At 38.3% G+C, this 63,763-nt stretch overlaps 4 protein-coding genes and 1 long non-coding RNA gene across 16 annotated transcripts in view; 4 read left to right on the top strand and 1 right to left on the bottom strand.

The window, feature by feature from the left end:
- Positions 1–1,099, top strand: part of GNL2 (GNOM-like 2) — a 6,220-nt gene extending 5,121 nt beyond the window's left edge. Inside the window, exon 3 of the mRNA XM_077374368.1 lies at positions 1–1,099. This exon is cut by the window's left edge and continues 2,119 nt beyond it. Within this exon, the coding sequence (XP_077230483.1) occupies positions 1–972 (972 nt within the window). The 3' untranslated portion in view covers positions 973–1,099.
- Positions 1,100–15,226: 14,127 nt separating this feature from the next.
- On the top strand, positions 15,227–18,275 carry LOC143856688 (PLASMODESMATA CALLOSE-BINDING PROTEIN 2-like). Of its 2 annotated transcripts, none has more exons than XM_077366961.1 (4): positions 15,227–15,547; positions 16,306–16,545; positions 16,671–16,733; positions 17,756–17,928. In XM_077366961.1, the coding sequence occupies exons 1-4, from the start codon at positions 15,490–15,492 to the stop codon at positions 17,791–17,793; spliced, it is 399 nt and encodes a 132-aa protein (XP_077223076.1). In that variant the 5' UTR covers positions 15,227–15,489; the 3' UTR covers positions 17,794–17,928. The 2 variants fall into 2 exon arrangements, with proteins under 2 accessions (XP_077223076.1, XP_077223071.1); XM_077366956.1 differs by having other exon boundaries at positions 15,233–15,547; positions 16,671–16,707; positions 17,756–18,275.
- Positions 18,276–24,882: 6,607 nt separating this feature from the next.
- Positions 24,883–40,015, bottom strand: LOC143856654 (alpha/beta-Hydrolases superfamily protein). Of its 6 annotated transcripts, XM_077366921.1 has the most exons (11): positions 39,995–40,015; positions 39,185–39,366; positions 35,736–35,830; positions 35,498–35,595; positions 35,267–35,316; positions 34,722–34,817; positions 34,396–34,485; positions 34,088–34,180; positions 33,291–33,386; positions 26,137–26,202; positions 24,883–25,147 (listed from the first exon to the last, which is right to left on the bottom strand). In XM_077366921.1, exons 2-11 carry the CDS (start codon positions 39,341–39,343, stop codon positions 25,019–25,021), a joined length of 972 nt encoding a protein of 323 aa, XP_077223036.1. In that variant the 5' UTR covers positions 39,344–39,366; positions 39,995–40,015; the 3' UTR covers positions 24,883–25,018. The 6 variants fall into 6 exon arrangements, with proteins under 6 accessions (XP_077223036.1, XP_077223044.1, XP_077223054.1 ...); XM_077366939.1 differs by lacking the exon at positions 39,995–40,015 and having other exon boundaries at positions 25,011–25,147; positions 26,137–26,215; positions 39,185–39,383; XM_077366942.1 differs by lacking the exons at positions 24,883–25,147; positions 39,995–40,015 and adding an exon at positions 25,562–25,866 and having other exon boundaries at positions 26,137–26,215; positions 39,185–39,383.
- Positions 26,695–28,118, top strand: LOC143856682 (uncharacterized). The gene is made up of 3 exons (XR_013238298.1): positions 26,695–27,312; positions 27,574–27,651; positions 27,876–28,118. It is a non-coding gene; the product is annotated as an uncharacterized LOC143856682 (long non-coding RNA).
- Positions 40,016–41,219: 1,204 nt separating the features above from the next.
- Positions 41,220–51,651, top strand: LOC143856621 (ureide permease 1-like). 6 transcript variants are annotated; one of them, XM_077366900.1, is made up of 8 exons: positions 41,220–41,425; positions 42,193–42,495; positions 46,389–46,527; positions 46,711–46,885; positions 47,546–47,583; positions 47,670–47,776; positions 49,377–49,751; positions 50,880–51,651. In XM_077366900.1, exons 2-8 carry the CDS (start codon positions 42,259–42,261, stop codon positions 51,033–51,035), a joined length of 1,227 nt encoding a protein of 408 aa, XP_077223015.1. In that variant the 5' UTR covers positions 41,220–41,425; positions 42,193–42,258; the 3' UTR covers positions 51,036–51,651. The 6 variants fall into 6 exon arrangements, with proteins under 6 accessions (XP_077223015.1, XP_077223007.1, XP_077223011.1 ...); XM_077366892.1 differs by having other exon boundaries at positions 41,419–41,556; XM_077366896.1 differs by lacking the exon at positions 41,220–41,425 and adding an exon at positions 41,760–41,905.
- Positions 51,652–63,763: the final 12,112 nt, after the last annotated feature.

Here is a 63,763-nt window from a genome sequence, read left to right as displayed (position 1 = left end):
TGCGAGAGCCTGACCCAAACCATAAGCAAAATTCTATCTGAATATGGAAAAAACATCCAAACCCATCTAACGTGGAAGACGCTCCTCCACCTATTATCGATTGTTGCCCGGCACCCTGAGACCTTTGAAATAGGAGTTGAAGCTTTGATCTCATTGCTATCAGATGAGACCCTCATCACTAAATCAAATTACACCGCTTCCATTGATTGCGCGTTTGGGTTTACCGCATCGAGGATTAGCCCACTAGAGAAGAGTACGAAAATAATAGACTTGATGGCAGATTCTGTCAAGATGATAATCCAATGGGATCAAACCGGCCTTTCCGATTCAGGGAGTAGTGTCAGCAATACAAGCAGCTCTTCTGTTGAAGATGGATCAAAGGGGAGTAATTCCAGCAGTGTTGCAACGAGTTTGTTTGGAAAGCTTGCTGAAACATTGAGGAAAACTAGCCTCGTCCGGCGAGAAGAGTTAAGAAACCACTCTGTGGTGGCATTACAAAGGAGTTTCGCATTGGCCGACGAACTGGGTTTTACGCCGTTGAACTGTATAAACTTATTCAACCATGTGATCTTAGCTATGTTTGACGATCTCCATGAGAAGATGGTTGAGTACTCAAGGAGGGGGAATGCGGAGCGGGAGATGATGAGCATGGAGGGGACATTGATGTTGGGGATGGAGCTTTTGGTGGAGGTTTTCTTGCAGTTCTTGAATCCAATTTCGCAGAGCCCGGATTTCAAAGAGTTCTGGTTGGGAATTTTGAGGAGGATGACTACGTGTATGAAAGTGGATTTGGGAGATGGATATGAGTCGAGGTTCCAAGAATTGGTGCCAGAGATGCTAAAGAAGATGATTCCTGTGATGAAGGAGAAAGAGATTTTGGTGCATGATGATGACCTGTGGGAGAAAACTAATATTCAAATACTATGGATGGCTCCTTCAGTGAAGGAGGAGCCTTTTCCTGATGATTTCTAGTATAGAAATGGTAAAAGGAAAAAGATTGGATAGTTTACTAAGCTAATTTTTTTAGCACTAGTGGCGGCAATGTTTGAAAAGCTTGTATAAACCAACATTTAAATTAGATGAATGATGGTGTATAGTCTCTCTCTCTCTACACACACACACACACACACACACCCATTGATCCAAAACCCAATTGATAAGCAAAGTCTTGGATGGGCTAAAACTAGTAAAGTAGTAAACTGCATTGATTGGTTTTCCCCTAATTGGCCAATCAATAGCTTGTATAGACCAAGGATCTCTTTAGACAATAAGAATTTACTTTCCTAATTCAAATTAATAGAAAAAAGGATAGGACTAAGGACACTGTTATTCCAAAAGTTAGAGAATGAGAATATGTTTTACTTAATACAGTGATAAAAATACCAATGTAGCTTTGGTAAAGGCATAGAGCATTCATTTTTCTGCAGGCTCACTCTAGCCCATTACCACCAAAATCTAATTCACCTATTAGTAGCAGGATCCCGACATGTCAACCGTGAAAATCACTTCTACGAGAAACAAAAGTATATAGTAAACCGGTATTACGTTGATGACAATGCCAATTTCTTGTCTGAGATAATCACCATACATCTATATGGCCCATAATGAAAAGCTCCTAACAATCAGGAAAATAAAAAAGTAATTTTAAGTAGGTATTTTTTCACTATTTTTAATGATTGTGGCTGCTCTCTCCAATCCCAACTGGAGTCTCTCCCTCTCCCTTCTCCTCTCCCACAAATATTTCATGGAGTAATTTTTTATGGTTTCCAAACATGGCCTAAATGGCAGAACCATGGTGGTGACATAACATAGGGTACAAAATAATGCATAACACACTGCAAAAAACATAAATCAATGATATGTTTCCAGAAACAGATACATGTATCCAATACTTTTAAGGATTGAGTGGAGGACCCCAGTAAATTTTTATCATCTCTTTTGATGGATCAAAAAGAAGGATTCATATCTATTATCCTTATTGGGAACTCAGGTGATCCAGTTATTTGAAGGATCCAATTAGCATAGCATCATTAGGAATTCAACATGGTATAATGAACTTTCACTAATTAATAGAAGGAAATGATATATTCACCCCCTTTTTCTTCCTTGGGCCACTTGCTTCTAGTGTAAAAGCGTAGTCATAAATACACTAGAGGTGGATGGCATGAGGAAGAACAGGGGGTGAATATATCTCTTCCCTTATAACTTAAACAATTTATGAACATATAAGACCAGTTTAAGCACCTTATTCCATAGAAGCACAATATATATATATATATATAATCATGAAGAAGATCATCAAGAAAAACGGATTTGAAATTTCACTAATCCAGAAGTCTGCGACACTGATATCAAGCAATGGTGGAACTTATTTCAGGCAAGTGAGTAAACTACCCAATTGAGGAAGCAAGTCTACTCATAAAATACTTGAACTGTGCCATTACCGCTAAAAGCAGTTAACCAATTTCTTGAAAGATTAAATGATTAAGAAAACCAAAAGTTCATCATAGTCTCTCAACACATCACTGAAGATTTCAAGAAAATAACTTACACAATCGCGACAGATCATGTTGTTATCTTGTTAATAAGGAATTTGGGAGATTTCAGATTATACCTTTCTTCTGATGAATCTGATAATATGGTAGATGTATAAGCAATGCGATAAAATGTGATCTGTAGAACTAAAACAGCAGCGAAACAAAAGTTAGTGGAACTTATCGGTAAGTCGAGGCACGAATCTAAATTCGCTGTCCTTGAGACAAGTATCGCCCCCACATACGACGAATCGTGGTGCAGATTGGGTGTTTTGGCGTATGTCTTCAGGATACAACAACTCCGCTCCAGGAGGTGTGCACTCACGCTACCCAGATGCCTTGCGAACACGTTTATGTAGCTTTGATCAGAGATGAAAACTTAATAGAAATTGTTCAAAAGCACAGAAGCAGAAGAGAGGAAGAAATATTCCAGAGAAGAACTTTTTTTCGTATTTTTCCCTCTTTCCAAAGGACGATTTTATAAACTTCCAAAAGACTCGTCCATAATTCCTTAATTAAGGGACACGTTTTAAGACGTTTCCCAACTGGTAGAAATTACCACAAATTAAGTGGGCGGTTTCGAAACATGATTATACCGTATCTCAAACGGTAATAAGTCAGGATAAAATGGTAAAATAATTAACAAATGAGAAGAAAGAAATAAAAGAAAAGGCTTTGGACCCACGCGCGCGCCAGGCCAGGCCGGGTGACGTGCGCGTGTGGTATGGTCTAGCCCACCGGGCCACCCGTCGGCTCATGCGCGAGGAACCTCCTTTTTCTTCTTTCTCATTCACAAGACAAAGAGAGTGAAAGAATATATATGACCACTCTCTTCCCCATGAACTTCCCATCTTGGACTAAAAGTTTTCACAAGACTTTACCCCTTTGGAGGGAAGTTCAAATTTTGGTAGAGACATTCAAAATCATGAAGTAGGTCCTAAAGGACAAACCACAAAAGACAAATAGAATCCCCTTTTTGTAATTTTGAATTACAAAGACTTTCTCCTTTTTCACAAGGAAAGTCAACACATGTTTCTAAGGAAGTGTGAAATTAAACAGAGGAAAACTGCTCAAGAAAGTGTTTCCACTTGTCACTCTTAGAAGTGACCAAATCACATAATAAGCAAGGAACAGAATGTCCAAGACCAAATTAACTTCGATTAAAATCTGTTCCACCCCCAACACGGCAAGGTCAAAATACAAGGCATTCTCATAATCCACATCAAAGTTATTATATATGGACATGTACCAAAAATGATACATTACAGTCAAGAGAAACAAGCATGGGAACAAACATGATATAAGATAGCCCTCTGCTAATCACCTTAGCCACCTTTGTCAAATAGAGCATAGCTAAATGAAAGAGCAATTATCTCCTTTTAGAAACTCAAGGGGAAGAACTTTGGTCAAGCAAAATATGACACCACATATAAATCCACACCAAAAACAAAAGGACACATTACAATGCCTAAGATTAGTTGGTATGACATAATTTAAGCAGTAAGAAGAATCAACACAAGCATGTCTCAATGTATCAAACATAAAAAGATATCATCCATACATAGGAGTTCTGTAACTATTTATACTCATTTTTCATAATATGTAGATTATACTTAATGAGAACCATGTATTAGAATAAGTTGCACCATAGAAAAAGTAATTGAACTCCAGCCAAAAGATATCTTGTGTACCATAACATGTTATGAGCATGGTTGTAAATTTTGACCGAAACCAAAATGTACCGAAACCGAAATTTCCGAAATTTACCAAATTTCTGTCAAAATTTCGATAAAATGATTTTTTTAATATTTCTTAGGCTGAAATATTGATAAAATGCTTTTTTATATATTTTATACCGAATTTCGGTAATTTTGGCCCAAAAATCTTTTTACGAAGTTTCCGCCGAAATTTCGGTATTTCGGCCAAAATTTCGGTTTCGGCTGAGTCCAAAACTGAGATTTAAAACCATGGTTATAAGTAATAATTAGTTGCATGTAAAACGGAAATAATTGTATAGTAAAATGCATAAGAATATGTTAGTATCTTTATTAATCATTTTGTAAATTCTCATCCCTTTAGCTATTAAGTCACTTAACCAAAAAGGAATGTTTCTCTAACGTGTCTCCACAATTCAGTAACCTCCTGACGCAGGGGCGTATATAGCGGAAGCCAAATTATGTAGGGTAGGCGAAAGGGAAGGGAAAGGGCTGAAATATGAGGTGAAGGTTGGGGGTGTTTGGATGATAAAGACAGTTTCAAAAGGATGGAATTAAGGAAGGGTGGAAGGGTTGTTTTGAGGTGATGATTTTAGGATTACAATTGGTTATAGGAAGATGGAGGGCTGAGAATTAATTTGGTAATTTGGGCTGAAACAATGGTTCTTAGTTGTAATTGGGATAGGGCTGTTTTAGAGGGGCTGAGAGGAATTGGGTTTGGGCTGGAACGATGGGAGTTTTCTTGGCTGCTAATAGTGATATTAGGTAGGGTAAAAGTAGACAGAAGTTATACTGAGTCTTAGAGATGAGTTTTGAGGTTGAATGGGTGGTAGGATAAAGGGTTCAATGGTGTTATCGAGGAGAGGATTTGATGGCTACAAGCAGCAGGTGGCTTGTATGTATCTTGGGCGGATGAGTATTTCGGCCAGCGGCACGAGGAACAATTCTTAGGCAACCAAATAAATTCTACTTATCAAAGCTCCCAAATTATTTACAAAGTTGCCTATTTATAGGCTTTCGTTGGACGTTTCCTAATGCCCTCTAAAACTGAAATTTTCTTCCAGTTTGTATGTCCAATTCAAAAAGAATTCCTAAAAGATATCCAACTCCTAAAAATACTCTAACTCAATCCACCTAAAAGTATAACTCCTAACTACAATCTCATCTTGGATAGTCCCAATTAAAGAAAATAGCTAAAAATAATTAAAACAAATTCAAACTAAAATAGGACTCTTTTGAAAAGTAGTAATCAACGTGGTCCATTGATCTAGACGCCATCTTATATCTTCCAGGAGACGATCCGATTAAGGTCCGGACGATCTTGACCGTTGATCTTCGTGATCGTGCGAGATGCACCTGCATCACCTCCGAAGGTAGCACCTCAATGAATTCAATATGTTTTTGTTCTTGCACATAAGTACATAACCACATCCCCCACCTAGTTAGATCAATATATAGTATTGCAAAAGTTGCATCTCATTTGTGCCATCAGATAAGGCTTTCACAGGAAGAATCAGAGCTTTAGCCTCCTTCCCAACTGATAATATAATGTCTAATGTCACTATTTTTATTTGAATCTCCATATTAATAGTCCCAATAAGAACTTTAACATCTACTTTACAGTCTACACCATTAACACCTCTTTCTATATTTTTTTTTTGAGAAGATAATATTTATTCCATAGAAAGAAGCTTACAGTTGGTTGGGGAGAAGCTGTCCCACATACAACAGACTTCAAGGTTACAAAGATTAAGTGAATAACAGCGGGTATGGTCAGACAAATGCCATCACTGTCCCATCCGCATTAACAAGCATATCCTCCCGCATTACTCCTTTCTTTGCCAACAAATCTGCCATGAAGTTTGCAGATCTGCGCATGTGAACCAGCTGAGGATGGATCATTCTGACTAAGTGCCTGATCTCATCCAAAATATTAGCTAGTTTCCATGGTCCAGCACATTTGATTCCCTCCCACGCAACCACATTACTCGAATCGCCCTCCACAATGAGTGGTCCCAGGTTATGAGATCTGAACGTCAAGCCAAATAGCAATGCCCTGGCTTCGGCCTCATTTGCATTGCAGTAACCAGCCGGGCCGGAGAAAGACATAATTGTGTTGCCGTGTCCATCACGAATGACACCTCCAATTCCTCCCGCCCCCGGATTCCCCATCTAACTTCCATCAAAATTAAGTTTGAATGATCCTTCCGGTGGTGGTTTCCATATTGGAGTGGCTTTTACGTGTCGTTTATATTCCCCCATGATCAGGTGACTCTTTCTCAATATTTCTCCAGCAGAATAAGGAACGCCGCACTTTGATTTGGCCCATGCAATGATAGCCATCTTAATATCATTCAGAATATGATTCCAGCCCTACACACCTTGTTGAAGATCCAGTTGTTTCTGTGCAGCTGTTGTATATCCCAAAATATTTCGTCCGAATTTCTCCCCCTAATCATGTATTCGGATATGGTAGCATTTGCATTTGCTGCAAGGCGATATAAGGCAGGGAATAGATGCATAGTCGTGTCTCCCCGACCCAAGAATCAGACCAGAACTGTATTTCATCCCCTCGTCCTGCACAAAATCTGACCATAGGAAAGAATAGGTCTCGGACAGAGCATATTGACCGCCATGCACCCAAGGCCTTACCTCTCGGAGGATTCCTACATTCCCAATCATCCCATTCTCTCCTTTATTTATCGCCGATTATATTGTGCCATAGCACCTGTTTATCCACCCCAAATCTCCATAACCACTTCCCGAGTAATGCTTTATGTCAAATTCTAATTCTCCAACGCCAAGTCCACCCCGTCACTTCGCTTTACATACCTTGGATCATTTTAATAGGTGGCTGAGCTTCTTTTTCTCTCCCTCCTCCCTTCCTTCCCACAGAAAGTTCCTTTGTAGCTTTTCAATGTACATAGCGACCTTTGCCGGTATCTTAAACATAGACATGTAATAAACCGGCATGTTTGCTAATGCCGCTTTTATGAGAGTAATCCTTCCTACGAAAGATAAGTACTTCTTCTTCCATGTTGCAAGCTTGCGCTCGATGTGTTCAACCACTGGATCCCATAGTGCCTTTTTGGAATGCCATGCCCTAACAGTAATCCGAGGTATCTTATGGGTATAATCTTTCAACCTAGCAGCCCAAAATGTCTGCGTAATTCCGGATAATTTCAGGTTCCATATTAATACTGGCCGACAAGCTCTTTGAAAGATTTATCTTCAATCCCAATCCCATCTCAAACCACAGGAATAAGTGTTTCAGATTTGTTATTTGTGCCTGCCCCGGTTCCATCAATACCAAGGTATCATCAGCGAATTGTAAATGTGACACCGTAGATGCATTGGCCGATGGTTTGAGGCCAGCAATATAGCCTTTTACACCATTCACACCTCTTAACATTCCAAGAGACTTTATATGGAAATCAAAGTAAAGTTCTCCGATCCTTTGGGTCTTCTCTAGACCTGAAAACACAAACCAGTTAGAATGTCGGTCTTAACCAGTACCTCTTATGAAAAAACAGCTTTAGATTACAGACCCAAGCATTAATAATGTCTTTACTTGAGAATTTTAGATGCAAGATTAAAAAATAGCTGGAACTCAAGCATTAATAATGTCTTTACTTGAGAATTTTAGATGCAACATTTAAAAATAGATGGAACCCGAACTGAGAGATTGTGAGAACATTAGAGGAACTAAGTATTACTTTCCATAATCAAAGGCAGATTTAGCACCTGATGTTTCATGAGCTTAATATTAACAGAAGAATGCAGAGATATACCAAAGTTTTGGAGAGGAAAAGAAGAATAAGAAACATGAGAAGTACTAATTGTAGAGTAGGAAGGTACCTAGAAAGAGTTTCTTGTGATCTGCTCAAAGCATTGAACATGAAAAAAATTGAGTCATCTCCCTAATTGAGAAGCTCAATTCACCTGATTAATGTGATTCATTAAATTTGAAAAAGGACTGGACTTATTCTTCCAATCCCAAGGCAAATGATTCATCTTTGCTTTAACTTTAGGAGTTTTTATATGGTGTATGGCCGTATGGTTCATTATTTTTTAAATAGTGCTGAACATTACTTTCAAATGGACGGTTTGGATCATCTTATGGAGTGGGTCCTACAGTACATTTTGAAAAATACTGGACTATACGTCGACACACCATATAAAAAAAATCTCAGTGGATAGTATAAATCAGAGACACACATCGGTTATTCATCAGGTACAGTGAGGCTCTGATTTCATCATAGTAGATATCTGTATTTTTTTTTGTTTGGGCATTATCAACAGAGTTGTTAGTGGAGTTTTTATATGCTGTCTTGCATTTCTCCGCGTAATCAGGCGCCACCATTGATATTTGATCCAACGACAATTGGCTTTTTAAGAGGATGTCGTTGGATCAAATATCAGTGGGGCACCTGATGCATGTGAAGGCATGCAGAAGAGTATTTTAGTGTTGCATGGAATGATAGTGAGTGGGAGTATCAAAACCTAGTACTCAGCTGAATATGAGTTATCCGGAGTAACTGAAATCATACTCAATTACAAGGATTTATTAAGACTCTTGGGGGCCGCTTGGATACGTGGATTTTAGAATCTTGGATTTCCTCAAGATCGTAGACGGGAGACGAGAGAAGAAAGAGACCGGCTGTCATTTTCTGATTTCTCATCCTTCTTTTCGTCACCAAGAGAGTAGGAGATCATCCCATGTTTCGAGGTTTTAGAAATCTCAGGATGTGGGAGAGATTTCTAAAACCCGGATTTCTTACTTAAAATCCAAGATTCTAAAGAGAAGCCAAACAGACGGACTCCTCCTCTTGTCTCTCATACAGTCTCCCATACAAGATTTTGAGAAAATCCAAGATTCTAAAATCCGTGTATCAAAACAACCCCTTGGTGTGTCCAAATTTGTAGCCAACAGAAATGTAAGATAATACTTCCCATTTCCCACTAAATGAATGTCCAAACTTTCACTCTAATCCACCAAATCTGTCCACTAACATCAATTGACTACATTCATCACAGATTCTAAATAAATCAGGCATCTGTTTCATCACCTATATCCCATGCTTTTCCAAACCTAAGGGACTTTCATAGATGTTCTTAAATCCACTTCCCCTCTCATGATCAGACTTAAATCCTATTGAGGAGTTTTTAATTTTGAATAAGAGCCAAAATTTAGAGGTACCTAAAACTTGTTTTTCACAAGAGGCATGCAATCCGTAATTAGTGACACTTGTCAATACCAATAGCATGTGTTTGCTATATTAAGACATGCAAAGTTGGTTTTAACACTTTTTTTTTCTACGACATAGGGTATCCCCCACCCCATTTTAGGGCGGGACTAATCCCTATGGATGTGCACAATCACCCGTAAACCACGCGCATTGGGTTTACTAGGGGGGATTCGAACTCGCGACCCTGGGGAGCGCTCCCAGGACTTCAAGCCAAAGAGCCACACTAGCAGCTCACCTCAGCACTCCAATTTAACAGTCACTGGTTTAGGAGCTCAAGTTCAACAAAGGAGGTGACATTGAGGGTGTGAAGTCTTAATCTAATCTAATCTAATCTAACTACTATATATAAATGCAAAATGATGGGTTAATGTGTTCCACCCTTTGCCAAAAATTCCGTCTATATCCCAGTTGTATTATGCTTGTTCTCATCAATAAGACGTTATGATATTACCTACTTTCTTTAGGGTAAAATCTTAATCTACATCTACATATATAAAGGCAAAATCTTGGGTTATTTTCTTCCACCATTTGGCAAAAATTCCATCTATATCCCAAGTGTATTATGCTTATTCTCTTGCATAAGACGTTATGATATTACCTACTTTCTTTACGGTAAAATCGTAATCTACATACGAAAAGTACCGACACAGGATACCTGTTTATGACAATTACAGAAAAAAAGTACAAAGAAGAGAGGTAAAGACATATGACAATGACTAAAGAACTACTCGATATTACAATCCCAATAGGGCCTTAGCTAAAAAAAGCATAACAATTAACAATCAACATTTGGGTCCCACTGGAGCCATGTATGTACAATCCCGATCATTAAAGCCCTGTTCGATTGAGATTGTGACAACCATTGTGAGCTACAAACTGATTATTTGACTCAAACCGATTATTGTACTCAAGATTTAATTTCGAGTCAAATAATTGGTTTGGGTCTCACAATCCATTGTCACAATCTCACAAACGAACAGGAAAAGCTGACCCACATTTTTTAGTGCAATAATGGGTTTGGAGCTCAGAATCAAGTATCACAAAATCTCAAACGAAGTGGGCTTTAACATGCAGAGAATCACAGTGTGACCCACATAATTTAGGATCTGTTTCAGATTGTGGCCACCGATTGTGAGGCCCAAACCGATTATTGGACGAGGAACTCTAGTCCAAAATTAAACAAAATCTTTAGTCCAATAATCAGTCTGGGGCTAACAATTGGTTATCACAATCTGAAACGAACAGGGTCATAGGATTGATACCGGGGTAATGATATATTCGCCTTCCTTTTTTGGGTTGGGACAGCCCCTCTAGTGTAAAACAGTAGTCATAAACATGGTTTTAAATTTCGACCCGAAATCCGAAATTTCGGATTTTGGTGGAGACCGACACCGAAATCACCCAAAACCGAAACGGTCATTTATTTCGGCCGAAATTTTGGAAATTCGGTCGAAATTTCGATTTTGCCTGAAATTTAAACCAAAAAACCTTTTTTTATTATTTTAATATTTTACCGAAACTGAAATTTTAAACCATGGTCATAAATACATTAGAGGGTCCCAAGTACAAAAAAGGGGCTAATATATCCCTTTCTCTTGATACTAATAATAAGCCTTTAGGTCCAACACGGGATTTGTATGTGCAAGACCAAGTTTAACAAGTAGTGTATGCTGGTCAAATTAACGAACCCAATTATGTCATGCGACGCATGTGGGACCCAAAAAGTGTTTATTAGGAAACATGTAATATTTTTCTATGAGAAGGAGTAGGCAGAGTTGGGATGAATGGTAATTTGTAATTTTGGGCCCCACAGGTGCATGTTACCGATATCAAAGATTGTTGATATTGTAGAACATCATTAGGCAACCTACATAATGTTGTTCGCATCAGTAATAAACATCTCATTTGTAAGATAATTAGATAAACGTCTCTCTCTCTCTCTCTCTCTCTCTCTCTCTCTCTCTCCGCAACAGGAACAGTTGATGGGCCCCCAAAATTCTCTCCCCAAATCCAACCCACTATGACAGTGTACTGTCTAGACCGTAGGATGATCCAAGCGGTCCATTTGATAGGCCACATTGTAAATAGGTTGTGTCCAAAACACCATCTGGTCCATTACCATATGATGATCCTAGCCCTCAGATATAAAGAGAAATTGCTTATTATGGAAACCTCTATAGATTGGAGGGTTGAGATCATCCTGCAAACGATTTTGGGGGCACAACCCATTTAAGTTATGGCCCATCAAATGAACGGCTCGGATCATCCTATGGTCTGGACGGTACACTTCATTTTCAAAAACATGGGTGGGGCCTAAATTGGGCCTTAATGTTATTGTACGAACCACACCATAGGATGATCCAAACCATGGACGGCTTGGATCATCCTATGTTGTGGATGGTACACTTCAATTTGAAAAATATCAGTGGGGCCTACGATTGGGCCTTAATGTTACTGTACGACCAACTCCATAGGATTATCCAAACCATGGACGGCTTGGATCATCCTATGTTGTAGACGGGCCTTAATGTTGCTGTACGACCAACTCCATAGGATGATCCAAACCATTCATTTGTTGGGCCACAATGTAAATAGGTTGTGCCCCAAAAATCATTTCCATAGGATGATCACAACCCTACAATCTATAGAGGTTGCATAAGATGTAGTTTCTATTTAGATCGGAGGGCTAGGATCCAGCTTATGGAAATGATATTTTGGGATGCAGCCTATTTACGTTTATGGCCCATCAAATGGACGGTTTGGATCATCCTATGGTGTGGTATGGGCGGGGCCTACTTTGTTCAAAAATGGACCCACCATTCCACCAACTGTTCCTGTTGGGCCCACCAACTGTTCCTGTTGTGTGTGTGTGAGAGAGAGAGAGTGACGTCTTTGACGTATAAGGGCCCAGAATCATTCGATCAGGGTGTTCTCAATGTCAGCTACTCAGCTGGCTGAACTTAGAGTAGACCCAATCTTTTTAGCATTTTTCTTAGAGGAATGCTAAACTAAAGGTCGCCATTGCAAAAGTCAGCCGTGAGGATGCCCCCATTGGATCCACATCGTCAAGGCGCTTTTATAATTATTATAAGTGCACTTTGGTGACCTAATTTATACGAGATAAAAAATAGAGCTTAGATATTAAAAATGTAAGGTATTTAATAGCTACAAAGAAATTTACATTTAAAAGATATTTAATAATTAAAAAAACTTCTCCTTTATAAGGTTTTAAAGGAGAAGTGGATCCAGTATTTTTCAAAAAATACAATACGGCCCACTTCATAGGATGATCCAAACTGCTCATTTGTTGGTCCACAAATGAGCAGTTTGGAGCATCCTATGAAGTGGTCTTGTACTTTTTGAAAAATACTGGACTTCATGCCCATACACCATATAAAATCTCTAGTATAAGTAATAATATTTGTATATATGGGGGAATAATAAAGGAAAATAAGAGAAATTATATGGTGCCGCTCGTGCGTGCTTGTAAGCTGTACGACGGAAGTACAACCCTTGATATTTGATCCAATAATAGCCTCTTAAAAATTGTGCTGCTGCTGGATCAAATATCAAAGGTGGTGCCTCTTACACCGGCATGCTCGCTCGGGCACCGTATAATTTCTTAGGGAAATAATATCCACACTGCCTTTTTGGCATTTTTTTAGCATTTAAAAGGAGTGAAGTGCCATTATTGGAACAAAGGCAATATAAATTACAAGCAAGCAATCAAGAGAATTCAAGACTAACTCACTTGTAAAAGCTACCAAACGCCAAAGAGTACTCTTGCAATCTCTGTATGGATCCGCATGAACTAATAATAGGAAGCAAGACCTAAACGTATGGGTCTGGAGTGGTTTGATTTCCTTCCTCCGTGATTTTTGTTTTTGTGTTTCTTTTTCTCTTGTAGTGGTCCTTCTCGGTCCACATCCTCTTTTCTTTATTGAATTTTCTCAGTCATTTCAAAAAAAGAAAAAAAGAAGAAAAGAAGAAGAAGAAGGAAGCAAGACCTAAACCTGACAAAGAGAACATTTCTTTTTGAAGTATGATTAATCAATACTCACTTGTAAAAGCTACCAAACGCTAAGCTAAAGAGTAATCTTGCAATTCTCTTTATGGATCCACATGAACTAATAGCATGCAAGAGGTAAACCTAACAAAGAGAACATTTCTTTTTGAAGTATGATTAATCAATGCAATTATTTAATTCCTCATTATAAGACATAAACCAAGCATAAAGAAAAGTTGTTGCATTGGCAAGAACCTTGTATAGTTGTATTAGCTTGGCACAAAAAGTAAGCATTCTCACATTCAGTACAGACTATTTTAATTAAAAAACCACACCTCATCACATGCTTTGTTGCCTAATCTCCTTTGGAAAATTGATAAAAGCTTCTGTCCCCTGCTAATTCCAATTCTTATTCAGGTACATATATTCATTCACTTGCTAATTAATCCATGATTAGGAATTTGATGATCCTATTTTGACAAGTATAATTTGCTAATTTAGGTGGTTTATTTCTTAATAATACTAGAAATGTAACAATTTGAGATTACTCATATTGCTGAAGATCTCAAATCAATGTGTTGGGAACTCTTAAAAGAAACATCACATGGCGCCCGATTAAATTTGATCATTGAAATGAATCTATCTAGTCGACCTACAAATCTATCACAGCCGTTGGATCATGATCCACTATGTCACACGTCCAACCAATCGGATGAGAGTTGTTCCACTAGGTCCCATTCACAAGGCATGAGACTGTTTTTGGTCATGACAAAAAAGTGAGCAACAATTTGATTATGAATTTTAGTCCATGGAAAATAAATTTTCCAGCATTTGCTAAACTTATTTTCCATGGATTTTTTCCCGTCTATATTTTTCTTGTTCCCAAGGAAAACTGCAAGCTTGGACTTTGGAATTTTTTCCATGAAATACTTTTTCCATAGAAAACATTATTTTCTACAATTTTCTTTTGGGAAAATTACGGTTACACCCCCTCAACTTTCTGACAGAGTTAACGACAACCCTATAGTTTCAAACTCATCAACTACACCCCTGACTTTTCAATGTGTTTAAAGTAGATCTCCTCCCTTAACAGTCCGTCACTTTAATCTGATGGAATGACTCAAGTATAAGTTAGACCCCCTCTAATTCTGAATTGATTCATATGCAGTTGGGTTGAACCAAAAATCTTACTTAGCATTGATATTGTTTGTGACAGTCCGTCACTTTAATATGATGGAATGACTCAAAGTATAAGTTCGACCACCTCTAATTCTGAATTGTTTCGTATGCAGTTGGGTTGAACCAGAAGTCTTACTTAGCATTGATAGTGTTTTAACAGAGGGGGTCTACCTTATACACATTGAAAAGTTAGGGGTGTAGTTGATGAGTTTGAAACTATAAGGTTATCATTGAATGTACCAAAGATGAGGGGGTGTATCTGTAATTTTCCATTTTTCTTTTTCATTGTTACTGGATCCAGGCTCCCCTTAATTCTGAAGTTCAAGCACTTTGATATGAATTGCCGATGCTGAAACAAAGAACATAACAGTGTCAGCTCAGCAATGTCAGCAGTCAGCAACTCACCACAAAAAAGACAACAGAGAACAAATGGGTGGGCCCCACTTCACCAACCAGGTGAGTTAAGCTTAGACCATACACCACAGTCCTTACCACATGAATGAGTTTATGACCGTTTTAAAAGGAAAGGGGGCAAAAGCTCAGCTTTGCTCACTTCCCTATAAACACTCTCCCAAGAGAGAAATAAAGAAAGTGAAAACTAGTAAACAACAAAAGCATTCAGAAACAGACAGCCACAACCTCCATCGTCTACATCACCCCACATTATTTGTCTAGAAATTCCCATTCCCCACACCACATTTCTCATTTCCTGTTTCTCACTTCTTTGAAAAAAATCTCTCCTTTTCACTATTCAACCATTCTTAATCCCTAAAACCCATTAACTTCACTTCATTTTTATCACATTCATGGCAGCTGTTGTTGTGCTTTCAGTGCTCCTCTTGGCCATGATTGATGGTAGTTTGGGTAAGCTCTTTGGCCTTTGTAGAACATGCTTTCAGATTAGTTTTGGGTTTTTTCTTTGTAATTTTTTTTTTCAGATAAGTTTTGATGTTTTTTAGACATGGGTTTTTCCTCCTTTTCTTTTATTTTCTTTCCCACAGTTGAGATTTAGACCTTTGTAGTAGGTTTTTCGAACTTTCAGATAAGTTTTGGGTTTTTTCTTCATGAAAGAAAATAATATTTTTAGATAAGTTTTGATGGTTTTTAGACATGGGTTTTTCCTCCCTTTCTTTTGTTTTCTTTCTCACACTTGTGATTTAGACCTTTGTAAGAGATTTTTGGAAATGGGTTTCACTGTTTTCTATCTCTTTTGTTGTGAATTTCTTTAGATGGGCTAAATGTGGTCATTTCGGTTTTGAAAGATGCAACTTGGTGTGTTTGGAGTGATGGGTTTCCCCCATTTTTCTTTTACTTTTCTTTCTTTCATGCAGGATTTAGTCTTTTAAATGGCAGTTTTCAGACATGTTTTTCCCTCTTTTTTCTTCCTCTTTTGTTATAAATTTCCTTAGATGAGCTGAATGTGTTGATTTGGATTTAAAAGATGCAACTTTGGTGTGTTTGGAGTGATGGGTTCCCCCCCCTCTTTTTCTTTTATTATTCTTTCTTTCATGTAGTATTTAGTCCTTTAAATGACAGTTTTCAGACATGGGTTTCCCTCATTTCTCTCTTCTGTTATAAATTTCTTTAGATTGACTGAATGTGGTGTTTTTGGGTTTTGGAAGGTGCAACATGGTGTGTTTGTAGGAGTGATGTGAGTGATACAGCCCTTCAAAAGACATTGGATTATGCTTGTGGAGCTGGGGCTGATTGCAATCCTCTTCTACAAAATGGAGCTTGTTATAATCCCAATACTGTGAAAGGCCATTGCTCTTATGCTGCCAATAGCTACTTCCAAAAGAAAGGACAGGCACAAGGGACCTGTGATTTTTCAGGCACTGCAGTGACCACTACAACAGACCCAGGTAAACCCCAAAGAAAAACCCACCATTTTAAATCTAGAAAAATAAAAAGTTAAAAAATAAAATATTAAACTATATTAGGATTGACTGATTTTTTTTCCTTTGTTTTCTTGGGTGTTTTCTTACAGGCCAGGGTACTACTTGTTCTTACCCTTCAACCACCAGGTTTGTTGTTATGTCCTTTTTTATTGGTATGAAATTTGTTCCTTTGGTGAAATTACTCATGTTTTTGTACAATGTTGATTCTAGTATAAAAATGTCTATTCTTTAGCTGTTCAGTTTTCCTCCATTTCTATGTGTTGTTAAGGGTCTTGGATTGAGAATCTGTTGTGTATCACCTACCAGGTGCAATGCTTGTTCTACCTACCATGTGCAATGCTTGTTCTACCTTTTTTTTTCATCGACTATAAAAAATCCTTTTTTTTTCTTTATTTTTGGGTGTTGAGATTTCTCCCTTTTGTCTAAAACATGAACTTTTCTGAGGTTTGTTTCTCCACCCATTTGTCTAAAAAGGTCTGAATTTTGAGTAGGCTTTGAATAGAGTCTCAACGCCCATCTCTACCTAATCTAACAAGAAACACCCCACTTTGTCATTTTCCTGTGTTTTCAGTATTCTTCTATCTGTGATTATTATTATTTTTCATATTTATACATGTGATTAGTTAGTTTTGTTCAGTATTTCTGTATTGAGGATTTGGTTGTTAGGTGGGTATGTTATTCTTTCGTACTAGTGGTGAAAGGTCAAAGGTGGTTTGATAGACCTACCCCCACATTTTTATTTATGCAGAAAATGTTCTTTTTATTTTCTGTATTGAATCATTTCCATTTGATGTGTTCTTTTTCTGGCTTTTTGGGTTCTTTGGTTGATCATATTCTTTCAAAGACCTTTGGTTGATTAGGTTTTTCCTTTTCTTTCTATTGAATCATTTCCACTTGATGTGTTCTTTTCCTGGCCTTTTGGGTTCCGAGGTTGATCATATTCTTTCAAAAAACTTTGATTTAATTTTTCCTTTTCTTTCTATTTAATCATTTCCATTTGATGTGTTGATCTTATTCCTTAAAAAAAAAAATCTTTGATTTAATTTTTCCTTTTCTTTCTATTGGACCATTTACATTTGATGTGTTCTTTTTTTGGTCTTTTGGGTTCTTTGGTTGATCATTTTCTTTCAAAAATAACTTTGATTGATTTTATTTTTGCCTTTTCTATGTTCAGTGCTGCTGGAACTACTACACCAAGCACAAACACAATAGCTCCTCCAGGCTCAACAACAATAACACCACCCTCCTCCTTCTCTCCCCCAGGAGGGGTAATTGGTGGAGGAATCAGCTCTGGTGGTTTGGGCCCCACTGGCATAAGCAGCAGCAATGACAACAGTAGTGGTTTTCTTACAAAGGCTAATATGGGTCTTCTCCCCCTAGCTCTTTGTTTTTTAGGAATGATCTTGGTAAGAGGTTGAAAAGAAAGCTGCCTTGAAAGTTGGGTGGACAATGTGATATTCTTCTAAGGGTTTAAATCATCTAGAAAAATTCCCTACTGGAGTTTGTTTTTGGCTCTCTGATGAGAAAAAGGGTTGTTTGGATTCCTTTTGAGTAGTGGGTATTGTGGCAGGCTGGTGGGATGTGTTAATGGTAGGGAGGGCATCACTCTTTGGTGGGTTTTCGTTCATGCTTTTTGTATATGAAGGGAGGCAGTGGTAATTGATTAATTTAATGAGAATTTGGCAGCTTGTCTTTGTAGTTGTAGTGGAGAACATATTCTCCCCCCTCTCCCACCACCTTAACGCTAATGGGTATGTGGCTCTTTTTTATAAGCATCACTTCTTTTACATAGACCAAAACACAAAATTACTTACTGTTGTTTATGGTTTTGATGCTTTTTTTTTTCTGAGAAATTTCATTGGTGATCTGTGAAACTGCTGCCACACTTCAGATATGTGTTTTTGTGTTTGTTTAGGTGATTCTCAAATTAACCCACTAGAGAAACAAATAATTAGATAACCAAAGGTTTAGCTGCTATAAACAACTTAAAATTAGGCACCCAAATGAGAATTATTAAAGATAGACATCTTCAAGATTTGCACATCTCCAAGAATAGCATTAAAGATAGAAATCTCCAAGATTTGCACAGCTCCAAGAATAGCAAATCAAAGCTACCAGCAGTAGAGATTTTAAAGATGACCTCTCAAAATCATGGATGAGATTGGAAGTGAAGTAAATGGAAGAGATGTGTAGATCTCTCAATATAGCAGTCTCCTTTGTAATTCTATATCATTCCTTGTACATCTATTTTCCTAATAGGTTATTGGCTTGTTTCTAATTATAAATATAGCCTCCCAAGCCAAGTAGGCTATAAGGAGTTTCACATAAACACAAAGATTGCAGAAACATTTTCTTTTGTTACATCGTTTTCATTTGTTTTAGAATATGTGTTTTTGTGTTTGTTCAGGTGATTATCAAATTAACCCACTTGGGAAACAAATAATTAAATTACCCAAGGTATAGGCAACTTGAAATTAGGCACCCAAATGAGAAACTGACTCTGGCCCCCTACTGCTGTTTTTTTAATTGAATTTATTGGGAATGATATGATGCCTTCTCTCTCTCTCTATCTTTCCCCGGCTCTCTTTCTTCTCTCGTTATATTGGTAATGACACTCTACGACTACGAGGAAATTAACCCACTACGAGGTAAGTTCCTGGTAAATCCAACGCTTGTCACTTCCCTGTTGGGACTATTTACACGACTACTCTATGAGGTAAATACCTGCAACCAAACTGAGCCTGGGAAATTATAATCCCACACTCGATGCAAGAATGGCACTTACGTACACCATGTTAGCTTACTTTTAAAGCTTGTTACAATTCTCGGTGGGAAATGATAGCACAAGCATGTTTTGTTATTTGCACTGACACATCTTGTCTTTTAGTATTTAAAGAGCTGTCAAGAGGTTATTATAGTTCCCAAAGAAAAAGACAAGATGTGTTTGTGCAAATAAAAAATATGGTTGTTCTGATATCAGTTCAATGGGAGCTGATATAATCACAACCATGTTTTGTTCTTTGCACAAACACATCTTGTCTTTTGGTACTTAAAGAGCTGTCCAAAGTAGGGGTGCAACTCAGGTCGGGTTGAGGCCAACCCTAACCCAACCCGAGATAGCATTCCCTCAACCCTAACCCGACCCAACCCAAGCCTCGGGTAGAGAATTGTGAACCCTAATCCAACCCGCCTCCAAATTGGGTCGGGTTGGTTTCGGGTTCATCTAGGGCCAAACAGAAAAATACACGAAAAAAACAAAGTACTAAGAAAATCATGATGAAATTAGAGGACTGAGGTCGGGTTCGGGTTGGGTTGCCAAGGCCTCAACTCTAACCCAACCCGAAATTAAGTCGTGTTTGCTTTTTCCAACCCTAACCCAACCCAAGCTGGGAAAATGCCAACCCAACCTGAGCCAAAACCGCGTTGAACGCCGGGCTCAGGTTGGGCCCGACCCGAGTTGCACCCCTAGTAAAAAGGTCAAAAGGTAGTTCCCAGAGAGCCCTCACAAGCCAATCAAAAAAGAAAACACAAGCTGGGTCGGTGCAATTATATTAAAATATGGTTGTGCTGATATTATTTCCCTTCTCAATATGCTCAGTAATCACCAATTTCACAAAAGTGCACAGACTGCCCTTATAGAAAGGAGTGTTGGTATCAATCCCCTTTAAAAAGTGACATTTGATAGGCCTTGATCTCTTATACCTTAATACCCTACCTTTAAAAGGGACGGCCCAGGTCAATAGCAATTCCATGTTGGAAAATGACTAAATTTTACAAGTGTAAAGGCCAATTTTCTAAGAAAAAACATTTTGAAAGATTTGCTAGGCGATCTCACAAAAAGCCGTTCCGCGGCTCACTTTGGCAGCAGAGAACAGCCACATCGTAGCAGATTTTGTTTTATTCATTTAATTTATCTGAGGTGGCTATTCTCTGCTGCAAAAGTGAGCCACCAAATGGCTTTCTGCGAAATTACCTAGCAAATCCCATATTTTATAATTTGTTTCACCATGCAAGTAACCATGCCAATGAAATCTTGATTTTTATTTAGGTGATTGCTTACCCACTTTTGAAGACAGAATGAGTATATTTCAAAAGGTAGGGGGGTAATTTAGACACCTTAAAATTGGGCATGACAACCATGTTAGAGTGTTCTAAATATGAAGGAAATCAAATAAGAAACTGACATGGAGAAGAAGGGGGTTGCTATAGAAATCCTTAAAATTAGGTATGGCACACATTTTAGTTTGTCTTATATGTAATAAACTAAAAGCAAATTAAGGTAGGCATACTGACATGGTGAAAAGTGGGTTACTATAAAGTCCTTAAAATTAGGTATGGCACCAATGTTATCTATGGTGCAAAGTGCCAAAATTTATAGGTGTCAATACCAATTCCATGGTGGAGAATGCCTAAATTTAAATATTTTGGATTTACAAGCAACCATGCCAGTCAAAATTATTAGCTCAGTTTTGTATTCTGTACTGAAAATGTAAAAGCAAATCAAGATAAACAGATGTAAAATACCTAAATTTATGGGTATCAATATCAAAACCCTGGTGGAAAAATCCTAAATTTAGTGGTGTTATTACCAGTTCCCTTGTAAAATATCTTAACATATTGCTTTTCATTAATTCAAGTGAAAAGTATGAGCATTAGCTTTAGGGGACTTATGTCCACACTACCATACTTTGATAATGGTACTACTCACTTTGTTTTACACTTTTATTATTGGATGCTAATAGCATACTGAGTCTTGTAATAGCCATAAAAAGCTATTCAAAAGTATATGATTGGATGCTAATAGTAGGGCTGCAACTCGGGTCGGGCGGGTCAGGTTTTGGAGAACCCAACCCTACCCGAGAAATATCTCGGGTCGGGTCGGGTCGGGTTTTTGTTCGGAAAACCCACTATTCCCAAACCCAGCCTACCCATGATAAATCTCGGGTCGGGTGGGGTTTTTTCACGTTGACGCAATTTTTTAAGGAAAATTCTTGTTTGGCAAGGCAACTCAACTCATAGAAGCAGAAATTACACTCACATTACACTTGAATCAAACAATGATGTAATTACACTCACATTACACTTGAATCAAACAATGTTGTAATCAAACAATGTTGTAATTACAATCAAACAATGCTGAATCAAACACTTGAATCAACTCAACTCATAGAAGCAAAAATTACACTCACATACAATAACAGTGGGTGCGTAGGTTTTCACTTTTAACTTTTAACTAACAATAGAAAAAAATGTACATACTATAACTTATGTAACTCGGGTCGGGCCCCTTCAAACCCGGCTCGACCCGAGATTCATGCGGGCTTTTGAATGCTCAACCCGGCTCGACCCGAAACCCATGAAACCTGAATCCAACCCAAGCTATTTTCGGGTCGGGTCGATGCGGGTCGGGTAAAACCCGGCTCGAGTTGCAGCCCTAGCTAATAGCATACTGAGTATTACAATAGCCATAAAAAGCTAATTTAAAAAGAGTAAAACAAAGTGAGAAGTGCCATTATCAAAATATGGTAGTGTGGACATCAGTCCCCTATCTTTAATCTGTACATAAGAAAAGTACAAGCAAATAACTAACTGATGATGTAAATGCCTAAAGTTATAGGTGTCAATAATAATAATAATTCCCTGGTGCAAAATGCAAAACTTTATGCTTGTCAATACTAATTCACTAAGAAAAATTATTGGTGTCAAATGAAGTTCATTTTCACATTAATCTGTACTAAGGAAAAAGATATCCCAAATTTTCTCTTCAGGAAAATGTATCAAAGACAAGGGAAATGTTATCAGCACAACATTGTTTTGATATTTGCACTAACCCATCTTGTCTTTTATTATTAAAGAGCTGTCAAAGGTTATTACAGTTCCTAGACAGGTCTCATAAGCCAATTAAAAAAAAGAAAAGACAAGCTAGGTTTGTGCAATTATTAAAAAATGGTTGTGAAAGACAATCCCCTTTTACAGTTTCACTTTCAAAGATTCACACCCAACTTTCTTTTCCACTCAGTAAAAAGAGAATGACATGAAGATTAAAAAACACAAAATCTTTTTGTATGCATGCAAGTGAAATCTGTACACATTCAACATTAATAAACTACGTAATCATTTTTCAAAGATTCCTCTTGCCAACTTAAACTTTTTCCCCCAAGCCAAAAAGCAATTCCCCCTTTCACTTTTAGCTTTTTATTAGCAGCACATTGAAAACATTACTCTCTTCCACTTTTGCTTTATTGCTCCTGTACAGAGAGGAAGATATTATTTTGCCTTTTGCTGGCCACCCTACACTTGGCCTCTTTGATGATGAGCACAGTTGGCCTCTTTGGATTGCAAGAATTTTGTGGAAAGTTTGAAAAGGAAAAATATTTCCAAAATTTCTCTACCTTGAGAAATAATTTTTCTTGCTATCCAAACAGGGAGTGAAAGGGTGAAAAATCTCAGATGCTCAAAGAATAATAGCATTTCTCCCCATGTGAAATGATAAAGGACACCCCCTAGATTAGCTTGGTATTGGGTCCTAACAGTTGTGCTAATGCAGCAACATCACACTTTTTGGTTGTGATTTCCAAATAGCTCTTTACCTTACATACTGTGCATGGACCATGTAATTTGTAGACCACAAGCTCCCCATTGGGGGAAGGCCACATCACATTTCACCATCAGCACCACAGTTTTAGCTGAGTTTTGTTTAGGGAAATGTTATCAGCACAACATTTTTTTGATATTCACACAAACTCATCTTATCTTTTCTTATTTAAAGAGTTGTTAAAGGTTATTACAGTTCCCAAAAAGCTCGGACAAGCCAATTAATAAAAAAAAAAGAGAAACTGGGCTTGTACAATTATTAAAACATGGTTGTGCTGATATCATTTCCCTTTGTTTATCTTGATTTTACCAATTCTTCAAAGTAGGAATTTAATTCTCCAAATTAGGGTTTTTACTTATATTGCAGCATTTGGTATCAGAGCTTAAGTTCGTTCTCAGAAGTTCATTTATGGCAACTGTTAGAGATCGGAGGTTGATGAATATAACTGCATTTAGAGAGGGAAAGTAGTTGAGATTCATCAAAGAGTTGAATATTTATGCTAGCAACTCGCGTTGCAACAATTATCTTATTTAATTATTTAATTTTAGAAGGTATACATATGAAATTTCTCCATTTCTCAATACTTACAAAGATAATTTACACAGTAGAAGTATCATATGATTCTCCACTAATTTGAGAAACTACACCGATGTATGGCAAATAAGAAAATATCGTAACAGTGAAGATAAAGATGAGGAAGAGTCAGGGTTAGAGTCTTTTCTAATGTTATCAGATTATTGCTAGAATAATCATCCAATAAAATGAATCGATCAACTGTAAATGGGCTGTTACAATCCTTCCCATAGAGGCATGGAATGTGTATGATGATTGGATCAGGGTATCAAGTGGGCCCAACATAGAAGAGGCCCCAATCAAATATCGAACCAATCTAACGCCCAAGATTGTCCGACATGTAGATTTTCATCAAATGAAGGGTTAGGATTTTCGTGAAACTTTTGGATTGTGGCCCAACCACAATAAGCACCACCAAATGACCAGCTGAGTTAATGAAAAATTGACCGCATCAATCATTGAGTCACCCGAGTTGACTCTTGTACCATAGACTAAGTTCACTCAAGAATTTGAGAATTGAAACAAAGGAATGTTCAGTAACCATTCTCTTTCTCCCAATGGAAGAGCATACAAAACAGGCAGAAACAGGAGAATGAGAATCATCCAAATCAAATCCACATGGCTTCGAAAAATCTGGCGAAAAAGCTCATCCTCCCTGATTTTTCATCCTTCCTCATTCTCCGCAAGGCAAAAATAAGAGAAGCCCGCGGAGAATAGGCCCTAAATTCTAAAAAATTGCAAAAAAAAAAAAAAGAAGAAAAAAAGATGCATCAACAATTTGTGTTTATGATTTTGGCTGTTTAATATTCCCATTTCTTCATACTCCATTTGTTCTTTTCTTAATCAGGCACATGTTAGTTAAACCTTTTTGCTTCCTTTCAATTAAGCTTTATTAAGATGGCCTAATCGCATTTTTGGCAATAATATCATGTGACAACAAATTCATTTTTTAGAATTCGGGTGGATTCTAATTCATTTTTTTAGCAAAAGCTCAACCTAACCCGACCCAAGTTGCGCCCCTAACCGTACAAGGCCAATGCCACTGTCCGAATGCCAAATGAGACGATACCCACAAAATCGAGCAGACTGAAACCGATATGGAAGAAACAGACTTACGACAAAACCAGCGCAAAGATTGGAAAGTTAACCCCAGTAAGCTTAAGCTCATCTGTAACGGATACACACATAAAATGATTGAGCAAGCTGGCTAAAAACTCGCAAAAAAATAATACATTGCTAAGCTAAAATCAACATGAAGCCAATAGTGTTTTAATTGCAGTTGTCTCGAACAAACTTCACAATCAACTCAGCTGTAGAGCTTGGCCTCTCCACATGAGGAATATGTCCACAATCAGGTATTTGATGCAGAATCGAATTAGGTAGTTCACTGTGTAATCTCTGCATAGTATTTAGTTGGATCAATTAATCATAATTTGCAGTTGATCGCCACAAAAATTCTACAGTTCAAATATGCGCGCGCACACATCGTCCATACATAATACCCATGTTATATGGATTCTTCTGAATGGGTGACGGATTCCAATACTTTAGTATTCTTTGCGGCACTTCTAGATCTACTTTATCTTTTTTTTAATACTACTACTACAACTTTACAATTATCACATGTTTTGAGTTTTATCCATCGGAATAGTAAGTTTGCTTATATGGAAGTAAAACATTATATTCACTTATTCGATTAAAATATTCCTATGACCATATTATTATGTTAAAAATTTATAATTTGAGAATTGGTTTGAACATTTTAGCGAATCTGAATCTGTTTTTTTTTTTTGGACGTTTGTTGAATCTGACACTCGATACCCATGTTGGATTCCAACACTCTTATAGCATAATACACATAATATCTGTGTCCATGAGCAACAATCTGAGAAGCAAGCTTACATGGAAGAGATGGTTTCTACAAACACGAATATACACCTTTCATTTACCTATTACGAGAGCAAGCACTTGCATCTTTTGGATGGGTACACAAACTGTTTAAAAATTCGTACTCAGCCGAGTTGACTCAGGCAAGTCAATGATTGGCACTGTCAATTTTTCATCAATGTCGGAGAGTTAAACGAGTTTTGATTGACTTTGTAGGGCAAGATTCGGACCTGGACAAAAAGCCGGTCAGGGTAAAACGAGTTGACTCAGGAGTTTTTAAACAGTGGGTGAAAATACACGAGCATGTCATTATATGGTGATTGCGTGTTCATGGGCCTACTTCGTGATTAGTGACGCTGAATTGTTCAATTTTTGAAAGTACAATAGTGCAATAAAGGACCCATCACCAACAAATCAGAAAATCAGAAAGTATTGCCAGTCTTAGGATATATGAGTCAAACATGCAGCTTATACAAACAAAGCTCAAGAAATGAACTAACCAGTGCAAGATTGTTGCTTATAATCTGGTCATCCTCACCCCAAATAATAAGGGTTTTTTGTTTTATCTGTATAATGCAACTACAGTAGCATCAGAACAAGCATCAAAGAAATTCTAGGACATTTAAACTGTTGAAGTATAAAAGATAAATAACGCCTTTCTCCAACAGCTTAAGCTTTTGGAAAAGTTGGTAAGTTAACATGGTATCAGAGAAAAAGGTCTCGAGTTCAAACCTCCTAGATAGCAAAAATTCACATGCGATGGTCGGCCCAAAGACGAACCACACGTGCCATGTGTTTGCCAAGTGGGCCACACGTGCGGGGAGTGTTAAACTATAAAAGATAAATAACGCCTTTCTCCAACAGTTTATGCTCTTGGAGAAGTTGGTAAGTTAACATAAACCTTTAATTCTCATCTACATGCTCTACTTGTGCATTAAAAGGAATGCAATCTAGTTTACTTTGAATAGTAGATAGACCAAGACCCTAATGGTTGGCCCTTTAAGCAAATTCAAAAGAAAGCATGACTCCATTATTTCCCAAGTCTAGGGATGAGAATTTTTTAATTTGAGTGCAAATTGTTTGGCAATTTATCTAGCAAGAGTAAATGAAAGTATCTGATCGATTAGCTCTTCATGTTATTTTTACAAAGGCACCACACTTTTCTTTCCTTGGGAGTCTTCCTAAAATCAACAACCAAATGACCTTCGGTCAGCAGTTGAAATGCTCGGCAATCTGTCAATCTTTCAATTTTAAGCAAGAAAATTTGACCTATTATCATGTTCTGAGAAACATGAGAATACTTTCCAAAATGTGTTCGCCGATAACATGATTCGGACTCCTTACACCCAACATAAAAGAAATATCTTTGTGTTGATCATCGGCAATCTTTTAGGCTAAAGAGAGGGCGACAGAAACCAACCCTGAAAGTGACGAGATAGTGGCTGTTCTTATCATGCAATTAAGAATCAAAGGACTCGTTAGAAATCGACTCTTGCTTCTAGCACCAATTCGCAAAAGGGTGATAAAGGGGGTTCATAAGAATTTCTCTAGGGATCGCAAAAAGATGAAAATCACTTATTGTGGCAAGACAAGACATGATAGAGAACATTGTTGGAATCTTGTTGGTCGACCAACGCAGTTTACTCGCAAGAAGGGAACTCTTACTGCTCATACTGGTATATCAGTTGAATCTCACGAACCATCGCATGTAGTTTCTTCTTCCTAATCCCCTGTTTGTTTTAGATTATGACAACCGATTGTGGAGTCCCCAACCGATTATTGGACCGAGAATTGCACTAAATTTGAGTCAAATAATCGGTTGGGGACTTCACAATCGGTTGTCATAATCTAAAACAAACAGGCCCTAAGTTATTGTTTCCAATGACAAGTAGTGCATATGTCATCGGTTGTCTCAATAGAAGCTTATGCTCACATAGGTATACGTGCACCTGCATTTCATTCTTTTGCTTCTCCAACATGGATCATTGATTCTGATGCCTCCAACCTCATGACGGGTATGTGTTTTATATTTTGCTTCATATTGTATTTGTTTTGATCTTGACAAAGTAAAGGTTGCTAATGGGTCTCTCCTCTGTGGGGAAAGAGGAGGTTCCATAGCTTCCAATTTTTCTTTATCATCTTAGATGTTCCAAATCTTGCGACTAATCTGCTGTTCAATAGTTTTATTACCAAATCCTTGAATTGTAGTGACATTTTTCCTTCTTATTGTTTCATTCAGGACCTGCATTCTAAGAAGATGATTGTGAGTGGTCGGGAATGTAATAGATTATAACTACTCGATATCACTTCACAAATTCCAGTCGCTCACCAATCTAGATATGGTCATTTATCTTTTTAATACTTGATACTTTTATTTCAACAGTTATTTGATTCAAATAGCTTGAACTTTAATTGTGAAGTGTTTGTACTTGCCAAAAAATTGCCGTACTTCATTTCTAGTAAGGTTAACTACAAGTAGCAATCCTTTTGAGCTTGTTCATTCTGATATTTGGGGGCCTTCCCCTACTACATCGTTGTTTGGGCATCATTGCAGATAAACTCGAGAAGTTTTGATTTGATTATGATCCAAAGAAAAAAATTCAAATAATAGAATCATTCCATGATGAAAATAGAATATATGTACTTAAATATTAAATGATTAATCACGACCTAAATTCGGATTTTTTGATTATTTATAAGAAAATTTTCAGAATTCTTGTAAATCGATTCCAAAAGGAACACTCTGTATCTTTTGTAGATAGTTACACCCGGTGTACTTGGGTTTACCTGCTGAAATCCAAGGATGAAGTATTTGCTCTTTTGTTTAGTACGAATGTTCCTAAAACTTTTTTGGTCTAATGGTATTCTTACTGCAACATATATTATTAATTATATGTCCTCTCATGTCTCGGATATAAATCCTAGTTGAGGTTCCTGTTCCCAATCACCCTTTATTACCTATTCCCCTTAGATTTTTTGTTGTATGCTTTGTTCATGTTCATGGTGTCTCGTATAAAATTCAATCCTAAATCCCTCAAATGTCTCTTCCTGGGTTATTCAGCATCACATAAAGGGTATCAATGTTATCATCCTCCCTTCTTCTTTTTTTGGGAACCTTTCGTCGTCAACTTAGTCGAGTTGTGTCCGTGGATGTCACCTTTCATGAATCTATTCCTTTTTTTTGCTTCCAGAGGGTCCTCTCGTCAGGGGCAGAGTTGTGTTAGTGAAGAGAGGAAGGACTTTTATTTTTAAATGGTAGGATATATTGATACAGCGAGAACCGAGGAGGTCCTCAATAGTACAAGGAGAAGCTAAAAGAAATACAGAGATAAAATACAAAGAACTCAGGGTGGAAGGAAGTCAAACCACTACAAACCCAACCTACGCACCCCAGACCTAGCTAGGGAATTTGCATCACTATTCGCAGATCTCCTTACATGATTAAAAACAATGGAAGGACCTTCAGTTAAGTCCGAAATCTCCTCAAAATAAGATAAAAAACGCCATGGAGGAGCTGCTGAACCCGATAACCACTTAATTACATTTTTTGAATTACCCTTCACAATCACCTTATCATAGAGATCTTTACCTAGTCTCTTGATACCTAGGAAAGCTGCCCTAACCTCGGCTTCACTTGAAATACATATTCCAATACGACCAGAGAAGGCCCAAATCACCAAGCCAAAAGAGTCTCTACAAAGCCCCCTAATACCTCCCGGCCCCGGATTTCCTAGGCTAGAACCGTCAAAATTAAGTTTTATTAGATCACCAAGGGGTGCCGCCCAATACTGAACAATTTGGGGACTTCTTTCTCTTTCATTGCACATTATCTTCCATCCCTCCCATAGGTCAAAAGCCGATACAAATCTAAACAACAGGAGGCTTCTCGCCCACGAGATGGATAGAGCAATGATTTTTAAATAGAGCCAATACGAAGATTTGGCCACTCCATCAAACACTCTGGAGTTCCTCTCTATCCATATGACGCACCATGTGGCTAGAAGACATATCGTCAACTCTTTTGTACTGCCATTTTACTTGACATTAGGGACAACTCTAATTTCCAGGATGGTGAGCCCAAGGAGTTGAAGGTCTATCTGAGGAGAAAGCACAAAGAGGACCAAGAAATTCCCGAGAATTTAACATTGGATACAACACCCTAAATGAAGGGAACCTATGTATGAGGAAATGAGAGCTTTAGAAGAAAGGTGCTTGGAAGTTGGTGAATCTTCCTAGAGTAAAGAAACCAGTGGGATGCAAGTGGGTATACACCGTAAAGTATCAGCATGATAGATCCGTTGACAGGTTAAAGTCTCATCTTGTAGCCAAAGGTTACACACAAACCTACTGCATTGATTTCCAGGAGACATTTGCATGCAGCCAAGATGAATTTTATCTGAGTTTTTCTTTCTATTGCCTTTAAAAGACAGAAGAATATAGCCACGGAAATAACCTTGCCCAACCACATCTCACTGGAAAAACCAACTGCTTACGGGCGCAGGATGACCCCTTTCTTCAAAGATCAGCACTCGTCGCCAGAATATTTAGGGGTGGAAAAACCTCACCCCTGCCGCATCTCGCTGGAAAAACAAGGTGGTTACAGGTGCATCTCGCTGGAAAAACTGGGTTCTTCAACGTTCACCACTCTTCTCGTCAGAAACCTTGCCCCCGGAATACTAGGAGAAACCATACATCCAAACAACAGAAACCCTTGGTAAGTTCCAGGGGTTTCCATTTCCTGTCTCCTCCCAGAGTTTTACAAGCATCCAAACAGACCCTAAGCAATCTCCTTGAGCCTGGTTGAGAGATTCAAATAATGTTGTGAAGATAATTTGGTTTATGCTGATCATACCTTATTCATTAAGAGGGCGAGTGAGTTAATAACCCTTATTGTTAATGTTGTGTGGGAGCCAATGCATGCATGAACCTAGAGTTCCACATTTGGAGGTTGCATAGAGGATCTTAATGTATTTGAAGGTATCTCCTGGAAAGGGATTTCTTTTTCTCCAAGCATGGTCTCCTTAAGATCAAGGCTTACACTAATGCAGACTAGGTTGGTGTTGTTGATGATCGTCGCTCCACTTCAGGTTACTATACCTTTGTGGGAGGAAATCCAGTGATGTGGAGGAGTACAAAGCAATCTATAGTTGCTCGATCTAGTGCCGAGGCAGATTATAGATCAATGGCTCATGGAGTTGAAAATCTTTTCTAGTTGAGAATCCGTTTACGCAAGTTGGGTATCAAAACTGAAAGACCGAGGGACTTCATTGTGATAATCTAGCAGCATTTAATATTGCTCATAATCCAGTTCAACATGACAGGACTAAACACATTGAAGTTGATAAGACACTTTATCTGATAGAGTTGCCTCTGGTGAAGTGTGTTTGCCTTTTATACAATCAGATGATCAACTTGTTGATGTTCTTTCAAAGGGAGTGGTAAAATTTAAACTTGATGTACTTGGCAAGCTTAGCATGGTTGATATATATATATATATATATATATATATATATATATATATATATATATATATATATATATATATATATATATATATATGAGAAAAGGCTTCCTGCGCTCGAGCACATATAGCTTATCTGCGCTTGAGTGCAGGAACCAAGGGTGGGGCCACATTGTTGGGGTGATCCTCCGCATTCATTTGAAAGGCCCCATCATGGATGAGGTGTGTACCAAAAATCAGCTTCATTGAATCATCATAGGGTGTCCATTTGTGATAGGGCTGCAAATGAATTGAGCCGGATCACGAACATGTTTGGGTTCGGCTCATTAAAAGCTCGGCTCGGGCTCATTCGTTTACTAAACGAGCCGAACCCGAGCCAAAAAATTAGGCTCGTCAAATAAATGAGTTGAACTCAAGCTTTGTATAGTTCGGCCTGGACAAGCTCGCGAACATTTTAGGCTCGGTTCATAAAGCCGAGCCAAGCTTTAAAGATCGGATTATGCTTGTTATATATATATATATATATATATATATATATATATATATATATATATATTACTTAATGGTATTTATTTGATGTGCTTACTAAACGAGCTGAACCTGAACCCAACCAAGCTCGAGCCTGGCGCGGCTCGGCTCATTAAAAGGTCGACTCGGGCTCGTTCGTTTACTAAACAAGCCGAGCCGAGCTGGAGCTTTGTTGAATTTTGGCGAGCCGAACATGAGCCCATAGTATAAAGCTCGTCACGAACACGATCCGATGCTCAAACTAAGCGAGCTGAGCCCGAACACACCAAAGTTCGGCTCGGCCCGGCTCATTTGCAGCCCTAATTTGTGGGGGTGAAAATGGACAGATACTGTTTGTCCACTAATCTGACCATTTTTTCACTCGACAAATGGACAACCTAAGATGATCCAAAGGAGCTGATTTTGGTGGACACCCTTATCCATGAAAGGGCCTTCTAAATGAATGCTTTGGACCCCCCCAACAATGTGGGCCCACCCCTGTTTTTTCACTCGAGCGTAGATAAGCTTATTTGCACTCGAGCGCAGAAACCCTTTACTCTCTCTCTCTCTCATATGTGTATATATATATATATATATATATATAGAGAGAGAGAGAGAGAGAGAGAGAGAGAGAGGAAAGTGTTGGTGTGCTTGAGTGCCCAATCACATGGGTCCCACATTTTTTGTGGTGATCCAAACCATTCATTTGCAAGGCCATATCATAGATAGGGTGTGTACCAAAAATCAGGTCCATTGAATCATCCTAACCCCTCCAAAAGTGGAGGGCAAAAATGGGCAGATTTGTGGACAAACAGTGTCTGTCCATTTTGACCTCCACAAATGGATGGGTTAGGATGATCCTATGGAGCTGATTTTTGATACACACCCCATCTATGCAAGGGCCTTCAAATGAATGCTTTGGATCATCTTAACAAAGTGGGCCCACATGTGATTGGGCACTCAAGCGCACCAACACTTTCCTCATATATATATATATATATATATATATATATATATATATATATATATATATATATATATAGAGAGAGAGAGAGAGAGAGAGAGAGAGAGAGAGAGAGAGGAAAGGGTTCCTGCACACGAGTGCAAAAACAGGGTGGGAGACCACATTTTTGGGGGCCCAAAGCATTCACTTGGCAGGCCCTTCCATGGATAGGGTGTGGCCCAAAAATCAGCCCCATTGGATCATCCTAACCCAGCCATTTGTGGAGGGGAAAAATGGGTAGAAACATGGACACACAGTGTCTATCCGTTGTCCCCATCTTTGATTGGGTTAGGACGATCCAATGGGGCTGATTTTTGGGCCACACCTTATGGAAGGGCCTTCCAAATGAATGGTTTTGATCCCCACAAAAATGTTGCCCCCACCCTGTTCCTGCACTCATGTGCAGGTAACTTACCTGCACACGTTTGCAGGAACCCTTTTCTCATATATAGGTTAAGTGGGGAGTGTTGAAATATGGGGCATTAAACAATTATTTATATCTCAGTGTATACTTATAATGCATTGAAATATTATATAAATAAGAGAAACAGGATCAGCAAACCCTGACAACTTCATCTAGAGTCGTCTACTTTGGTTATTATAGGTTGTTTCTACCAAAGTCAATAGGTTACTCACAACTAACATTATTTTCAACTAAAAGGATGTTTGAAGTTATTGTGTACCTGTTTTATTTGGGAAATAACATTATAGCCCCCACTTATCATAAAATCAACGGTTGCATCTTCCCACCAAGGTAGTAGACAATGTAGGCGACCAATCTGGAAAAGAATTTAAATGATAGTTCATATCATAACATTTTAATCAAAGGAATGTATAAAATAGGAAAATTATAGACAAGCAGACCCTAAAAGCAAGACCAACTTTATTGCTCACCGACTTATTTGTAATTCTTATGTGGTTCTATGAATTTTGCGAAAAAAATATATTATCGGCAGAAAGCAAAGAAAATGTAATATTATTACGCCAAATATTCACATGAAATACAAATTTGATAGAGCCAGGAAACCCAAATTTAATATTATTACAACAAATATTCACATGAAATACAAAATTGATAGAGTCAGAAAACCCAATAGCAATAAAATACTTTCACATCTCTTGACAATATGCTAGCAAAAAATGCTATGCTTCCCACTATGCAGGACCAAACACTTGTTTCATTGTGGGAAATATGTAAAATAGTTGAAATGTGAGAAAGAAATGTCTTTGGATACCATCTCATTAGAACTTGTACCATTAGATAAGATAAAAAGAAGTGAATAAAAAGAACCGATTAAAAAAAACAAGTGAATAAAAAAGATGGATTACTTGGAAGTTCATATCTACTACACATTCAAATCATAAGTGCATAATTACTAATGCAAATGATTTAAGAAGAAACATATTACTGCTGTTAGAAAAAGTCTGATATAGAAAACTCCGGTCCCCTAACAAAAATAGCTGTGAAGAAGACACTTACATTAACCCAATCAAAGCTGGTAGCAAGTGAAATGCTATTGAAAGCCAAAAAATTCGCATACAACCGCAACGGAATGCTCTTCAATAAGGAGACCTGATGGAAGGCAGTGTGTCCGCAATGTGATGCATATGCAATTTTAGAGAAATACGAAAACCCCAAAACAAGAAAATATAGAATTTTATCAATAATAACTATAATATATAAATCATTAACCTAGAATGGCAAGCTGGAAGGTGATGTACCAATAATCACCAATCTAAACACCAATGTTGCAAGCAGATATTTGAAAGACAAGGCAGACATCTCACCCCCGCATAGGCTAATATTCTAGGTAATTTGGTCAGGTTTCCTGTACCTTCTGCATACACATTTGCATCAACCAACACTAGCTTCTCAACCTGAATAAAGTTAAAAAGGAAAAGTAAATAATAGAACTATTCGAGACTATTCGAGCTACTTATAATACATGGCATGCTGACAAATCATGTGACCTAAAGATGACTTGTTATAGGACAGAATTTTACATATTTGTAAATTTTCTGAACAACCGCATCCTTTGCATCAAAAGTACAAAGTGAATGGCACATAGAATTATGGGCAGTGCTTGTAACTATTATGCACGGATAACACTTACAGCTTCTGAATGGTTGATTGCAAAGTCAATTGCAACAGAAGCACCAAGGCTTGGTCCAACTAATATCATGGGCCTTTTGATGTAGGACTTCCACAGCTTCGGTGCAAGATAAAGAACAAATTAGTATCTCCGCTAACCAAAAAAAATAAAATAACATACAGTAACACAGGAATTCATGTTTCCTACATCAACACTGCATGCTTAGATGGACAGTTTTGTGTTTTCACTAGTGGAAAAAGAATAAAGAATGTGAGACTCAAACTAGATTGGTTTCCCAACTTTTAGGTTGGACATCATAACACAAAAAACAACATTTGAAAGGAACAGTGAAACTGTAAAGTAACATTGCTGGGAAGTTGGTAGTCCATATCGACGGATACCCTCTTCATGGAGTAATTTGTTGCTTAAATTATAGGGACTTCATATTTTACGAAGGAAACTGTCCTTTGATGGGTGATGTTACATCATGCTGCCACCAAGAATGAAAAATATTTCTCGGGGTTTCAGGATTTCAGGATGCAGGGAAGCTAAGAGAGCAGACATACCTGATATAGGTGCTCCTGCTTGGCGGCCACACTACATGAGGGAAGTTTTTCTAATACAGACAAGAAAAACAGAATAGGTGAACCATGAAGTGAAAGAAGTTCTTGCTAGTAAAAAGCTACGAGTGTTACATAGAAAACTATGAACTTTGTCAAATAGATATCCTGCACCTATTGACCAAACCCCAAAAAGTGGAAAAAAGCCCATCTAAGATGGAGTGACAGATACCACACCTAAATCAGAGAAGCCCCATCCCAAAATGTCCACAGCCCATGTCTCTAATCCAGCATCCTCAAGTAATGGATACGTGTATCTCCATTCTAAACAAGAGCTGTGAAAAAAAGGATAAAATAGCATACACTGGGTCAGGAAACAACAATATTTTCAGTTCAGTTCAAACCAAATCTTCTTTTGAAAGATTTGACATGAACCAAATATATGTCTTTAATCAAGCAGGCACATACAACAGACCTGTCAAAACCATGGAGGAGAACAACTGGGTTCATTTCACTATGCAGCAACGGCTTCACACAACTACTCATAATGCACTTCTCTGAAAAGGAAATCTGCAGTGCCTCAGCATTAGCCCTACAATTGACTAGGGAGCATTATTTGCATGATAAGAACTATGAAGCTTCACAATACAGTTAAATTTTCTTCTATAAGAATTCTTCATTTTTTTACCTCGCAATCATATGCTTTGGGTCCCAATTCATACGAGTTCAATAATCGATGGAATGAATGAGTATTTCGTCATATTACTTTTATCAGAATGTTTCGTAGAACTTCAATAGATTCCAGGAAAATTTTTCAAAATAGTGGCAGGACAAGATCAGTGAAGTTCTAGGAAAATGGGTAGTATCAAACTGATTCTAGAGCCACTCCAAAAGCCAAGAACAATAACAAGAGCAAGAGAGCGTGGAAAAGAGCTCAAGATGAATCAATAGTTCAATACGCAGAGGGGCCCAAGCAAGGTAACTATGTGATAACAATACTGCCATTAGTGAGTCTTATAGCATGTTGGGAGAGAACTCAAGGTTGATGTCCCTACAGTTGAAGAGATTACTGATATCTTCACCAAGCTCTAAGTGGAAACAAACATGAGGACGTTCTCTCTCTCTCTCTCTCTCTCTCTCTCTCTCTCTCTCTCTCTCTCTCTCTCACACACACACACACACACACACACACACACACACACACACACACACACTCACAAACATAATAAAATGAGAATAAGTGCTATTGACATAAGAAAAGATAAAACCCTCCCATACTCATCCATTTGTGGTTTCTTTGAAAAGTAATATTGAAAAACAAAAAGGATTAATATAGCCAAAAGAAAATACAAAAACAGTTCACTTCAAATTTTTATATTTCATCCAAAATAATAATAAAACAATTAACAATTAACACATCTAAATAAGAAAGTGAAAAAATTAAAAATTAGAGAGAGGTAACCCAACTGCCCCAACTGAAAAATAGTAAAAGAAATGACCCCTCCATTATTTACCCCCTGCTTTATTTTACACTTCTCTCATACCCACCATCAGTTACAAACTTCTCTGAATAATGGAAAAAACTGTTGGAAAAATACCAATTTTATGCCTCATTTCAAACTTTGAAAAACCTCCCAATAATTAAAAAATCTCCCTTTCCAAATAAATGTGAGTACAAAAAATAATTATTCAATCTTTGTTTGAATGGTGAGAGTGCTTAATTAAAACAAAAGAGAAATAAACAAATAATTCTTCAATCTCTCTTATATCATTTTCAAATCTCGTGAGAAATTCAAAATTACTGAGAAAGACACAATAGTGAAAATTACACTCAGATCCTAATATAGCTATGAAACAACCATTTAATCCAAAAGCTTTAGCTGTTGGAGTTGGTGTTGTTTAATCATTTCTACTTCAACACTCCCCCTCACGTGTGGTGTGACCCCTCTTTTTTTGGGTTGGCGCTACACATGGCATAAGTGGCCCAGCACATGTGGATTTTTTATATCAAGACGGGCGGAGCCAGGGATTTACACTTACCTTTTTTTTTCTTTTTTTTTGTTGCGGGGGGGGGGGGGGGGGGGCTTGAAAGCAGGTAAGCAACTAAATGTCTGAATAGCGCCATATGCTTACGACTAGGAGCTTCGAAGGCTAGTTGAGAGAAGGGGACCTTGGGAATGTGCCCGAGCGAACCGTTTTAGGGCTTTCGGACAGCTGACTCGTCTATCTATCTCACCATGTCAATGACGGCGGAAGGAATGCCCTTCTTTCTTACGGCTCGTTACCGTAGCGCTCGTTCACTCCAAGTGTAGTGTCTTTTTCAACCAGTAGTGTATCAGTTCTGGCATTATTGAATGAAAGAGATGCCGAGCCTGACCTTGTACCTTATCACCGTGGCGGAGGGAAAACAGTTTGGCACATGTGTTCACATACTTCAGCATAGAACATGTGCCGAGGGGAAAGAATGCCCGAGCCAATACACTACCATGGTTAGCAGCTTCCATGACACCGTCAGACGGTGAACCCATACAATCCAACCGCCTCATAAAGTAGTAGTAGGAGTTAACTAAAACCTTTTCTACTATACTTTTTCCATAAACCCAGAGCCGAGATCCGAATTCTACGGAAATGGAATGTGTGGATGGGCCATAGTAGGGCCTTCATTTGTGCGAGCTGAAGTGAAGGAACTGAGTCTTGCACAAGAGCGCACGAGGTCAGAAGACCAACTCGGAGTCGTTGCTCCGGACGGGCCCTTCGACACTCGAGTCAGTATGAGCAGGAGTGCAGAGCCAAAAATTTAGGAGTGGTAGCTTAGAAGTTATTACCCCCTTACTTTGAGCCTTGAGAGGCCTTTTATAGAGGGAGGCCTGGGGTGGTTGAATTACCTACCCCAGGACAGGTGTCAGCCCTTCTGTGGGTTTAGGTTTACCTACTCTCAAGTAATTACGGGATTACCCCTGGGCAGGTGTCGAATTCGTGGTGGGCCCTTCCGGGGCCACGTGTCGACAGCTCATTAGTTGTTATTTTTCATACCCCATCAGTGGCTAATTAGAAACTAAGCACGATGGAAGCTGTTTCGTATAGACTAGATGATGGCAAGAGTCTGTTACGCATGACCGAGAAAGTGACCAACGATATCCAACTAAAATTATCCCATTTCAATGTCTGGTTGAGGCTAGCTCGTAGGGCTCCGGTGATTGATTGCAAGTAACTAACTACAGTGCCAAGGAAAGAAATTACTTGTGGGCGTGACCATATCACTTGGATTCGACGCGGAACGCGGCCAAGAAAAATCCTTGTCGAATCGGTGTAGATGCGGCCAAGAACGCGTTTTACACGGTTGATGCGGTCATAACTCGGGAGAGTCAAAGGAGTTTATTGAGTCCGTAAGGCAAAACGCGGAATGCGGATGTGGTGCAATGCGGAACGCTGCCAAGCTACAAAGGAGTCAACTAGGGCGAGTTCCTTGTCGAGTCAATGAGTTTTTAAACACTAGTACTAATTAAAGGGATTTTGCAAGTCATTCGGCGTGGGGTGGGGTGGGCGGGGGGCGGGGGAACTAATTTACACTTTGCCTACATTGGTCATTGCAGGGGCCGTGGCCTTATTTTATGGTCTGAAATGAGACTGAACATTAAGAAAAAAAAATAAAAAATAACTCTATTTTGAGTATAGTTATAATTTCCCCTGTTTTTCAGCCACTTCTCACTCTCTCCCTCTCACACCCTCCTTGCCTCTCTCCCATAACTGAATAAACTAATATTCCATGAAAAAAGTTTTCATTCCAAACGTGGCCTTAAACCTCTCTTTTTTACACTACCCCAAGAAACTGTCAAAAGCCAACCAGATAAGCTCAAGAGGAAGAGAGGGTGCGAGTATAAAAAACAAGGGGTTGGTACAATAAGCTTGATGAGGAAAACCCACCTGTACGGGAAGCCTCTGAATTCTTTTTGCCAACTTTTGGGCACATGGGTCTCTAATTCTATCCACTTCTCTCGGAAGAAACGGTGGGAAACCATCAACATAAGCTCTGCATTTCTCCCTTGCTCCGGGCAGGGCCCAACACAATGCTAGGCTCTGCATTCTTTCTTTGGATGGGTCTGATACTTTACTCAAGAATAAGTACTCAAGATGTGAGAAGACTCACAAAATATCTAGGGAAAATTACAGTTACACCCCTTCAACTTTAGGATACATTCAAGGATAATCCTATTAATCCTGTGTTTTCAATTTGTACAAGGTAGACCACCCTCTTGAAACATGCTAATTATGCATGCCTTATACTTTGAGGGACCATTAACGGAAAGGGTCTACCTTATACACATTGAAAAGTCAGGAGTGTAATTGATGAGTTTGAAACTATGGGGTTACCGTTGAAAGTGTCAGAAAGTTGAGGTGGTGTAACTGTATTTTTCCCAATTATCTATTAATTTTGTCCCGTATTTTTCAAAAAGTACTGTGCTAACCACATCATATGATGATCCAAACTGTCCATGTGACTCATCACAATGTAAATAGGTTGTTCCCCAAAAATCATTTTCGTAGGATGATCCTAGCCCTCCAACCTATAGAGTTTCCCATGATATGCAATTCCTCTATAGATCAGAGGGTTGGGATCAACCTAGAGAAATGATTTTTTAGGCACAATCCATTTACGCTGCGGCCCATCACATGGATAGTTTGGATCATCATATATGCGGTCCGTAAAAAAAATACAGGAAGGTAAGTGCTTACACCATATAAAAACTTTCCAAAACGAGGCTGAAGAGCTTTCAAAAGTTATTACATTTCCCAAAAAGATCTGGCCATTCAATTAAAGAAGAAAAAGGCAACTAGATTTGTGCAAATATATGGTTGTGCTTGGAGATGCTGAAAACGCGTCAACCCAAAAGGAGAGTTCACATAGTCTGTGGAATTTCTCTCCCTTTCCAATGTGTGATCTTACACCCAATGTGTGATCTTACACAAGTTATCTCCATGAGCCTCATCCCTATGAGCCAGCTCAACGTGGGACCACCCCAGTGACTTAGTTTTGATTTCAAAAAATATCATATCTTTATAATAAGCGGTGGGAAAGGGAGTGGAAAAAATATTATTTAACTGTTGAAAATTTTCCCAGAAAGTGATGGAAAAGAAAGACTTTCTTGGTTAAGCCCATTCAAAGGATGCTTTCTTTAACCATCTTTTAGAGTGATTTCCCCTTTTTTAGCCTTAAAAAATCAGAATGGTGTTCTTTTGCAATTTCAACCACTCTTCTAAGAATTAATCCTAATTTTCAGGCACTATTTTATGGAGCGAAAGTTTCTAGCTCTACAGAATGTGGGTAACTATACTCTCAACTTTTTAGCGTAAACGTGTCCACTCTCGTGTCCACTCTCCAACTTTTTAGGGTGAATCCGTGTATACTCTCTACTTTTTAGCGTAAATGTGTCCACTACTTTTTAGAGTGAAACTGTGTTTCCAACATCGTTAAAAAAACACAATCCTAATCTAGAAGGACTCTAAAGGATAAAAACAAGGAAGCAGGATTCTTCCCTCGGAGCCTTCGATTCCCGCTCTCGATTCCCACTCAGGCAATCTTGAGCAGCATTCTTCCCTGGAGCCTTCGATTCCCGCTCTGGCAACCTTGGATAAAAATTAATCCTAACTTTTAGAATGGATATCTAGAGAATGGTTAAAGAACACAAAAGTGTGTTTATATTCTTTCTTATTTTGAGACGAAATTTGGAGTACTACTTCAACCCGGCATTGAATTTAGGACGATCTATACACGTGCTTTGGGATCTCAGACAGCTTATTGTCCGAATTTCAAGGCCATTTTAAATAGGACAAAAACGTAAAAGATTCAAAGAATCCAAATGGGTCTAGATTCAATTTCAAGGCCATTCTTTATAAAAAAATTTATAAAGAATCTCTTCCAACTGCTCAAACCCATCCCAAGTTTGTAAAATTTTACACGTTTGTGATTTCTATTGGATTTTCAATTCTGAAACACCCAAAATTCAAAGGCCCACAATCAATTTCCTTGTGGGAGAAAGAAAACTACAGTGCCAAAATTTCAAAGATTCTTATATTCTTTTTGGAGGATTCTGTGGTGGGTAGCAGTCATATTTGACATTGTAGTCCACATGGGGTTTGTCTAAAATTAACAGGACTAAGTCAATGGTATGTATTTTATGAATTTCAAGCTACCAAATTCATGTTTTCTATAATTTTCTTCTTCTATTATTTTCCTCTGAATTATATAATTTTATTCTAGATTTTGCTGGAGGAATCAAAAGATTGATTTTTGGAAGGTTAGAATTAGACATGCATTTTCTTTTTGTTTTTGTCTATTGGTTCTTTTTAAAAATTCATGTAGGTTTTTTTTTTTTTTTTTTAATAAATTTGACAGAGGGGAGTCAAAGATTGGTTTTGAGTCCTTTATGATTTTCAACTTCTTATATAAGTTGGTTTCTTCCTAAAACTTTTTTTTTCTTGATTCTTTATGTTTTTTTACTATTTTCTGTTACTATCAAAGTGGGGTTTTTATAACTTTATATTTTTATACAGTCTCTGCTCTCATAAGCTTTGTATGAGTGTCATTTCTTCCTTGAAATCTCTCTGTTTTCATTCTTTAGACTATATTGGATGTAAAACCTTAAGGCAGGTGGATAGTAAAATGATTTGTAGATGTTTTGTAGATTTTCTATGGCCTTCTGAACCAGAAATTTTCATTTCTTTATCTTGATCCTTTCTCTGATTTTTCCTTCTATTTAGTTGTATAGTTTTATGGCCTCTAAGATAAGCTGTTCTGCTGAATTTTGCAAGCAGATTTTTTTTTGGAATTGTCAATATAATGTAATGGTATAACTAGATTCGAAGAATCTTTCCTGCTTCCATGATTCCATAAGACAATGTACTGATGGTGTTTTGTTTGAACACTTTTGCAGGTTTTCTGCCTTGAATTTATCCTCCTCTTTTTTTGAGTTGAGAAGAATTGGTTTGTAGGGTTAAAGATGTATGTGGTGGAGGATAAGGGTGGGGCTATCGCTTTGATGATCGCCGCCCTTCTTTTCTTGGGTACTTGGCCTGCTATTATGACTCTATTAGAGCGAAGGGGTCGGCTTCCCCAACATACTTACCTTGATTATTCCATCACTAATCTCTTGGCAGCTGTGATAATTGCTCTAACCTTCGGTCAGATAGGAGATAGCAAACCAAATATGCCCAATTTCTTCACTCAGCTCTCTCAGGTTAGCCCTTTTTTTTTTTTTTTTGAATGGCCTCTCAAGTTAGCCTTTTATTCTCTAATTATTAGTAAAGTATCTTCTCAGTTAAGAAAATTTAGTTGGTTTGGGTGGAAATTTGGTAATAACATTATTTAGACTGCCCATCCCAAAAATTTAATGGAAATGTGAATTTATGATCTGATTAGTCGTAAGTTTTAGGGCTTTTAATGGATGGAAATAATCTTTCTGTTACTGAATTTTTGTCCAGAAAACTTGTTTGTTTCTGGAGAACTGGTCGACTTGTTGGAATTGCGACTTATGCGGCTCCAAATGGAGTGTGGAATTAGGATCTGACTAGTTTGATTTCGAAGTTAATTTTGAGCTTCTTTAGGCCTAAACAGATTATATGTCTTCAACTGTTTTCTATCTGTTTCGTTTTTCTTTTGTATGGCAAATCTATCGGGGAACAAGCTTTACTGGGTTCTAGTAATCAAAACAAATGGTAGCATAAAATTAAGATATGATCTACTATTAAAAAAAATTAAGATATGATCAGTTGAGAGATGATGGATTCTTTGCATTATTCAATTTGAAACAGACAAAGTTGCCTGCTAAAGTAAGTTTAGGTCTGTAACTAAGGCATCACATGGTCACTTATAGATGTGTGTGTGTGTGTGTGTGTGTGTGTGTTGTGATAGATCGCCATAGTACTATAAACAGAAAAGTATCTATAAACAATTCCAAGAAAAAAGGATAGAGTGTTTCTGATAGCCATTTCAGTGTGTTTGATATGTGTGCCAAGTGGGCAGCATTTGTTGTTTAAAGTGTATGTCTCATATCCATGTCGTTGAAGCAGGGGAAATGAAATTGTCCTGATCCTATAAAAGTCTCTGTTGATTTTCCATTTTTTCAGTTTCAGAGTGTGTTACTGATTCTGGTTTTCTGCGGCAGTACAGTGTAATCGCATACCTAAACTGCATGACTGTATAATTTACTTGGAGTTGATGTAGATGAGGATTTTTCACATAACCAGATATAGGCATGAAACACAGCTTCATTTTGAGCAAAACAGCTCATTGCTTACTCAGGGGTTTACATAGAAAATCATTGACTGAGAACATGTATAATTAAATGATATATTGACTAAAACTATGATTTGTCCATTCATTCTTAATTCTCCTACTTAGAATTGAATAAAATCAGGTAGAGGGAGCTGTGATAGTCTTTAAGCTTGAGTACTAGGAAATGCCAAAAGTAATTGCCTCTCTTTGACAAGTTATGTGAGATTATCTGGAGGAGTATGCTATTTTCTGTTGTATAGGGATAGGGGAAATTTAAGATTATACCTTTTCTTTCGATGAATCTGATGATAAACAGTGATATGGAGAATCTGATAACAATGCAAGATCTGATCTATAGAAACAAAACATTAACAAATGATGGTGAGAGAAACTTATAAGTGAGTTGAGGCACGAATCTTAATTCACTGTCCTTGAGACAAGTATTGCCCCCATATACGATGAATCGTGGTACAGATTGAGTCTCTTGGCGTATGTCTCCAGGATTCAACAACTCAGCTCCACGGGGTGTGCACTCAGGCTACGCGGCTGCCTAGTGAACACACTTATGCAGCCTTGATCAGAGATGAAAAACGAGCCAAAATTTGTAAACAATAGGAAATAGAAAGTTAAAGACGAAAGGAAAAAACCAAAGAGAAAATTTATGTTTTTTGTGCACCTCTTTCTCAACCCAAAACGATGCCTTAAAAAGACTTCCAAAAGTCGTGTCCTTAATCCCTTAATTAAGGGACACGATTAGGTAACGTTTAGAGCCCAACGTGAAGAAAAGAAAAGCCGCACTTAATGGGTGGTTACAAAGCCAAAACGCAAAACATCGCGCTGAATAACTTCGAAGTTATTCCTCAGGAACGGCGAAGCTTTTGACAAAAAAGGTGAATTTTTTTCCAATAACGGCGAAGTTATTCCTCCAGGTACGGCAAAGTTCTTCACCAATAATGGCGAAGTTATTCACCAATAACTTCGAACTTATGAGAGAAAATATATGGCCTCTAACAAAAACAAAAAGTAAATTAGAGGGTGAGAGAAAAGGCTACGAGCCACACGCACGGCCGGGCCGGGCAGCGCACGTGTGGTATAGCCAAAAGCCCACTGGGTCCACTCGGCCACTCATGCGCTTAGGGCCCCCTTTTCCTCTTCTCATTCCCAAAGCAAGAGAAGTGAAAACCAATATATACCCATGAGCCTTTCCTCCACTTTCCAATGCGGGACTAAATGTCTCCACAAAGGATAAAGGTAAAGGAAGAAAACTCAAGTCTGCTTTGAAAAGACCATAACAACATAAGGTGCATAAACTAAAAGACAAAAGACAAATGGTAAATATTATAATTTTGAATTATAATAAGAATTTCTCCTTTTGAGAAAGGAAAAGTCAACATTTTCTGTGTCTTTTAACGAATAACAAATGACCCAATGGTTCCTTCATTGCCATGCTCACTGAAAATCCTAATTACATGTTGTTAATCTCGACAATTTTGAACCTTTCAACAATATAAATGTCGGTGCCTTCACATTGGAACATGTATCTTACGATAAGAAAGGATTGGATTAAACATTACACTGAATGTATTAAAACTTATGGCCTTAATGGGGTGAGTTCCTTTACGTAATTGCAAGTACCTAGCTGGGATTGTGTCCCTGTATGCCTGAGAAAGTATAGTCTCAACAAACTCTGAAAAATATTTTTGAAAAATGAAGATTGAACATGATCCAACCCAGTTCCCGAGCTTGTAATCTCTCAAAGAGAACATTTTAAACAAATGTTTAGTCTCCCACAAGCCGACGGTCACCTGTTGCTACTGTTACTTTATTTCTGTTTTTTAATTGCCTTTACAAGCTTTTTTTTAACAATTTTTTATGAGGTAAATATAGAGATGGTAAGAATGTAGAGCTTGAATTTATGATTTCAATACCCAAACAAGTGTTGTCAAAGATATCATCTTAATGATCGTCCTTGGATTCCACATAGCATACATGTCTAATTGAGACCATTTATTTGGTAGGTGAACTACATGAACATGGTCCCACTCCACCTGCACGCCCCATCTGTAAGATCATCATTGACAAAAAAATCAACGATTTAGAGATGGTAAGAATGTAGAGCTTGAATTTATGATTTCAATACCCAAACAAGTGTTGTCAAAATATCATCTTAATGATCGTCCTTGGATTCCACATAGCATACATGTCTAATCCAGACTATTTATTTGTTAGGCGACCTACATGATCATGGTCCCACTCCACCTGCATGCCCCATCTGTAAGATCATCATTGACAAAAAAATCAACGATTTATCTTTTTTCCGGCGGGCTCCTATGAATGCATTCTTTGATGAAGGTTTTAGGGTCAACCAGTTATGAAGGGACCAGTTGTAATGCGCCAGATTTGTCTTTACCCACCAGTTCAACATATTCGACTAGATATGTGTGATATCCATGAGGCCTAGAGCTACATCTCTTTATTTCATTTTTTTTCTTTTTTCATCTTTTTGGTGTACACTTGTGGCATTCATGCCCAAATCAAATCCTTGGATTTAGAATGTGGGATAGTTAGGTTTCTCATTTTTAGAATATTTTCATTTATTTAAACCCCATTATGATATAGCTATAGAGAATTTTACATTTGTAAGATTTTTAATAGCTATACAGAGATTTACAATTATAAGATATTTAATAGATAAAGGAAACTTGCAATACCAAGTTCTCATTTTATGTTATATGCGCGCGCGCGCACACGCACGCGCGCGCGCGCACACACACACACACACATATATATATATATATATATATATATTAGTATATATTGGATATTTAATAACTCTAAAGTGTTTACTTGATGCAGGACAATTGGCCCTCTATTCTGTTTGCAATGGCAGGTGGGATTGTTCTCAGCCTTGGGAACCTATCTACGCAATACGCATGGGCTTACGTCGGTCTTTCAGTGACAGAGGTGATCAGTTCAAGCATAACAGTTGTTGTAGGTAACATTCTCACTCAAACTGATCTACATTTTGTTTAACAAAATTTCCTTGTTAGTTCTTTAATTACACTAAAAGGTGTTAATTATCTTCCATTTCATTTTGAGAAATGTTATCATTTCTCAAAAATCTTCTTGTTAGAATTCCTAGACCAAATGAACATAAGCACCATCCTACATGTAACAGGAACAACCATGAACTACTTTTTAGATGATCGAATTAATAAAGCTGAGATTCTCTTCCCCGGAGTTGGATGTTTCCTGATTGCAGTTTGTCTTGGATCTGCTGTTCACTCCTCCAATGCATCTGATAATCGAGCAAAGCTTAGTAGTTCATCAAGTACTTACCAGGGAAAGACATGGTATAATTTTTTCATTAGAGATTTATCACTACACTAAAATGATAAGACAGCAGATTTTATTACTAATATGATAAGGCTACTGATGTTGGCACTACTATGTTTTGATAATTAGACTAACTCATCTTGTATTTTATTATTTAAACAGCTGTCAATTGTTATTACAGTTTCTAAAAATCTCTCATAAGCTAATTAAAAAATAAAAGACAAGCTGAGTGCAATTACTAAAACATGGTAGTGCCAATATAAATAGCCTATGATAATCTTAATGCCTTTGAAATTGGAGAGGAGGTGATTTCAATTTCATGTGATCATCCCAAATTTCTAATTCAAAGGTACTCTGCTCTATGGTCTTCTTTCCTTTGGGTTCTCCATCTAGTCTGCATATTGTAGTCTGATTTCAAGAGGTCATAGCTCACCAATTAAGCTTAAGTTCGAGCATTATATCAGCACCCATCACATAACATTATCTACCTTAGCACAAACTGCAATTTTGTCATTTTATAACTGTTTGACGATGAATAGTCTGTATTTTCCATGTTAATATTTTGTGACGTCTCATTTTTCCAAGAATTCATATTTTCTAGCACGTCAATTTTCAAATTATTTCTATTTTTTATTCCAGAACATCAACTGACCAGCTACGAATATGATTTTTTTCAGGGCCATGGACAATTTAGGGAATAGCAGACAAAATAAAGGTATTTCTTCATAGATTGAATCAAGAATTTTTGGGCCTCTTGTACTAAATATATTCATTATGATTATAATTCTCTGCTCATTTTAGATGAAAAACAGGATTTGGAATCCTTAGACTCCACTGCCAAGGTTGAAAAAGCAAAAGCTGGAACTGCAGAGTTTCTCATAGAGGTTGAGAACAGAAGATCAATCAAGGTTAGTAGTTTCATTGTGTTTAGATTTTAAAGTTCAATTATATTTATGGCTCGATGTCTACTTAGAAACAAATGCATACATGCATTATATATAAAATTATATATAATGTTACGGGATTTGCTAGCGGCCATTGCAAAAGGCATTTCGCGGATGGTCTGTTGCATATGAGAGCAGCCACGCATGCTCACTTTTCAGCAGATTTTGTCTTCATTCACTAGGTGGCGGCTCTCACATGCAACAAACCATCGAAAATGCCTTTTGCGATGGGCACTAGCAAATCCCTATATATATAATTGATATATTAGAGCTGTTAACTCTCATCTAGGACTCATATTGCTCATCTTAAAACCTCCTCATTACCTCTTATTTTCATTTTCCGATACATAAAATCCTCAATCTGGTGTCTATTGGACTGTATTGCCCAAGGAAAATATATTCACGGATGATATGGTAATTGTTTGGATGATTAGAATGTATTATACACATTTTTTTGTATCATCCGCCTGAAGAAGCTTGAAGTTTCTGGTGATAAGTCTTGGCACCGGTCTGTACTTTAATCCAAGACTCCTCTTAAAAAATGCTGCCATTTAATTTTCTTCAAAACAACCTTTGTAATTATCAATAGACCTCATTCATTTCATATCATCCCTCACCTTAACACTCATTTTTTTCGAGCAAGGTGACAATTGTTTTATGTATGGTTCTCTCACCCTTTGTAATTATCAATACACCTCATCAAGTGCATATTATTTCTCACCCTAACACTAAAATGTTAAAGCAATGTAACAGTAATTTATGTATGGGAGGTTTTCCTACATTTTGACAGAACAAACCTCAGTAAAAAGACCCATAAGCTATTGTTTTTCGGCTTATGAACAATGAATCTCATTGATTTTCACTAAAACAGCCTTATTAACTCAATGTGTCTCTTTAATTGTGTACTGCCCTCTCCCTGACAGTCACCTTTTTAAGAAAAATGATAGTTAAGAGTTTCCCATATACATAGACACACATTGATGTTCTATTTATAAATATCTATGTAACTATGTGTATGCATACATATATGCATATAATATATGTGAAATGATAGTTCCACCCCATTTACAGCATCGACGCACGCTCTTTTTTTGTCCTTTCCTAAGAATAACTGTCTTTCTACCTCCATTTAATGGTTTTTCTTTAAAATAAAGTAATGTTTCCAAAAAGGCAAATAAAAGGGGTGGAAATGCTTGGAAGGGGTTGGAAACATTTTTGTGTTTATATACATATATTATATGTGAAATGATATTTCCACCCCCATTTTCAGCATCTCCACCCACTGTTTTTCCTGTCCTTTCCTAAGAATAACTTTCTTTCGACATACATTTAATTATTTTATCTTGAAAATAAAGTCAATTTTCCAAAAATAAAAGGGGTGGAAATGCTTGGAAGGGAGGTGGAAATACACACATGCACACGCACACACACGATTGCATATATTATCTGCAAATTCAAATTGTTTTGTGGCTTCCTTAAGAGAATACCAATATAAACAATCTACATAAATATTTTAAGCTCCATAGCCCATGTGATACTCCACTGATGATCTTTTAATGCACAGGTTGTTGGAAAAAGCACTTTCATGGGACTGGGTATAGTGTTCTTCGCAGGCTTTTGCTTCTCACTCTTCACGCCGGCATTCAACTTGGCAACAAATGATCAATGGCACACCTTGAAAAAAGGGGTTCCTCATTTGGTTGTATACACTGCATTTTTCTACTTCTCGGTCTCTTGTTTCATCCTTGCTATCATTCTGAATCTCTATTTCCTATACCATCCCATACTCGGGCTACCAAGATCATCTCTCACGGCTTATCTGAAGGATTCAAACGGAAGACAATGGGCACTTCTAGCTGGGTTTTTATGTGGATTTGGAAATGGTTTTCAGTTCATGGGTGGTCAAGCTGCTGGATATGCAGCAGCTGATTCTGTTCAGGTTAGTATTGTTCTATGCATAGTTTCAAAACTCCTGTTTGTCATTGTAGAATCCCCCGAGTCGAATCCCTTTTACCTTGGCCATGTTCTTGACCTAGTCCGCGTTTTGCCCTACGAAGTCAATCAAAACTCCTTTGACTCTGAATTATGACCGCGTCAACCCTAGTACCCGACCACTCCACATTTTAAAATGTTGGTTCTATGTATTACATTCAGATACTGCAAATGCACATCTTATCCATCTTATAGCTGTTTTATCTTCTTTTTGAGGAAAAGAGTTTTTCATTCCATATATGGTTTTTTTTCTATTGCACCCACTGTTTAAAAACTCCCAGAGCTGATTATCAATTTACCTAAGTTGACTTCGTTTCACCTATCTGAGTTTTGCCTGAGTTCGAGTTCGCACCCTACCAATTCAATCAGAAACTCCTTTGACTTGTCGAATTTGATGAAAAGTTGACCACATCAATCATTGGCTAGCTCGGGTAGACTTCCTTTTTATCTTGGCCGAATTCTCATCTGAGAGATTTTAAACTTTGATCGTAGCTTCGACCACATGATAGTCAGAAACTTTGACAACTGAATTCACATTGAATGTCAGACACTGCAGTTAATCATCTTCAAAAAATTGTATCATATTTTCTAAGTAATACTCAAATCCCCCACGATTATAAGCATATATGCAAATGTGTTCATGTAGATTCATTGTTCCTGATCTCCCCTAGTCAATCATTAACTCGCGCAAGTCAACTTGCTTTTACCTTGGCCAAGTTCTCGTCTGAATCTGAGTTTTGCCCTGCCAAATCAATTGAAAACTCCTTCGACTCTCCCAAAGTTAATGAAACAATTTCCATGTCAATCAATGGCTCTCCCAAGTCAACAATGTTTTACCCTGTCCAAGTTCTCATCTGAGTCCATGTTTGCCCCACCAAGTCAATCAAAAACTCCTCTGAATCACCCAATTTAATAAAAATTAACTGCATCAAATCAATGATTTCCTAAGTTGAATAGGTTTTACCTTGTCCAAGTTATTGCCCGAGCCTGATCTTTTAAATCCTAAATAACTTTAAACATAAACATACTAAATATTTCTCCGAATTCTGACATTATTTCTGACTCATAAAATCAGGCATTGCCACTGGTGAGTACCTTTTGGGGCGTACTTCTGTTCGGAGAGTACCAGAAGTCGTCAAAAAGAACTTATGTGTTGCTTGGGGGCATGTTGACCATGTTTATTGTGGCTGTGGCTGTGCTCATGGCCTCATCTGGACATAGAAAAACATGATCTGATCCAAAAGAGCCACACCCAGTCCAGATAACCTTGATGTAATAGACCTCCCTCTCCCCAAACATTCTCCAAAACACCATATTCAATCTGTTATATATATATATTCAATGATTTGATATATGGGATATGTTGCTTTATTGAAATGAATGTCTACAGTTAAAATGTCTACAAGAACAAGATCATCATCAGTCTAGTATGAGAAATCAATTGGGTGGGTATTAAACAAACCAGGGAAAGGATGTTTACATATCCTCGTCTTCACGAGCTTAGCTCTATCTATAAAACCCTTCGAACATAGAGAACTTTTTTGTCCATGCCAAGTTATAAAGCATTCAACTCCATCCAAGAACTGGGATGTATCAAATTTTCATTTCAAATTGTCCATGAACTGGTTAAATGCCAATGCATCTTAAACAGTGTAAGACCAAACATGGCTTGAGAACACAATGTAATTGTGACTGCAATATTTGAAAGAGAACTGAGCCAATTGTATTAAAACATTTAGACTTGTCATCATCAATATGGCTTGAGAACACAATGTAATTGTGGGACTGCAATATTGCTTTAAAAGCCATGTGGATTGTGTGTTTTGTGTCTCTCATGGGAGGCAACTCATCTGAGACTTCCTTTGGGGCTATGGTTGAGAAGTCGGATATTAGCTCTTTGACTTCACCAGTTGTTTTTTATATGGTTCAGTAGTTGGCTTTTTGTCTTGTTTGTCATCACTTGATAGACAACACATCATCACATGCACTCGTTCATGGGAAAGAGACTAGGATTGGGAGAAGAAAAAAGTGTGTGTATATGAGAGGCTCTCTCTCTCTCTCTCTCTCTCTCTCTCTCTCTCTCTCGCGCCACATAAACAAAAAAGCTCCACTCTTATTTTTTCTCTTTTCAAATCATGCTCTCTATTTTTTCTCTTCAGACTCGTCTTTACAAGTTGTTAATTTTTCCCCAATTCCAAAGGCTTTGCAAGAGTTTTTCAAGAGGGCAAATCATTGGCATCACTAATCTTCGCAAGGTCCAAAGGTGTGGTTGCACACCATCAAAGACAAAGTGGTGTTGTATCTCGGAGATAGGTGTGGATCCTTGTAGGGGGGGGGGGGGGGGGGGGGGGGGTGGTCCGCCATCTCCCCACACTCGGTGGTGTGTTGTTTTGGTTGTTCTTTTTTTGTTTCCTTTGGTAAGGGGGTGTTTGTAAATGTCTGCGTTTTATGTGGACTTGGGATGAAGATCCGAATTTCACAGAAAAGAGATTCTCAAAGTCACCACCTAGGTTAGGGCCTATGACCCGTGTCTACTCTTCTGATGAACTAGGGATAAAAATCTGAATTTCATAAGAAGAGCAATGACCAAAGTTACCATCTATGTCAGGGCCTACAACCCATAATTAACTCAGTTTTTAGGCATGGTATGGACATAAATCTGGGTAAGAGCTATGGTTACATTCGGAGAAGGTATTAAGCACCCCTCATGCCCGGGTATACCCGGTCTCTTGACTTGACTTGGCGGTTTGGGAAAAACTTAGCAAAATTAGTTTAAAAACCTTTATCATGATTAAGCTTATTATCCAGTTGGGTTTTGAACTGAAAAGAGGGTCAAAACAAGGAATTTAGGACTTTAGTTATTTATTGAATATATAAAACAAGATAAAAGGGCCTTCTTTAATTCAAATTTCGACATACTGTAGTGCTCACCAAATTGAGATTACCCCAAAATCTACGCCTTCAGCGTAAGCCCTCTTGAACGAGTCAAATGAGCACATAGGAGCGGAGGCGATCTCAAGCTAGTTGATTACTGTAGACAATGAGTGAGAATTGAAGAACAATCTTTACAAAGAATAAAAATGGGTTTTTTATTTAATAGAGGGGGATTCCTTATCTAGTGTGTTTATAAAAAAAAACAATGCTAAAATGATTGAAATAGACTTCCCTGCGGATTTCGGACATCGCAGGGGGAGGGGTCGAGGCCCATATTTCCCCATTACCGCTTAGGAGAATGGTCCATCATTAATCATATTGTTTGTTGAGTACAAATAACCGGATTGAGGAAATAGCCTCCATAAAAAATACTGGATGAAAATGAAAAATGATGGGATTTACGTTAAGGGTTTGAGACCAGAGGATCTCCAAACCCTATAAGTATCTGCTCCCGAGTTTTGTTAACGAAATACAGAAAGCTGTTAAATATACATAGTATGAAACAGTGCCACCTTCAGAATTTCGGTAGAGTGCCGGCATCCTAAAGCTCGTAGTAGAGTGGTGTCACTTTGAATCCTCAGAATTTCGGCAAAGTGCCGACGCCCGGGGTTAATAAGGAATTTCAGGAGACGTTGGGTAATGTACCTATTTCTAGGAAAATTCGGGAAGTATCTCTTCTCTCTCTCTCTCTCTCTTTTGAAAAAGGGAACTAGAAATTTTGAAAGAAACTAATTTCTAAGAAAAGCAAAATCCAAAAACCAAAATCCAGATAATCTAAACTAATTTTGATCTAAATTTGATCTGATGACAAATGAAAACCAAACCCTTTTTATAGGCAAAAATCTGAAAATCGCAGCAACCTGAGATTTGGTCTAACACAGGTGTCAGGTCAGCAGACCAAATCGCAGGCTACAATTTGGAATCGCAGCCTGTGATTTGGTTTGGAAAATAGCAGGGAGGGGTTTTTATCTTTAAAAAAATGGTTTTTTACTTCTTGGAATCGGCTCTTGGTTCCCGGGAGTGATCCTCAGTTTCTGAAAAGCAGTTTTTGTTCCAAAGAGTTGGTTTTTGGTTTAGTGCTGTGTAAAAAGGGTTTTTGGTAGTGCCGTAAAAGGCGGGTGCCATACGAAGACGGACTTTAATTTAAAACGAATTCTTTTTAATGAAATATTTTAACTCTGAAAACTAGAGAGAGAGATTGAGAGAGAGACCGTAGAAGCTCCGGGACTCATTATAGGAAACGTCATCGTGGCAACGTATCATTAGCATGACTTTGACAAAATGAGGTGTCTACAGATGCCCCTTTTTGGCAGATGGTGTTTGACAAGTGAATGCCAAAGTCAGAAGAGACAACAACATTTTGTCAATGAGGGCTAATGATAGGATTGCAAGTCATCATCTGATCCTTAGGCGCACGGCCTTCACCGGGAAGTATTGTCAGGTCCTCGAGTGGAAACTTCTCGCTGACGCTTCTATGTTTGAAAACAAGCAACTGTTGAGCAGGTCTTGGGATGAAGCCGCGTTAACAGTTGGGAGGGACATATGGAGGGTCATTCTGTCGCCTGAGAATAACTTGGGTCGTAGCAGTGCTACATGTCAGAGCACTCGTCCCGTAGATTGGTTTGCTTGGGGAGGGACAATTGAGGGGATGCTTTCAGGCATCCAGTGCAAGATTTGATTTAAGGGGAAGTGTCTGTTGGTATTCAATCAAGGATTTGAGTTGAATGAAGGGGTATTTGATGTGAGGATTTTAAATGGAAGGGATGCGTTGTTGGCATCCGATCCGGATTTTCAATTTGCCGAAAGACGATTGCCGAGCTATCGAATTTTGATTGGGAGGTGCCAGCTATCAGACTTAGAGGACTTAGCTTGTTTTCGAGCGAGACGGGGCTAAGAGGAATCAACCTGGCAAGTGAGTGAGCCTGGGTCAAAAAGGATTTGGCCTGGCGAGCGAGAGAGCTGGGACGAAAAGGGATTTGCCTGGTAAGCGAATGAGCCTGGGACGAAAAGGGATTCGCCTGGCAAGCAAATGAACCGGGGCCAAGGGAATTGACCTGGTGAGCGAGCGAGACTGGGACGGAAAGGGATTCACCTTGCGAGCGAGTGAGCCGGGGCCAAGGGAATCGACCTGGCGAATGAGCGAGCCCGGGTCAGAAAGGGATTGGCCTGGCGAGCGAGTGAGCCGTGGCTGAAGGGAATCGACCTAGAGAATGAGCAACCCTGGGTTGGATAGGGATTGGTCTGGCGAGCGAGTGAGACGAGGCCAAAGGAATCGACCTAGCAAGCGAGCGAGCTTGAGTCGAAAAGAGTTTGGTCCTGTGAGCGAGTGAGCCGGGGCCAAGGGAATTGACTGGGCGAGAGAGCGAGCCTTGGTCAGAAAGGAATTGGCCTGGTGAGTGAGTGAGCCGGGGCCGAAGGGAATCGACTAAGCATGGGTCGGAAAGGGATTGGCTTGGCGAAAGAAATACCCATTTGCTAATTGAGTATCTCTCCCCCTCCCCGCCCCCCCACGGTTTTTTCAGGGGGCTTTTCATGTTCCCTCCCTCTCTCCCTCTGCCCATCCCTCAGTGGAGAGAGCATGAGAAACTCCTAAAAAATAGTGAAAGAAATACCCATTTTCTCATTAAGTGTCCACACCCCCCCACCCCCCCCCCCAAGTCCCTCCCTCTGCCCATCACTTGCAAATGCCCCTACTAATATTCCATGGAATATTTTCATGGTTGCCAAACATGCCCTTAGAATTGGTTTTTTGTTTTAGAAGCTATTCATGCTCACCTCACTCCCACTCTCTCAGTATCTTCATCTCCCCTGCCATCTCTCACAACTGGCCCCACAAGGATTCTATGGAATATTTTTTCAAGCTGGCCAAACATGGCCAAAGTAAAATTACTATTTGAAGACACTCCCATGGATATAATTGAGAGAATCATACTCCCACATGATTGGTATTAGGGCAGTGATACATTAGCGCCTCCTTTTTTACTTGGGACAGCCCCCTCTAGTGTATATATGGCATTTTGGTAATTTTGGGATGGATGAGAGTGCTCCAAGTGTTTGAGGTAAGAGCCTAAATCTATGGCTATGTTTGACAACCATGATTTTTTTTCCTTGGAATAGTAGTTTATGAGGTGGTGGGAGAGGGCTAGGAAGGATGGGAGATGAAGATTTGAGAACTTTTGAGAGTGTGAAGATGATAGGAAAGCGCTAAAAAACAAGGAAAAATAAATTGTATTTTCATTGGAGTGCTTTAATTTTTTTTTGAATGGCAAAGAATTATTATTAAAAGAGAAAGGAAACACAGGAGGGCCCAGTGATCGAGAGGATCAACAGAAACAAATAGAGAAAGCAAAGCATTACAATTCTAAACCTCATCAAAGAGGGAGGAAATCGAATACTTCCAGCTCGATCCACTCTACAGGCACCTTCCCTAGCTAGTCTGTCAGCCTCACTGTTAGCCAATCTTCTAACATGCTCAAATGTGATGGCAGATCCCTCCACCCTATCGAATATCTTATCAATCCGTCTTGCAAATCTTCAAGGATGGCTTTTGTCACCCTTCAACCACGTTATCACATTTAGAGAATCTCCCTCCACTATAACCTTATAGAGAAGATCTTGGTTCGCCATCCTTGTTCCTTGATACACTGCGCTAATCTCGGCCTCATTAGAGTGCTTCTATTATCGTTGTCATCATTTTCTCACTCTCTCCTCATTCATGCCTTCTCTAGTCTCTCCTCCCACTCTCCCTGTCCTCTCAGCAATATTTGATAAACAACAATTCAATGGGAAAAAAATTTCATGGCAACCAAACATGGTCTAAGTGTCCTATGTAGCCGTTGGCTATGTGAACCGTTAGAACCATAATTTCTTCAATTATGGAACCCTTCACACTTCTCAATCTTTGATTCTCACTTGAAGAGTGTTATTGATTCTATTTTGTTATTTTTCATATGCCCTTGCTTTGTCACTCAATGAAATGTAGTGGGTACCACTACTCTTTGGTGGACCAATATAATTCTTCATTGTATGTGGGTCCTTCAATGGTCTCAATTTTCTTTCTACCACTGTGAGATGGCCTGAATCAGGAATCGGAATTGACATCATATTCCGATTCTTATTTTGATTCTACTTTAAACGGAATTAGAAAAGATTAAGGCCATATTTGGCAACCAATGATTTTTTTTTTTTTTTCATGATAAATTAGTTTCTCAAGTGGTGAGAGAGGGGGGGAGGGCACGTGGGAGAAGGAGAGGATGAGAAGTGACTAAAATTCAAGGTAAAAATCAATCATATATTCGGTGTATGATCCCAACAATTCAATCTACGGAGGGACTGCACATTATAGAAACCTCTACATATCAGAAGGTTATCATCATCCTATGTTTATGGGGTACAACCTATTTATGTTGTGGCCTAACTAAAGAACAGTTTGGATCGTCCTATGAAGTGGGCCTGTTACGTGCCTAATTGGCCGTAACACAAATAAACAAAGTAGAACATAGAAATGAGGAGGGAAAGAGGTTGATTCGAGGCAACCGGACCTCCTAGTGGTTCAAATCGAGAGGAACCATGACTCTCCTAAACAAAGTCTCCTTTGCTGTAAATTTTTCTTCTTCTCTCCTCATTTCATTGAATCAAAGAACTTAAATACAAACACGAAGGTGTGCCACATCACTAACCCATTTGCCCACTTCCATAACCCACTACCACAAACTTTACCCACTAACATAACACATAATGAAACTAACACCCACAACCTTACATAAGTAACTACCTAATAACTTCTTTGCAACTACAACACATACACTGTAAAGAGGTATATATCAGGGCCCCACTTGACTGTTTTAAAAATTAGGCTTACACACGTGTGATATTTTCACCCCCTCTGTAGTACGCATCCCCCACCCCTAATAACGTAAACAGTGGGCAACTTTAATGCTTTTTAACGTCAAATAACAGGGGCGAATTCGTACTGCAGGGGGGTGAAAATATCAACGCCCTCTAAATTTAGTAGTACTGAAATTTCATTACCTTCTGAAAACGACCATCTCATTTGCTAGGACACACTTGTTTCGTTCTACAAACATATCTTTTTTAATGGCCGGGCAGAGGAAAATGTACCTCCTTAGACTTGCTAACTATATATAGGCAGTGATAATGACTTCTTGGCCATTGGTCTTGAGAGAATGGGGCACCAAAGACTGTCCTGATGTAGATGTTCCTGACATGATCTGAACCAGTCATCTGAGGGCCAATTTTATCAAGTTGATAGGCCCTACAAATTCATATTAGGCTACTAATATTCACACTGCCTTGTTTTGATAAATGGGGTGAGTCTTAGAAAGGGTCGTATAACCTCGGGGCAAAATCGCTATGCGCAGCGAAATAAAATCGCATAGTATAAAAATTATACTTCAATTTTGCCCTTAGCCAAGGATTTCTAGGAACTAGATTATATTTTAGTGATAAAATAAATAGATAAAATCATACATTTGAAGAAGTTACCACGAAGAAGATTGTCTGCTTGATCTACTCCCCGAATCATCACGAACGAACTCTTCTTCGCGAACGCCGCAAGTTGATTCGATGAGATCCGTCGATTTTGCACAAAAAATAGAACAACATTTGTTCTACTTTTATAAACTGATCCAAAGCAGTTCTTTGGATGGGAAATCCAATAGTAGAGGATGGGGCTTTAATGGTAATCAACTAGAAGTAATGGAGAGGAAGAAAGAGAGGTTTTTCACTTATGAGACAATTTCCAAAAACAATACTTCTTACAAAAACAAACGTCCAAATCTTCTTATCTATATTTTGAAGTTTTGTATTTGTTTTGCCTTTTTGAAATCCTAAAAGATTTCAAAAAATTTATTATCAAAAAGTTGTATGCAACCTTTTAAACTTTTAAAATACAAAGTCCAACAATTGTTGGACGTTTTTGGAAGCCCAAGTTGGGCGTGCGAGAAGTAGGGCTGCAACTCGAGCCGGGTTTTACCCGACCCGCATCGACCCGACCCGACCCGAAAATAGCCTGGGTTGGGTTCAGGTTTCATGGGTTTCGGGTCGAGCCGGATTGAGCATTCAAAAGCCTGCATGAATCCGGGGTCGAGCCGGGTTTGAAGGGGCCCGACCGGACCGGACCCGAGTTACATAAGTTATAGTATGTACATTTTTTTCTATTGTTAGTTAAAAGTTAAAAGTGAAAACTCACGCACCCACTGTTATTGTATGTGAGTGTAATTTCTGCTTCTATGGGTTGAGTTGATTCAAGTGTTTGATTCAGCATTGTTTGATTGTAATTACAACATTGTTTGATTACAACATTGTTTGATTCAAGTGTAATGTGAGTGTAATTACATCATTGTTTGATTCAAGTGTAATGTGAGTGTAATTTTTGCTTCTATGAGTTGAGTTGCCTTGCCAAACAAGAATTTTCCTTTAAAAATTGCGTCAAGATGAAAAAACCCGACCCGACCCGACCCGAACCGAACCGACCCGAGATTTATCATGGGTAGGGCCGGGTTTGGGAATCGTGGGTTTTTCGGAAAAAAACCCGACCCGACCTGACCCGAGATATTTCTCGGGTAGGGTTGGGTTCTCCAAAACCCGACCCGCCCGACCCAAGTTGCAGCCCAAGCGAGAAGCTCTTGGGATTTAGATAAAATCCCAATAATATCTCCAATTACACCTCTTTCCTATCTTTTAGAAAATTAGTTTCCAAATGTAACTAGGTTTCCTAATACACATAGGATCCTTGCAATTTGTTTTTCTAATCCAATTCTACTAGATCTCCTATAAGATCTCCCTTCTATATCTCCAAGGAAATTTGTTTCCTAATACAAGTTGACTTGTTTCTTAATTTTATTTTTTAAATATTAAAATAATATCTTCCATATCTTGTTGGACGATCTTTCATATCTTAGGGCACCTTTACTAACAGTGAGCTCACCTTGTCTTTTATTATTTAACTCAAAAGGCTTTTACAATTCCCAACCAATTAAACAATAACAGACAAGGTGAGTTCTCCCCATTATCAAAACACGTTAGTGTGAATATCAGTAGTCTTTGTCAAAACATGGCAGTGTGGATATCAGTAGCCTTCATATATATTAATTGGCTGATATCTCATGCTGGAATTTATATGTTGTGTGCCCTTGAAGCCTGGCATTTTTCACAAAGTACAGTGGAGCCCACTTCAAAAGATGTTGAAGCCTGGAATCCTATGGAGATGATTTATGGGGTACAATCTATTTAATTATGTTGTGGCCCAACGAAAGAACGGTTTGGATCATCCTACGAAGTGAGCAGCACATGACTGTTTTAAAAATAGTAGACCTCATGCGTACCTGCATATTGTTAGAAAATTGATGTGTAAATCTGTAATTTAGGATTCGAGAATACCTTATAACGAATTAACACCTTAACTTGAGAAGGCAGAAATCAACAGTAATTATTTTGCAAGAATCAATTGTAATCAAACAGAGAAGGTATTCAATTGTAATCAAACAGAGAAGGTATTAAGCACCCCTTGGGTCCACGTGCGTGGCCGGGCCGGGCCGGGCGGCGCGCGCGTGTGGTAAGGTCTAGCTCACCGGGCCACCCGACGGCTCAAGCGCAATGGTCTCCCTTTTCCTCTTTTCATTCACAAGACATATAAAAGTGGATCTATATATATGCCCATAAGTTTCTCCTCCATTCTCCCATCTAGGACTAAAGGTTTTCACCTTGCTTTAGAAGAGTTGGAGGGAAACTCAAAATTTGAGTTAAAAGGCTCAAAAGGCAAAGAGAGCCACAAAGGACAAACTATAAAGTATGTCACAAAGGACAAACCAAAAAATGAGAAAATGTCCCACCATTTGTAATTTTGAATTACAACTTGGTTTTTTCAATAAGAAAAAATCAACAACACATGTAAAATCTCGCTCTTGTGTACAAATTTGGTTGAGTACAGAGGAAAGGTTTATGGTTTATGGTTTATGCGTTTAGACCTAATCTAGTTCTAATATTTGTTAATCATCTTTCTTATATTGGAAGATCATATCACACCCCTTGGATGTACGCACTAGGGCTGCAACTCGAGCCGGGTTTTACCCGACCCGCATCGACCCGACCCGAAAATAGCCTGGGTCGGGTTCAAGTTTCATGGGTTTCGGGTCGAGCCGGGTTCAACATTCAAAAGCCCGCATGAATCTCGGGTCGAGCCGGGTTTGAAGGGGCCCGACCCGACCCGACCCGAGTTACATAAGTTATAGTATGTACATTTTTTTCTATTGTTAGTTAAAAGTTAAAGGGATAATTACATTTACACCCCCTCTAGTTTCTGACACATCCACTTCCACCCTTATAGTTTAAATCGTGACAAATACACCCTTGTAGTTTCAATTTGTTTAAGGTAGGCCCCCTCAGCTGAAGGTTCGTCCATAGATTGAAGGGTTAGGATGATCCGATGGAGCTGATTTTTTGGGCACACCCTATCTATGTCAGGACCCATCAAATGAACGCTTTGGATCATCCAAATAATGTGGGCCCACATTATTTGGATGATTTTTTGGTAGGATTCGGGTAGGGGCCCACATTGTTTGGATGATCCAAAGCGTTCATTTGATGGGTCCTGACATAGATAGGGTGTGCCCAAAAAATCAGCTCCATCGGATCATCCTAACCCTTCAATCTATGGACGAACCTTCAGCTGAGGGGGCAAATCTTAAACAAATTGAAACTACAGGAGTGTATTTGTCACGTTTTAAACTATAGGGGTGGAAGTGGATGTGTCAGAAACTAGAGGGGGTGTAAATGTAATTATCCCAAAGTTAAAAGTGAAAACCCACGCACCCACTGTTACTGTATGAGTGTAATTTCTGCTTCTATGAGTTGAGTTGATTCAAGTGTTTGATTCAGCATTGTTTGATTGTAATTACAACATTGTTTGATTACAGCATTGTTGTTTGATTCAAGTGTGATGTGAGTGTAATTACATCATTGTTTGATTCAAGTGTAATGTGAATGTAATTTCTGCTTCTATGAGTTGAGTTGCCTTGCCAAACAAGAATTTTCCTTAAAAATTTGCGTCAACGTGAAAAAACCCGACCCGACCCGAACCGACCCGAGATTTATCATGGGTAGGGCCGGGTTTGGGAATCGTGGGTTTTCCGAAAAAAAACCCGACCCGCCCGACCCGAGTTGCAGCCCTAGTACGCACCATTGCCGAACCATGTACATCTCGTATTTCTCTGTCTGCATATTATATTATCTTTCTATTACAGTGTGTGATCACATCTTTTTTGCCCATCGGATTTTTCAAAAGTACGATCCAACAATCCGAAAAGAAAAAGAAGAAGAGAAAGAAAAGGCCTTCTAAATATAGAAGGCTGAAATAGTGAAATTCCATTACCTTCTTGAAAACGTCATCTTCTTTTCTAGGACCATAGTTGCCAAAACTCCGTTTTAAACAACATTTTCTTGAAAAAATGTGTTTTATTATTGTGCCGTTTAAAACTTTTATAGCGAATAAAACTACATTTTTTGAGGCAAACGTTTTAAACACGTTTAAAATGCGTTTTAAACATTTTATACATGTTTTTTTAGCCAGCTTTTCAATTTTACCCCGACGATATTTTGTAAATGACAAAATTCTAAACTCATTTTCTTGTGTTTCAGTTTTTTTACTACGTTTTTTTTGAACCGGTACCTTATTAAACTAGATTTTTTGCCGAATCACGTTTTGCTAACTATGGTTAGGACACACTTTTTTGGTTCTACAAAGACAAGTTTTCCAATGGCCATGCAAGGAAAGGGTATCCCTTTGACTTGCATGGTTTAAAAATTCGGTTTCGGTACCAGTTTCGGACCCTTGAAATTTCCAAAATTTCGGTCGAAATTTGGTAATAATTAAAAAAACTTATTTAATTCATTTCGAAATTTTGGCCGAAATTTTTTAACATTTCTTCTTCTTTTTTTAAAAAAAATTACATTTTCTCCAAATTTCAGACTGAAATTTCAGACGAAATTTGGTAAAGGCCGAAATTGAAATTCAAAATTTCGCCAAATTTCGGTTGTGGTACCGAAATCCGAAATTTAGATGTTCCTGAAATTTCGGATTTTGGCCGAAATTTAAAACCATTTATGACTTGTTAACTATATTAAGGTAGTGATAATGACTTTTTGGCCACGTTGGTCTTAAATTGGAAGGGAGTGATAAATGAGCCACTTGATGTAGATGTTCCTGAAATTATTGAACCATTCATCTGGTGGGCCCAATGGTTCTCATTAACCGGCCTTACAAATTCATATTCGGCTACTGATATTCACACTATCATAATTTGATAACGGGGTGAATTCATCTTGTCTCATATTATTTATCCAGCTCTCAAAGGCTTTTACAATCCCCAGCCAATTAAACAATAAACGACAAAGTTGCTTCTCCCCATTACCAAACCACCATGGTGCGAATATCAGTACTCTTTGTCAAAGTAGTGCGGATATCAGTAGTCTATTGGCTGATATCTCATGCCGGATTTTTAGATAATTTATTTGTTGTGTGAATGTGAAGTCTAGTATTTTTTTCAGAAAGTACAGTCGAGCCCACAGCAAAGGATATCTAAACTGTTCATTTGTAGGGCCGCAACGTAAATAGGCTTTACCCCCATAAATCATCTCCATAGGATGATCTTAACCTTTCAGGGAGTGTTTTGTTGCTCAAAAGCCGGGATGACTTCAGGGTTTGCTTGGCATTTGGGTGCTACACCAACAAAACCCCTTGTTAGCTAGGTTGCGACTATGTCATTGAAATCCATGGAGACTCCCAGGTATGTCACCTAGTAATCATTGCATGTCTGCTGATGTGTTGCCCTTGTCCCCTCCCTTCAATATCCAAGCCCAAAACCACAAAGAACGTGGAATTTTGCTTGGATTTCTTGGGAATGATGCTCTCTCTATTCTCTCTCTATATTGGTATTGGCAACCCCACCACTACTCTACGGGGTTGACAACCAGACTCTACTAACCATTAGGTAAGTTCCAAGCAAA

The sequence above is a fragment of the Tasmannia lanceolata genome, unplaced genomic scaffold, assembly GCF_043159265.1.
Source record: "Tasmannia lanceolata isolate RefF3 unplaced genomic scaffold, GAP_Taslan_0.1 ptg000003l, whole genome shotgun sequence".
Classification (NCBI taxonomy): Eukaryota; Viridiplantae; Streptophyta; class Magnoliopsida; order Canellales; family Winteraceae; genus Tasmannia; species Tasmannia lanceolata.
This window is presented reverse-complemented; position numbering and strand designations above follow the sequence as displayed.

Bases quoted from the DNA above. Each gene is read 5' to 3' on its own strand.
- LOC143856621 (XM_077366900.1), top strand. From the start codon at position 42,259: ATGTATGTGGTGGAGGATAAGGGTGGGGCTATCGCTTTGATGATCGCC. The intron at 47,777-49,376 runs GTTAGTAGTTTC...TTTAATGCACAG, and splicing joins AGAACAGAAGATCAATCAAG to GTTGTTGGAAAAAGCACTTT. The intron at 49,752-50,879 runs GTTAGTATTGTT...TCATAAAATCAG, and splicing joins CAGCAGCTGATTCTGTTCAG to GCATTGCCACTGGTGAGTAC.
- LOC143856654 (XM_077366921.1), bottom strand. From the start codon at position 39,343: ATGCAGAGCCTAGCATTGTGTTGGGCCCTGCCCGGAGCAAGGGAGAAA. The intron at 34,181-34,395 runs GTGAGATGTCTG...GCCTTCCATCAG, and splicing joins GAATATTAGCCTATGCGGGG to GTCTCCTTATTGAAGAGCAT. The intron at 33,387-34,087 runs GTAAGTGTCTTC...ATTCTTTTCCAG, and splicing joins CCAGCTTTGATTGGGTTAAT to ATTGGTCGCCTACATTGTCT.
- LOC143856688 (XM_077366956.1), top strand. From the start codon at position 15,490: ATGGCAGCTGTTGTTGTGCTTTCAGTGCTCCTCTTGGCCATGATTGAT. The intron at 15,548-16,305 runs GTAAGCTCTTTG...GGGTTTTGGAAG, and splicing joins CATGATTGATGGTAGTTTGG to GTGCAACATGGTGTGTTTGT. The intron at 16,546-16,670 runs GTAAACCCCAAA...GTTTTCTTACAG, and splicing joins GACCACTACAACAGACCCAG to GCCAGGGTACTACTTGTTCT.